Below are 72,089 nucleotides of genomic sequence, written 5' to 3'. Positions count from 1 at the left end.
GTGGTTTATGATAGGGTGGCCGCGAGACCATGGGTGTGTCCAAAGCCAAGCAAAGCGCCGCAGGGTGGGTGGGCAGCCCAGCCAGAATTCTTAGACACAGTGACAGCACAGCCAGACAGTGACAGGGCCAGCCAGGGAAAATGGCGGCAGAAAATCGGCATGCCCACTGTAGGTGGCGCCCTTGTGCGGCTGCTCAGGTAGAACATGCTTAGAGCCGGCCCTGATTGTCTGAGTCCATCTTTTAGCCTTTCAAAGCATATGTATTCTGTACTTCAAAGCGATTTGGTCTCCAACCAGTGGTCTCAGGATGATATGCCCTTTTATGATGCATTTCCTACACAGTTCATGTTTAAATCTACAGTCACTGGGTGCCACAGCAGTAGCAAATATCCGATGGGGCACCATGTGCATGCAAAGGTGTTGCTGGTGTTGTAGTCACTGCCATTTTGTGAACTTGACATGCTGACTTGCCTCCTATCTGAAGTTCCATAACATCTTTAGCTGCGGATTTTATGGACAGTGCCACTTATACTGCATGTTTAAATGTAAGATCTGTCTCTGTTAGTAGCCGTTTTGCAGTGCACACTCTCACTTGAAATCCCACACACCAGACAATCTCTCAGGGCATCGTCCAGGTCATCTCCAAACTGACAGTGCTCCGACAGTCTTTTTAATTATCCCACATATCCAGCCACTGACTCCCCCTCTCCCTGGTTCTGCTTATGGAATCTGAACCATTCTGCTATCAGGAGAGGCTTAGGGGACAGATGCTCTTGTAAAATCTTAACAATATCTGTAAAAGACTTTGCAGCAGGTTGTTAAACTGTGGAGCAAACCATAGGCTTTTCCCCCCCATAGCTCTTAATAGGACTGGCACTTGTTTCTCTTCAGCATCATTATTGGCCATAAAATACAGTTTCAGTCTGTCTGTATACAGGAGCCAGTCATCCTTTTCTATGTCAAAGTAATTTAATGTGCCTATGTGTATAGCCATTGTAGCGGGTTATTACCGGTGCTTGCAGCTGAGCAAAGTGCAAGCTGATTCTCTCACAAATGCTAACACTCCACTTCCCTTCTGGTTTGGAAGATGTGGCCTGGGTTCATAAGCCACTCATCACCAATTGTTGTGTCTGTGTATATGCTCATTCATTCAAACTGACATAGAGATCAGGAGCTGTGATCAGCATGCTTTCAACACCTTTACTTAACTGAGAACAACATAAAGTAGGGATGGCCATCGACCATCGATGATTACCAAACATCGATGGTTAACCACCGATAAACGATGGTTTTGCCATTGATGGTGGAGATCCAATAATTATCCACCATCGATGGCTCAGAGCCCCAAGATGTTTTTTTCTCTCTCATCTCTGACGCAGGGACATGGAGCATAGCTGCAGCATGACCCATGAAGCCCTGCCTCCTAATCTGATTGGCCAATTGCCTAGGAACTACTAGAACAGGGCTGACCATCAATATGTGAAATCATCAATAGTTTTCCTGTCGATGTTTACACAATATTGATCTTCACCACCGATGGTACCATCGATGGTGAATATCAATGGCTTACGAACAGATGGCCATCCCTAACATAAAGCAACACATTTTGCAGCAGTTGTAAAGCAATATAGTAAAATAACAGTGGTGAGACATGGTAGAGCCAGATTCCAATACAGTGGTGATGGAAAGTTTGTGAACCCTTCAGAATTTTCTCTATTTCTGCTGAAACTTGGCCTAAAACTACCTCAGATTTAGAGTCCTAAAAGTAGATAAAGAGGACCAAATCAAACAAATGAGACCAAAAATTAGACATGCTATTTATCTTATTGAGGAAAATGATCCAATATCACATATCTGTGAGTGGCAAAAGTTTGTGAACCTTTAGGCTTAGCAGATATTTTAAAGGTGAAAATAGAGTCAGGTATATTCAATTTATGAGATGACAATCAGCTGTGAGTGGACAACCTGTCTTTTTAAAAGAACAGTGATCTATCAAAGTCTGATATTAACAACACACGTTTGTGGAAGTGTATCATGCCACGAACAAAAGAGATTTCTGAGGACCACAGTAGAAGAGTTGTTGATGCTCATCAGGCTGGAAAAGGTTACAAAACCATCTCTAAAGATTTTGGACTCCACCATCAACTGTCAGAGAGATTGTGTACAAACAGAGGAATTTCCAGACCTTTATTACCCTCCCCAGGATTGGTCGACCAACAAAGATCATGCCAAGAGCAAGGCGTCTAATAGTTTGCAAGGTCACAAAGGAACCCAAAGTAACCTCTAAGCAACTGACTCCTTCCTCAAATTTGCTAATGTTCATGAGTCCACCATCAGGAGAACACTGAACAGCAATGGTGTGCACGGCAGGATTGCAAGGAGAAAGCCGCTGCTCTCCAAAATATATATACAGTATATATAGAATATATATATATATATATATATACAGTGCATCCGTAAAGAATTCACAACACTTCACTTTTTCCACATGTTATGTTACAGCTTTATTCCAAAATGGAATAAATTAATTTTTGTCCTCAAAATTCTACACACAAAGGCCCTGATTCAGACCCACTCGCGAGCGGCTGTCCACTCGCAAGTGGGTCGATGCTCTGGACTGAGCATGCGCACGACGGAGGGAGCTCCGTCGTGCGCATGCGCCAGACGCGACGAGGGAGGAAAGTCCTTCGCTCGTTGTGTCTGATCAAAGGGGGCGTGCTGTCGATGTTGATTGACAGCACGCCCCCTTTGGTAGGCGTGCCGGGGGCGTGCCTCCCTGACGGGGGCGTTCCCAAGGGAACGCCTCGCGTCAGAAGCCGGCCCACTGACATCACTAGTGATGTCAGTGGGAGTGATTTTGGCTCTGATAGAGCCAAAATCACTCCGGAGCTTGCGGTTGAAAACCTCAACCGCAGGCTCCGGCTCGCAGTTTCGATGGTCGCGATGGTCAAGACCATCGCGGCCATCAAACTGCACGCTCGTATAGCCTGTGGGTGGTCAACCACAGCTATACGAGCGTCCAGGAGGACGCTCCATTTTCATGGAGGCCGGCCCTCATTCAGAGCGTGCGCTCTGCTCAGAGCGTACGGCTCTGAATGAGGGCCAATATCCCATAATGACAATGTATAAAAAGTTTTTTTGCTATTTTTGCAAGTTTAATAAAAAAAAAAAAGAAATCACATGTACATAAGTATTCACAACCTTTGCTCAATGCTTTCTTGATGCACCTTTGGCAGCAATTACAGCCTCAAGTCTTTTTGAATATGATGCCACAAGCTTGGCACATCTATCTTTGGGCAGTTTCGTCCATTCCTCTTTGCAGCACCTCTCAAGCTCCATCAGGTTGGATGAGAAGCGTCGGTGCACAGCCATTTTCAGATCTCTACAGAGATGTTCAATTGGATTCAAGTCTGGGCTCTGGCTGGGCCACTCAAGGACATTCACAGAGTTGTCCTGAAAACACTCCTTTGATATCTTGGCTGTGTGCTTAGCTTAGTTGTCCTGATGAAAGATAAACCGTCGCCCCAGTCTGAGGTCAAGAGCGCTCTGGAGCAGGTTTTCATCCAGGATGTCTCTGTACATTGCTGCATTCATCTTTCCCTCTATCCTGACTAGTCACCCAGTTCCTGCCGCTGAAAAAAATCCCCACAGCATGATGCTGCCACCACAATGCTTCACTGTAGGGATGGTATTGGCCTGGTGATGAGCGATGCCTGGTTTCCTCCAAACATAACACCTGGCATTAACACTAAAGAGTTCAATCTTTGTCTCTCATGGCCTGAGAGTCCTTCAGGTGCATTTTGGCAAACTCCAGGCAGGCTGCCATGTGCTTTTTACTAAGGTGTGGCTTCCAACTGTCCACTCTACCATACACGCCTGATTGGTGGATTGCTGCAGAGATGGTTGTCCTTCTGGAAAATTCTCCTCTCTCCACAGAGGAATACTGTAGCTCTGACAGAGTGACCATCGGGTTCTTGGTCACCTCCCTGACTTGGGCCCTTCTCCCACGATCGCTTAGTTTAGACGGCCAGCCAAATCTAGGAAGATTCCTGGTGGTTCCGAACTTCTTCCATTTATGGATGATGGAGGCCACTGTGCTCTTTGGGACCTTCAAAGCAGCAGATATTTTTCTGTACCCTTCCCCAGATTTGTACCTCAAGACAATCCTGTCTCGGAGGTCTATAGACAATTCCTTGGACTTCATGCTTGGTTTATGTTCTGACATGCACTGTCAAGTGTGGGACCTTATATAGATAGGTGTATGCCTTTCAAAATCATATCCAATCAACTGAATTTACCACAGGTGGACTCCGATTAAGCTGTAGGAACATCTCAAGGATGATCAGTGGAAACAGGATGCACCTGAGCTCAATTTCGAGCATCATGGCAAAGGCTGTGATTTCATAGTGGTTTTTGAATTAATTAATTATTTAAAAATCTCAAAAAAACTTTTTACAAGCTGTCATTATGGGGTATTGTGTGTAGAATTTTGAGGACAAAAAGGAATTAATTCCACCTTGGAATAAGGCTGCAACATAACAAAATGTGGAAAAACTGAAGCATTGTGAATACTTTCCGGATGTACTGCATATATATATATATATATATATATAAAAAAAAATATATTAAAAAAATATTAAAAAAATAACAGCGGCACTCACAGGACTGTAGTAAAGAAGACTCACGACTCAGATGGGTCAAAGTTCAACGTTTCAGTCAGGCGACTTTTATCAAGAACTAAAGACAAGAGATACAGTGCATGCCAAATTGCTACAACTTGAGACTTTTTGGATTCATAAAATGAACACCATATCACCATTTGGTCTTAATGAACAACTATCCTTTTCCTGTTTCTTCTAAAGACATCTAGTGACCGTTTGCTGTTGTTTATATATTTTTGGCAATTTTCTACCATTGGATGGCACCCGGGCAATTACTTGTTATTTTATGGAGTGCCGGCCTATTTTGTACTATATATATATATATATACTGTATATACACAATACAATACAGCGCTCGGGCACTTCTTCACTCAGTGTAAACGGGCATATAGCCCCAGCTTGCTCCAGTGCCCTTCAGGAGGACAACACCCCCAATGTAATATGCAGACAATGTTCAGGCGGCACTCGGAGACTGGTAAAAAAACGTACCCTCAACGGTGGGAATTTATTAGTGAGCCGACGTTTTATTGCTCCATATGTTGTCCTGAGGAAGGGGAGCAATACCCCGAAACGTCGGCTCACTAATAAATTCCCTCTGTTGAGGATACGTTCTTTTACCAGTCTCCGAGTGCCGCCTGAACATTGTTTGTATATATATATTAGGGGTGTGCACCGGCCACTTTTCGTGTTTTGTGTTTTGGTTTTGGATCTGGATCTTTCTTCGTGTTTTGGATCTGGATTGGTTTTGCCAAAACCACCCTTCCGTGTTTTGGGTTCTGGGTTTTGTGTTTTGGATCTGTATTTTTTTGAAAAAAAGCATAAAACAGGTTAAAAATCACAGAATTTGTAGGTTTTTCTGCTCCTATGCTATTATTAACCTCAATAACCTTAATTTCCACTCATTTCCAGTCTATTCTGAACACTGAACACCTCACAATAGTGTTTTTATGTCCAAAAGGTTGCACCGAGGTAGCTGGATGACTATGCTAAGCGACACGAGTGGGCGGCACAAACACGTGACCCATCTAGGCGTGAAACTGCAGTGGCAGACAGGATGGCAGTTTGAAAAACTAGGCCCCAAACTGTACATAATGCAAAGAAAAGAGGTGCAAGATGGAATTGTCCTTGGGCACTCCCACCCACCCTTATGTTGTATAAACAGGACATGCAAACTTTAACAAACCAATCATTTCAGCGCCAGGGTCTGCCACACAACTGTGGCTGAAATGATTGGTTCATTTGGGCCCCTACAAAACAAGCTGGCAATTAATCTGTACCTGCACAAACTGGCTCTACGGAGGCAAGATGTCATCCTCATCCTCCTCATCCACCGATTCCTCACCCTCTTCAGTGTGTACATCCTCATCCTCACAGAGTATTAATTTGTCCCCGCTGGAATCCACAACCACAGGTCCCTCTGTACGTTCTGGAGGCTGGTCTCCCTGGAAGAGTTGATAATTCATTTTATGAACATCATCTTCTCCACATTTTGTGGAAGCAACCTCCTACGCCTTTCGCTGACAAGGTTCCCGGCTGCACTAAACACTCTTTCGGAGTACACACTGGAGGGGGGGCAACTCAGGTAAAATAGAGCCAGTTTGTATAGGGACCTCCAAATTGCTTCTTTTTCCTGCCAGTACAGGTACGGACTGTCTGACATGCCTACTTGGATGTTGTCACCGATGTAATCCTTTAACAGACAGACGCACGCTTGTCGCTGCTGCTTTGAGGATGCAAGTGCGGCTACAGCCCACACAATTCACAAAGACAGAAAAAAAACAAGAATATTTTTATTGTTTGTGGAGCGCACTTTGAGGGTTACACCACCCTTTAACAGACAGATGCACGCTTGTCGCTGCTGCTTTGAGGATGCAAGTGCGGCTACAGCCCACACAATTCACAAAGACAGAAAAAAAAGAACAATATTTTTATTGTTTGTGTAGCACACTTTGAGGGTGTCACCACCCTTTAACAGACAGACGCACGCTTGTCGCTGCTGCTTTGAAGATGCAAGTGCGGCTACATCGCACACAAGTCACAAACACATTAAAAAAATAGTTTTTTATTTTTTGGAGCACTTTGAGAGTTACACCACCCTTTAACAGACAGACGCACGCTTGTCGCTGCTGCTTTGAGGATGCAGGTGGAATCTAGACGGGATTTGGAACCGGGGACACACTACCTCCATCAATTGTCTAAATCCCACTGCACTAATGGCGGATACCGGACGCACGTCTAACACCAACATAGCAGTCAAGGCCTCAGTTATACGTTTTGCTTCAGGATGACTGCTGTCGTACTTCATCCTCATCGCTAGGGACTGTTGGAGGGTCAATTGTTTAGTAAAAGTAGTGATGTTCCTACTTCCTCTCTGGGATGATGAACAACTCCCAGCAGCAGCAACAGCACTAGGAGGAAGTGGTTCTTGATCTTTCCCTATTTTATTTTTATCTGAGAAAGTTTGGTCCTCCATTTATGTTATATTGATATATACGTGTGGCTAAAGCGCACACAAACACAGAAAATATTTTTTTATTTTTGCTGGAGAGTAGTGCACTTTGTGGGTTACACCACCCTTTAAGAAATGAGCCAGCCGGCTCTTTACTTATGGGACACAGGCGCACGCTTCGCGCTGCTCCTTTGTTGATGCACGTGCAGCCACAGTGCACATAAGTCACAAACACAGAAAATATATATTTTTTTGGTTTGAACTGGAGTGTACTTTGGGGGTTACAGCACCCTTTAATGATCAAGCCAGCCGGCCCTTTACTTATGACACAGGCGCACGCTTGGCACTACTTTGTTGATGCACGTGCGGCTACTGCGCACACAATTCACAAACACAGAAAATAATTTTTTTTTTGGTTTGGAGTGTACTTTGGGGGTTACAGCACCCTTTAACGGTCAAGCCAGCTGGCCCTTTACTTATGACACAGGCGCACGCTTGGCACTACTTTGTTGATGCACGTGCGGCTACTGCGCACACAATTCACAAACACAGAAAATAATTTTTTTTTTGGTTTGGACTGGAGTGTACTTTGGGGGTTACAGCACCCTTTAACGGTCAAGCCAGCCGGCCCTTTACTTATGACACAGGCGCACGCTTGGCACTACTTTGTTGATGCACGTGCGGCTACTGCGCACACAATTCACAAACACAGAAAATAATTTATTTTTGGTTTGGACTGGAGTGTACTTTGGGGGTTACAGCACCCTTTAGCGATCAAGCCAGCCGGCCCTTTACTTATGACACAGGCGCACGCTTGCCACTACTTTGTTGATGCACGTGCGGCTACTGCGCACACAATTCACAAACACAGAAAATATATATTTTTTTGGTTTGGACTGGAGTGTACTTTGGGGGTTACAGCACCCTTTAACGGTCAAGCCAGCCGGCCCTTTACTTATGACACAGGCGCACGCTTGGCACTACTTTGTTGATGCACGTGCGGCTACTGCGCACACAATTCACAAACACAGAAAATAATTTTTTTTTTTGGTTTGGACTGGAGTGTACTTTGGGGGTTACAGCACCCTTTAACGGTCAAGCCAGCCGGCCCATTACTTATGACACAGGCGCACGCTTGGCACTACTTTGTTGATGCACGTGCCGCTACTGCGCACACAATTCACAAACACAGAAAATAATTTATTTTTGGTTTGGACTGGAGTGTACTTTGGGGGTTACAGCACCCTTTAGCGGTCAAGCCAGCCGGCCCTTTACTTATGACACAGGCGCACGCTTGGCACTACTTTGTTGATGCACGTGCGGCTACTGCGCATACAATTCACAAACACAGAAAATATATTATTTTTTTAGCACTTGGGGGGAGCACCCCTGATGGACAGAGCACCCCCTGGACAACACTACAGCACCCCTTTAGGACTGGGACACTGCACAGGACTTTGGAGTGGACACAGCCCCTATGGAGAACTGACTGCACAACACAGTCCAGCCAGCCCCTATGGACTTTGAAGTAGTGGACACAGCCCCTATTAACAACAGCAGCACAACACAGCCAGCCCCTATGGACTTTGAAGTAGTGGACAACAGCAGCACTACACTACACTACACTACACTACACAGCCCAACCAGCCCTAACTCCCACCCTCCCTCTTCACTGTCCACAGCCGAGTGAGAAAATGGCGCCGACGCGGGTACCTTATATACGATCCAAAACCCGCGAGACTCGGAAGGCGGGATGATGACGTTTTGCCTCGATTTCAGATCCGAGTCAGGCGGGAAAAGTCGAGCCTGACTCGGATCGGACTCGGATCGGGAGGGCTCGGGGGGGTTTGGATTTCAGAAATCCGAACCCGCTCACCCCTAATATATATATATATATATATATATATATATATATTCTAAAAATAGAGCAAAGAAAGGGGGCTCTATTTTTAGAATCTTGAGTGCCTGATTGGAACGGGTTTTTTTTCCCAGGGAAGATACCGACCTATATTGAATGGTTTTGGTGCAGGTGGACTATTAGTGTTAATTCATGGTGAAACTGCCCACCTATAATCAGCAGTTGAACTGACAGGACATTAATATTTGGATTTGCTTTGATAAGCACATCAACAGATTGCATTATATATATATATATGTATATATATATATATATATATATATATATATATATACAGTATTGGTTATTATTCTTTATGATGAGTAACCAGCAGTTGAACTGACAGGTCATTTATATTTATATTTGCTTTAATAAGCACACCAACAGGGTGTATTGTGTATATATATATATATATATATATATACATATATATATATATATATATATATATACATACAGTATTGGTTATTATTCTTTATGATGAGATTTTTTATTTATTGGTATCGGCCATTGACAAACAGTACACACCGCAGAAGGATGGTGCTGCTATTATGTTGTTTTTAATATATGTTGATATAATGTGAAATGTGTTTTAGATATACAGTACATTACTTCTTTGGGCAATAGTGCAATATGATTATATTTATGAATGAATTTTAATGATACAATATGGCTAGTGCCATAATAATTAAGCGAATAAGTCCCTTAGTACTTTAAGAAGGGCTGGCTTTACGGTTACACCACTCCCCTTACGAAGTCCATTGATGATGAAACGCATTGGAATTTGGCCTGGAGGATGTGGACGCTGTGACGTCAGACGCTTGTTTGTCAGCATACAAGACATGGTGTATGAGATGTGCGCAGGCCCCCATGTATTGGTTCTAAATCATCGTTGTGCTTTCTAGAGTATAGCGGGATCTAATCAGTAATGTAATGTACTTAGGGCCTGATTCAGAGCCGGACGCAATTAGCGCTCGCTCGTCCTGTAAATAGGGGTGGCTATTCAAATGAACCGTTCGCTGTTTGCGGTCTGTTGACGCCTCTAGGTCTGAACGAGCGTACAAAACTTGCGGTCTTTTTTGGGAAACTACGCCTCCTGGCCACTCGCATCCTACGTCATGTCCGCTATTTATTAGATTAATCGAGTACATCGAACAGGGTATGAGCTGCTCGCTATTCTTGTGGTTGGTTTTTGCTACCACAATTTTGCGAGCAGTTCTGGCTTAAAAAAAACCCAGTGACGTGGTCAATGATGCTGCTGTTTTAATTATGCACACCCATAAAACGCCCGTTTTGACCTTTAAGCACGCCTGCGTTCTGATTTCCACTCCCCGTTTTCAAGCACCTTCCCCTGTTACCACCCACATACACCTCATTCTGTCACTCAAATTGTCAGGCATTCGCTATTTTGCGAGCACATGAATTTCGACCGCACTGACTGGTTCGCGCATGCGTATAACGATCCGTACGCATGCGCAGTTGGCCAAACATCGCTCGGAGCGAACCAACTGCCGCTTACGAGTGGCTCTGAATCAGGCCCATAGTACACTACAGTGGCGTAAGTTCATCCCAGACGCCCGGAGGCAAGTTATAATTTGGTGCCCCCCCTGTCACAGCCGCTGACTCTGTAATGTAGCAATTTGCATGCAGACAGACTATAGATAGAAGAAGGCAGCAGCTGACGGCATGACATGGACCTCTCCACTAGTGTATGGTGGCTTCTCAGGTGCCGGGAAGGGGTGCCATGTATTGGGCAGCCGTGACGATACACTCCGGGTACATAGTTACAGCCCTAAGTGGGGTGAATATGTTGTGGACAATGGAGGAGGTGCCCCCTTCAGAGCTGGAGCCCGGCGGCAGGCGCCTCCGTTGTCTCCCATAGTTCTGCCCCTGGTACACTATCATTGAACTAAGATGTAAAATGCAGGAAAAAATACACAATCTGGGAAAAAAAGGGCAAAGTTCAGAGGACCTAAAAGAGTAACCTGCGCTATGCTTTGCACCACATATCATTATGCTTAAACTGAGATATGTTGATTTTTTTTATAGGGGATAGGGTATCAAAGGAGACAGAGAGGCAATAGTGAGAGGTAAGTATACCAGTTTTCTGAGATAAAGTGCTAAAACTACAATAGCCCCTGAAGTTGTTATGGTTGCTAGAATCCAGTTATTACATTTTGCACTATGTTTTATCATTAGTTGTTGAATAGTTTTAGCGAAGATAAAAAAAACGACCTACATAAATCATAACAAATGCAATATCTAAGTGTCAGCATGGTCCGGAAGTTGTATAATCACTGCAATACAATATTTACTTTGCAGTAGCTCTTTAGAAAGGTTCAAGTTTGTAAAGCAATAACACCGTATATACAGTATGCCACGAGTCATAAAACAAAATGAAATAAGACAAAGGCATTAAAAATCTTTTGGCGTTGAAGCTCTATAGTCACATAGCATGTATATAGTTCGGGATGACTGATTTTATTACAAAACCAGTTCATCTTTGCCTGCATCTTGGTTTGAGATATTGTCTTGGAAGTGTTGCAGTTTTCATGGTAATTAATCCCTTCCTCAACCCAAGATTGATGGGAAGGAAATAAAATTAGTTTGAGATCAGGATATACTTTCAAACCATTTCCCAGGCTTGCTTGTTAATAGGTGCAGGTGGAAGTATACAGCCAAATAACTTTGCAGTCTTCAACTGAACTTGAAACAGGTTATTGAGACTAAGGGGTAAATTTACTAAGATGGGAGTTCTATTTAGAAGTGATGTTGCCCATAGCAACCAATCAGATTCCAGGTATTATCTTCTAGAAGGTGCTAGATAAATGAGAAGTAGAATCTGATTGGTAGCTATGGGCAACATCACTTTTAAATAGAACTCCCATCTTAGTAAATTTACCCCTAAATATTGCATACACAGTGAAATTTGGAGCCTATTCAAAGCAAGAGTAAATAACTGAACTATTAAAATAACTGATGCTGAGAGGTTACACTATGTCTTTTCAGTTTTCTGCATAGTCCACTGAAAATATTATTTTTCACGTATTGTTATGCCTTTCACTAAGTGTCTTGATGGATGCTGCTGTGTGTTAGCATGACAGGAACCTTTTAAAAATTCACTTTTTTGGGGGCGTGACACTAATAAGACCTACTGGAGGGAAAAAGTCTAGCACCATGCTGATAAGAATTATTATGACACTAGTTCATTTACAACCCATTTAATAGGAAAGAAACAGACTCCTCACTGTAAAAATATTGGATGTCAGACTCAAAGCTTCAAAAGTATCATATGCCAAAGTTACAACATGTATGTTTCAACAGTCTATTTTAAATATAAATAAACCAATAATATTTATATCCACCTGACACTGCTAAGGATGAGCGAGACTTGTCCGAACTCCCAAATGCATTTTTAATAATTGCAAGAGGTAGGAGCATGAAAAATAGATGTGTTCACAAAGTTTCATACTTCTTGATGTTGCACTTCCTGCATCAATGTAAAGTTTCTGTATGTGTCAACATGTTAACCATGTTTACATATATACATTACGTTTACATATTGATAATTGACCTAATGATCATGTCAGCATTTCAAATGTTGACCTTCTGAATGTCAGCAATTTATACTACATCCATTTAATTAATGAGATGTTACAGTTAAACTTTCAAAGTGAGGAACTGCGAGGGAAATGCAAGGACACTGGGGAGTGAGTCTCCAATCTCTTTTTATTCCAGTGAGTCTTTGACCAATTAATGCGGTAATATGAAAAATATACCTTCACCCCATTACATAAAAAGGCAAGTTTAGTAGCTTTCTGATTAAGTCCACTAATTATTTATTTTGTTTCCCATAGAACATTTATTCATTATACAGGTTTTACTTGTTTCACTGTGTGTAAACCCTTGTCACCCAATGCAGTAGTGAGTGTAGAAGAATATTCCATTTGCAACTGTTGGCAGAAATACGGCATAGGTGGGTGCACACCTGACAGATATATCTGCAGATGATGGTTGTTCAAACACACTGAACGGCCATCATCTGCTTGTGCCCTCGGATCCCGGCGGCCCAGGGGCGAGACCTGGCGACAGGTGGGCGTGTCAGGGGGGGTGTCCTGCCCCCTTCTCACGGCTGCTGCTGTGTGTGTACGGGCGGTCTGCAGACCGCACGTACACACCTGCCGATGGGCAGATATGTCTGCAAACATATATGTCCATCAGCTGTGCTGTGCAGCCAATGCGATATGTCTGTGAACGACGACGTTCACAGACATATAGCGGGTTCGCACTGGCCGACGGGCAGCAGATATATTGGCCGATCAATTGAACGACAAATGTGTCTGTCAATGTGTACCCAGCATATGTCAGTGATCAGAGTCTGTACGTAGCTAATAAGATATTGGGGTGGAAGAGATTTATTAAGCCTTCTAACGAGGACAAGTGGAAGTGTTATCCTTATCAACCAATCAGATTATAGATATAATTTTGTAGAATATACTAGATAAATGATAGTTAGACTTTTATTGGTTGCTTTGGCCAAAACCTCTACTTACACTCTTTAGAAGGCTTGATACAGTAAATCTCTCCCTGGATTTCCATCAACATAAACTGGAACTTGTGCAGATAATGACTTTTACCTTTGATGCATGGACAATAAGGAAACATCAATACACCTTTTTTTGGACTGTACCACGGCACAGGTATTGTTGGATGCCCCAGAACATGAACTCAGAGACAGTGTACGGCCTTTGATACCACTCAGTATTTTATGCACTATTTTATGACATCAATACCTAGGGTCCATTCATGAGGCCAGGCGATTTATGTACTGTGTTAAAGACACATCGTGAATTGCCATGAATTTCCTTAATAAAAAGGTGTCAATGCAGGACTGTTGCAGGCTGATTCACAGCTTGCTAAAGTGACAATGATAGCCCTGAGTGAGAAGAGGACTAAACACTCACTCCTTCTCCCCATCTTCCTATATGTATCTGTATTTCAGTAAAGACTTGAGGCTATGATTGCCCCCCACTTACCTAGCACCCCTTCTCCCATCGCACCTTGTGATCTTGTCCTATTTATGTCCCTCGCCTTCATATGTTTCTGTCTTTAAATAATAATAATGTCAGGTGATTCTCCCTCGCTTACACTCTTTTCTTTCCTCTCATCACACCCACTGATCTTTGTTGGAAATATTGTCATGATGAATGAGTAGAGCAGTACTTTATCTATAGTGTAGGATGTTACTATGCATGTCAGATGCCCTGTATTGTTCAATAACATATGACTCATGCAGTGACACAGTACACGTGAAGGAAATGTCCTTATGTCTGTCTCATTCACGTGTAAAAGACAGCAACATTTTGCTTAAAGGAACGATATTTTTAGACATTCCTTCCAGATATTGAAGAGGCACCATGACTCATTTTAGTAAGGAGGTCTGCTCATCTATACCATCTTTGTAAGGATATTTATATGCCTATCCCAAGAGTGTATAGAAACATAGAATTTGAAGGCAGATAAGAACCATTTGGCCCATCTAGTCTGCCTTATTTACCTTTTGATAACCTCAACCCTATGTGATACTCAGTTTATGATTTTCTGTAGCTCCTATACTCACTGAAATTGTATAATTTGGAAAATTTAAACCAATTGTGTTTCTTAGCTAGTCTTCTCGGATCCCTCACCCTGCCCCCTATATGATTTGGTAGAGTTCAGGGTCTCTATAATGAGTTTGTAGATAGTGGGTACTATGGTCCTGATTCTCGGATGTTGGATGCAGTGGGGTTGCGACTGAGGTACAATGGAACACGAGGTCTGAGAAACGTCTTAAAAATGTAGTGGTCATTTCTGGGCAGTGGCCTATATGTTCCATTTTAAGGGAGTGTTATGGGAATGTCGGGCGTTGTGTGTGTTTGAGGGGAGGAGTAAGGAGGAAGAGCTGTTTGTATGGGGGGATATTTGTGAGGAGGGGAGAGCTTTGTGAGGGGGTACATGCTGGACATGCCCCCTACCTGGCACACATGCTCCGGGCGCCATGGCCACACACTATACCGCTGCCCTCCAGTAATTTAGTGAAAATCGCTACCATTGTAGGGGTGTCCAAACTCAACATGATGCACAGGGCCAGTGCTAAATAGCATTAGCTCCTTCCTGGTTCCTTTCACTTACTTATTGCCAATATGTGTATAGGCTGTAACCTGTGTAGCCATGCTGTGCCGCATCACTCACACAATGGCTTCCCACATCATTCTCTTTAGCTCAGAGGTGCAGGTAGTACAGAATATTCCCTGCACCGTCTGCACTCACCAATGCCCCTACATGGATAAGCCAGGTCTGTGAATGACTTAGCTGGCAGACCAGTTTTGTAAATGACAGACCAGTGTATTTTGAGGGCAATGCTGCATTGGTTTAAATTGGCATTAGTGGTTCTCAAGTAGTTTTGTGTTTTTTAAACTTGACTTTACAACTCAGTAGAAGCCATGGAGTTATCTGGTAATACTAAACATCATTCTATCGCATAACAAATAATTCTATCTGCTGCCAAATAATTCATAATTTTTGGCTTATGCATAGTTTGAGTCTGGAAGATAGCAGCTCTCTGTAGTCATGTTCTCTTATGCCTTAAAGCAGGGGTGGGGAACATTTTTTCTGCCAAGGGCCATTTTGATATTTATAAAATCATTCGAGGGTCCAGTGCAGGCCATGCCCCCTTGCGATGTCACACGGAGGGGGCTGGGCCACAATCGTCGTGATTACAGGAACCAGAGTATCACGAGGATGCTCCGGGGAGTTGTGACAGTCTGAAGTGCTCTAAGGACGCTCAAGGCAGTACTAATGCATAGATTCTGACTGCAGAAAAAGACTCTTTGCTTTATTGATTTTGGAGTCCCGCCTGCGGTTGCCTTGGCAGGGCCAGACCAAATTATTTTGCGGGCCTTATACGGCCCGCAGGCCGGGCGTTCCCCAACCCTGCCTTAAAGCAATGGGTTCTTCATTGGCATTATTGTAAGTAATTATATACTGTAGCTGAACAATCATTGTCTTCAATCTGCTCTAGATACTTGGCAAATGCACTCATCATCTCAGGCAATCAATATTCCAGTGTTGCCAACTAATTTTCTAGCTTATTAGGTAAAAATGGGAGTTAGTACCAATGTTATTGAGTGGGAGATGTATCAAACCTTTGAGAGAGATAAAGTGTAGTAGTTACCTTAGCAACCATTCAGCTTCTAAGGGGTAAATTTACTAAGATTCGAGTTTGGTCGAGATTGCAATCTTGGGTGAGTTTAGGCATTTTTTTAAACTCGCAAATTTACTAAAGATAAACTCGGGTGAGTTTGGGAGAGATTTCTCTCTTTTCACTGTAAAACTTGGGTGAGATTGCAAACTGAAAAAGATACAACTCGGGAATTTACTAAGAAATGAGATTACAATCTCGGGTATAATTGTTGCAAACTCGCAGCTAATAAGAAGTTTCAAATAGACCACCTCCTGAGCTGCGAGTTGGCAAAAACATACACAGATCAGTGTGATTTGTGTATGTTTCTGCGTTGAATCAGTATTGTAATGGTTAAAAAACTTTAAAAAATGACGTAGGGTTCCTCCCCAAAAAGCATAACCAGAGCCGGACTGCTCAGCCAGTCCTGGTTCCTAAAATAATGGGGAAGAAAATGTGTAGGGTTCCCCCATAATTTAGTAAAAACCACCTGGCCGCTAGCCAATCAGCGGCCGCTTTACATGAAGTGGCCGCTCATTGGCTGGTTACATGTGGGTACCAGCCAATGAGTGGGCGTTACATGTAAAGTGGCCGCTGATTGGCTAGCGGTCCATGGGAAATACAGATGATAGCGATCATCTGTCATTTCGCATAGTGTAAGTATATGTGACAACATATAGTTACCCCTGTCCGCATTGGATCGGTTCACTCATTATTTATTTTGACAAGTACAGGGATTCTATGGAGAGCGGTGCCAGGATGTAGGTGAGAATGGGATCTTTTTTCCAGCTGGCAGCAGGTAAGTATGTGTGAGTGAGGTAGGTAGGTATATAATAAAGTTGTACTATACACGGTGTGTTTGTACTGTGTTTTTTTAACTGTTTATTTTACAGTGGGAGTACAGGTGCCGGCCGCCCGCTGGCACTTATAGTTCCACAAGTGCCAAAGGGCAGACATGCTGGCACCTGTAGTTCCACTGTAAAATACAATAGTTTTGAACAATTTTTACAATGCTATTACCCCCGTACCCACAGTCCAGGGGTGCGGGGAAGAGCACTGGGCTTCAGCCTAAGCCTGGGGTTTCATGAGAGGGGGGACCCCTTCTTGGGGGGTCCCCACCTCCCCTGAGTTCCCCGGCTTGGGCTGACCAGCTTGGGGTGTTAATGCTTTTGCCGGGGGAGACCCGGTGATAGGGTCTCCTCGTTGTGGCATTACACCCCGGTCGGTTTGGGTCCGGTGCTGTATTTAAATATAGGGGGACCCCTGCGCATTTTTTTCCGCCTATATTTAAAACCAGGACTGGCCGTGCAACCAGGTGCTGGTTCCTAAATCACGGGGGAACCCTACACATTTTTTCCCCGTAATTTGAGGAACCAGGACTGGCTGAGCAGTCTGGGGCTGGTTATGTCTTTTGCGGGGGGACCCTACATCATTTTTTAAAACATTTAACCCTTTTTTTACAGATACAACACACAAGCAGCCTTCACATATCTCACTGATATGTGCAGGCTGCTTACTCGGGAGAGTTTGGCAGAGAGAAAACACTGCAATCTCGGGTGAGTAATCTTATCTAAACTTGCTACTCAGGGGGAGATATCTCAATCTGCTTCACCATCGGAAAACTCGCCCTCAGCTAAACTCACTAAATTTGTGAGTTTCAGGAGCCTCAAATCACCAGAGTTTCGGCGAGGATAATCGAGTTTAAAAAACAAAAACTCAATCAGACTCGAATCTTAGTAAATTTACCCCTTACTGTCATTTCATAAACTGTGCTAGATAAATGATATCTGAAAAGCTGATAGGTTGCATGATCAACTTTTCCACTTTATAACTCTCAAAGGTTTGATACAGTACATATCCCCTTAATAGAGATAGGTAAATTAATTTACTGTAGATGATTCTGAACTTTGGATAAATCACAGTGATGCATTAATTCATTTGCAAATCGGCCAGATGCAGTCAAAAGTTTAATACTCCTTAGACAATCAGGTCAATCACAGGACATGAAATGTAAAGAAGCCAATCAGCAGGTGTCAAGAAATAGCATGTGTCTATGGCCTTTTAAAAGGAAATGACAGACCCTCTAGTCTTTATTCTTTGTAAATGATGCTATGGGAAATCATCTATGAATGCTACTATTTGTGATTGTGACGTGGTTTGGAGTATGGATATTCCAATTTTCATCATCACTTCTGTTCTGTGTATACTTGGTACATGGCTGCGTACCTGATTTGTCTTTTTAAAATGTGCATCCTGCTTAGTTAACAATAGTGATTTAATGAACTACATGGCTAACAGAATTGTGTAGGTTATCTCCATTATACCAATTGTCCATATCTTCATCCAATCCTCTTTTTATTGGTATGCATTCAGTAAGTCCACATTCACCATGTCAGCATTCATATTGTTTTTATCAGAATGTCAAATGTTATGATTTTGACATGGTTAAAAAGACAATATCTAACATATCGACATCTGTAATATGCTGACATTGACAAATTGCCAACATTAGGTGTCTGGTGTTCCTGGAGTCACATTTGGCGCACTGTAATCAATTGGTTACACCCCAATAACCACAAAACTATAGCAAAGAGTTAGGAATGTGATTACTCAGATGAACTAGATATCAAAAATACAACAAAAATATACTTTCCTTAAAACTTTACACCGTTGGTCGTTAGCTCCCTGTGCTGGTAAGTTATTTCATGAGAGATTTTATTAATTACAGAAAACATGGTGTAATACGAAACACACTATTTATTGTTTTCATACAAGATCCAGATAACAATATACATAAACATAGATAAAAAAGTAACATTTGTGTAAGATGGAGGATTACCAGATATCCTTCATAATAGGGCCTGTAGATCTAAAGTTGGAGGTCTCCAGAAACCTCTGCCAGGACCTTGATATGGGAGCCTCTCTGGATTCTTTTGAACTTAATCCTGTCACACTCCACCAACACGTTTCGAGAGGGTGTCTCTCTACCTCAGGGCAGTTTTCTATATGTTTCTCTCCCCACATGTAATTAAAAATATCTCATGAAATAACTTACCTGCACGGGGAGCTAACGATCAAATTGACGACATTACCATTTGGGTTAGGGCTAGTGTTAGGGCTGGATATCGACTGTGGACATGTAAAATATATAAATGATCAGATGACTCATTATCCTCTCTACTGATTGTTTTACAATGCACTGCTTTGTGCATAAAACCCTATAGTGCAGTTTCTCAAACTCTGTCCTCAGGACCCCAAACAGTGCATGTTTTCCAGGTCTCCTTACAGAATCACAAGTGAAATAATTATCTCCACCTGTGGATCTTTTAAAATATGTCAGTGAGTTATGACTACACCTATGCTCCTGCTATGTGACCTGTGTGTGGTCCTGAGGACCTAGTTTGAGAACCACTGCTATAGTGCATCACCATAACTACTGAGTCAGTAGTTATTTTAAAAACCCTAATATCACATTTATTGCATTGATTGTCTATCACTTTATAAAAACCTAGCTGTAATGCTGGGCGTCACCTGACATATATTTATTTTTAGTCTCTCTATCTTCACCCTTCCCTCTTTATTTCTCTCCATCTGTCTCCTTCTCTTCCCTCTACTCTTTCTCCCCCACACACTTTCTCCCAATCTCTCTCCTCATCACACCATTGTGTCTCTCATCCCCCACAACACTTTCTCCCCACCTCTTCTTCTCCCTCCCCCAATGTTATTTTCTATCACTGCCCCCACCTTCTCCTTTGCATCTTTGACACAAGTGGGAAGGTTCAGAAGTCAGACCAATATGATTCCATCATTTGCCTAGTATGGTTCTACTGCAGATGGGGTAGGGAAGGTGGGCTAGTGAGCACAGTGACATCCAGTTTGAGAGCTACTCCCATGGGAGGAGAGTAGGGGGTGTAAAAAGGCACCTGGTTCAGGACCTCTTCCGATGGAAAAGGGGGAGCCCGGTTTGCTGAGGGAGAACTTAAGCTGTGTCCATCAGACAGCCAGTGAGACCTGTGAGGGGAGGGGGTTCGTTGCCTCCCTCTAGCTCTTTCTACAAAGCTGCTAGACTGTGTCCATGCAAATGTTGCCAGCAGGTTGTACAGTTCAGCTCTAAGCCATATACCAGCCTTATTTCTGGATGCAATCAAGAGAAATGTAAGAACATTTTGTTAGTTCATAGAACAGCACATTAAGGTAATTTATAAGGAAGACTGTTCTATAATAGAAAATTTTCCTTTTCTGGTGAAAGAAGGTTTCAATCTCCCCTTTAGTTATAGTAATATTGAGCGCTAATGATAAACAGTTTCAATGATATGGCTGTAAGCAATTCTCCAGATAAGTATCTCAACTTTTATTTGTTAGGGTATTTACAATTTATAAGGTAGAGTGCTGAGCTTTAATTTTCATAAGTGACATTTGGTTACCACGTCTAAATTATTATCCAATCGGCAAACAATGGACTGTTTAAGGACCTTATCTGTTATGCCAGCAAAGGTTTTACATTGCTAAGGAGAAGTCAAGGTGAACCAAACGTGGCTGGAAATTGCACTTTCCTGTATATCTAGAAATTAATGGTGTTTGGGTCATACACTTATTGGCATGGTTGATCTTGTGCAAATTGTGTTCCTTAGATCACGTCTCTTAGCAGGAAGCTTAGCTCATTGGAAACGAAGAAAGTTCTGAGGTTAATTTGAGTTAGATAATAAGAGCAAGTCCACTTCCTCCTCTTATTATTTTCATATCATGCTCTTACATAAAGTTAGATTGCTGTAGACTTATAGCTAATACATTGACTGCAGTGCTTTCTAATCCTTAACATCAAACTAATAATAATTGTATTAATAGAAGGGGACAAATCAGGTAACCAGGAAAAATTGCCATAAATGAATATGGAGAAACTAAGGCCTTTTTTGAAAAAAATATCATTACAACAATACAGAGAACTGTATATCAGTATAAGGAAAAAACACAGGACATCATTCAGAGTTGGACCACAGTTGCCTTCTAGAATATCCAGGAGACTCACAAAATATTGGGAGATCTCCCTCACTACCTAAAAGGGAGACTAATATCCTGGAGAACTAGGCAGTATACTTCTGGCAGCTCTGATGGTGCACCAGGAGATGAATCTTGCAGGAGCAAGGGGCCGGAAAGTTACAGGAGGAAGTTGCCTACAGAGTCCAGTAGGGTCCAGAAGGTTAGAAGAGGAAATGAGGCATGGAGTCCTAAAAGTTGGGAAGGTTACATGAGGAAGTGCAGCACAGAGTCCTATAGGGGCAGGAAGGTTACAGGAAGAAATGGGGCAGGGAGTCCTAAAAGTTGAGAAGGTTACGTGAGGAAGTGCAGCACCTAGTCTTGTAGGGACAGGAAGATTACAGGAGGAAGTGGGGCATGGAGTTCTAAAAGTTGGGAAGGTTATGGGAGGAAATGCAGCACAGAGTCATGAAGGGGGAGTAAGGGTAAAGGAGAAAATGGGGCAACGAGTCAAAAAAGTTGAGAAGGTTACGGGAGGAAGTGCAGCACAGAGTCCTGTAGGAGCAGGAAGATTACAGGAGGAAGTGGGATATGATGTCGTGTAGGGGTGGGAAGAAGGGGGATACAGAGTCCTAAACTATGTGAATTAGATACATGAAGAAGTGTAACAAAAACTTGGAATCTTGTAGGGGGAAGAATCACTTAATGAAGTGGAGTGTTATCAAGGCCGGATTAAGTCTTGTGGGGGCCCCAGGGCAACTAAATTGCGGGGGCCCCTTCCAGCCACACGGAGCTTTCCCCCCCTCCCCCTAAGGCTTCTGCCCTCCCACCCCCAAAGCCTCCGCCGCTAACTTACCTTAGAGCCGGCGTGCGGGTGTGACCTCCTCCCGGCAGAGCTGCTCCCTAGTCCTCTCATCGGCGTCGCAGACGTAATGTATCACGTGGCGCCGGTGAGAAGACTCGGGAGCTGCTCTGCGCTGTATGCAGCGGTACTGTCTGTGCACCTGCATACATTAATAGCGAATTGTGGCAATGAGCCTCAATCCGGGAACAGGTGTCACTAGACACCTGTTCTCGGCAGGGTCACACTGACCCTGTGTGGGGGCCCCTTCGAGTGTGGGGGCCCAGGGACGATCGTCCCTGTCGCCCCCCCCCTTTAATCCGGCCCTGAGTGTTATAAAGAATGGATAAAAGTTCTCTAATGACAGTGGTTACAGGCAATCATACAGAGCAGTCTTTATTAGTCTTATACTTTTATTGCTTTTTAACAAATGTATACATGCCATATTATTCATAGGGAAAAAGGGACAAAGCTTCTGTTTGAAGTACTCTGGACAGTACAACTCATGTTTCGGTAAAGATAACATCTGAAAGCTACTTAACATAACTTTACTGTCTTGGCAACAAGTCTGAGCTTTCTCTGGGTGATCTAGTCACGTCTGCACACAGCTTCTACACACTACCAGGTGCACCATAAATGAGCTTTGGTCTATACAGCTCACCTTTTACCTTTTGACATGGGCAGTTACACAGACAAGACCAATCATGTAAGCTTCCAGTATTCCTTAGTTTCTATCTTTAAGTGTCATGCTTGATTTGGCACGTAGGTAACAGTGGCCTTGAATGGGAACAGAGCAGGAACATATGGTTCTGTACTCAGAAAAAAACCTTTCATTGGCCTCGGCCAATGTGCAGCAAGTGATTCCTTTGTGGGGCACTCTTTTATAATAAATTAAATGATATAACTGATATCAGGAAATATACATAATTACAGTATAACTTTTAATCGGTTCCCTCTTTAAAGATGACAGAGTCACCCATCAATAAACACCCATAAATACCATATAGTTGATATCAGAAAATAAACATAATTAAAACATAACTTTTAATCGGATCCTTCTTTAAAATAAGCAAACATAAATATATTAGACATTCTGTTATGATACCATTACAGAACGTATAATATATTTATGTGTGCTTATTGATGGATATGATATTTATGTGTGCTTATTGATGGATATGATATTTATGTGTGCTTATTGATGGGTGACTATCATATTTTCATAATCAGAGTAATAATAATTCCCAATTTATTTTAAAGAAGGATCTGATTAAACTTTAAGTTTTAATTATGTTTATTTTCTGATATCAACTATATGGTATTTATGGGTGTTCACTGATGGGTGACTCTGTCATATTTTCACACTCAGAGACAAAATAATCCTCAATCTCTTTAAAGAGGGAACCGATTATAAGTTATACTGTAATTATGTATATTTCCTGATACCTGTATCAATTATATCAATTAATTTATTATAAAAGAGTGCCCCACAAAGGAATCACTTGCTGCATATTGGCCGAGGCCAATGGAAGGTTTTTTCTGAGTACTTGATGTTAGATTCCAGGGAGCAGCTAGAGCTATATACAAAATTTGGTAACTAATTATTAGAATGTACTAAATTGCTGGTCTATAAATTGAATTACATTTTTGTCCTGTGCAGGATATTATTTGTGTTTCTTGTCACACGTGGTTCTGTAGCAGTGGGGGGCAGTAATTGGAGGAAGTAGTGAGGAGTCTTGTAGTGGGCATTGGCTGATGGAAAAAGTTCTATAGAAGGGGCCTAGTGGAAGTGTGGTGTTGAGTTCTGGAGGCATGAGGAGCAATAACTGTGGAATTGTAGTGAGGAGGTCTTTTTGGAGGGTGGAGTGATTGGTGGAAGTGAACCAGGGAATTCTGTAGGGGGATGTTGTCAAGTGGAAAAGGTATAATGAGTTCTATATAGAGAGACCAGCAGTGGAGTTGAGGCAAGGACATACAGTATTTACCTACTTTTCCCAACTTTATTTATTTATTTGTAAAACCCCCAACTTGCAGCTGTTGTAGTATATTTGCATAACTGGATGTCTTAGAAGCTGTTGCTAAATCAGATGTGTTCAATGGCTGTCATCATCATCAGCTCGCACTTGGGCTGAGTTTCTAGAAATCAACTCACTCCAAACAGGAGCACGTTCAATTGTTAGGTGGCCATATTGGGATAGATTTTGTGCCGACACACCCTTTCTGGACACTGACCATGTCTACATGCCCGCTCCAAACCCCATCCAGGCCCCTTTGGTGCGTGCAGTTCTAAGAGCAAAATGCATCTGAGTTAGCAGGGCAAAAGACGCACATTGGGAATTGACGTATTTACGCACTTAAAAAAAAGAGCAAGTTGCAAGAAAAAAGCAGCAACTTGCATTGATGTCCAACTCTGAATGAGATACATGTTCTTTTGATATTGAAAGAGTGTGTACGCACTTTCGATCATGTTTTTTCAGAAGAAAACCAGTCGAACACAAGGATCGCATCTTATGTGCTGTTTAATATTCAGTCGGTTCGACCGGGCGATATCGGACTAAATGTGCAGTGTGTATGCACCTTCCACCATTTTTGCTAATCTACACTAGCAGCAGTGCTGCCTCTTTCGATATTTTGGCAGTCGAAGATCGAAGGTCGCAAGTATGATTGTAAAGGTGTCTACGCGCGTAACGGCACTGTGGTTGGGACTTCCAATTGGAAGTGAAGTTGATCAAAACATCACATCAAAAGAGATCGCAAAGGTGTGTAGTGTGTACCCAGCTTTACTCAAACCTGAATCTGTCAAGGGCACTGGAGGAGAATAATGTTCCTCAGTTGGGTATAAGAGGAAGGAGTTTATAGTCTACCTTTCTGATTGGTGACATAATATAAAATACAACCAGACATTATAGTTATTATTATTATTTTATCTTCTCCCTGACAAAAGATGCAACCACCAGTTGAGGTGGACACTCGCACTGACTTTTTATGGTGGGTACATTGGTACTCCGGTGTGCCAGTATGAAGTTATTCACCTAAAAATGCACTCCGGTACCAAGCAACAATAGGATGAACAAATTAATACAAATATAATGAGAGATTTTATAATGAGAGTTGTTGCCTATAGAAACCAATCAGCTGCTAGCTATTATTTACTGTAACTAGTACAGTCTATGAAATGAAAGCTAGAAGCTGGTTGGTTGATATGGGGAACTTCCTCACCTGTCCTCGTTAGACTAGGATCTTAGCGTCTCATGAATGGTTAAACCGTATATGATTTGCAATTGCTCAGTTCTGTAGAGAATCTCATTTGCTGCATGTTTTCTTTCTTTTAACACAGACTGAAAAGGGCCAAGGCAAGTTCATCTCGCATTGAACAATTGAACACCTCCTGCCAGTTTTCTTGGTGGACTTGTCCCATCTTGTTACGAGGAAAGGTTTTGTCTTCTACTGCTGTACCTGAACATTCTCCATATGACTTTCGTCTTTGTCTTTTATTCCTTTTGATGGGTGCCTAGTGCAATGCACAAAGTGGTTGAAAATATGTAAGATCCTTGTTTGACCATATGAAAGCAGCTGTATAATCTTATAGAAGAGCCTTGTTCTTAAATCTTCAGTACAGTTAAAAAATGGTTTGTTTTATATGCTCTGTTCATCTATCAAGGTTTTAATCTGCTTTCTGAATGACATTCCATTGACTGTTATGGGGGCTGGGCCTTCGTTATTCCAGACAGTAATAAACTGTTTGAAAAATGTTATATCATGTGTCTGGGAATAGTAAAGACAGGGTTTTATAGCATTAAGAGGCTGCCAAGTTTTGTACAACCTATTCTCTTTTCATTGAGCTTCACCCATGCTACTACTTATGTGAACACCTTGGAGCAAGAGGAGCAGAACTTTCTCATCACAACAGAAGAGCCTGTAATTCAAACAAGACTGCGTTGAGGGTGTGTGATGAATCAGGCCCCCGATTGGACAAGAATTGTAACCAATTCAATCACCTGACCACAGAAATCTATGGTTGACCACAGCATTCCAGCTCTGGAACCTCTCTGATGCTCCTCGTAGTGGCTGTGATCATGTGAAGGTGTCCAAAAGTGTGGGTAACCTCTATAAGCAATTCTGCTCTATGGTATTGGGAAGGAAGGGAGGAGAGAACTCACACTGCTATCTTTTCAAACCGAGATGATACAAGATAACTGAATTCTCCAGCACACAGTAGGTTAGAAACAGCTTTAATATAGGCTTATTTAATATGGAGTATATTTAAAGCAGCAGAAATGTAAATAACAATCTATAAAAGATAAAAGAGCAGGAGTACACCTGGAATAACAAAGAATAAGAATATTCTAAAACAAGTGAATGCAGATATGCAACCATAATACTTAACTGGCTAATTCCGTGAGGTTTTCAGTTAACAGATCGATCAACCACTTTGATTGACCACTTGGTATTGTTACACAGTGGTTAAGGCTCTGGCGGCTTACTTCAGATGCACATTCTGAGAAACCATAGAACATCGATGCTGCTAGGCCGATTTAGAAAAACAGAAAATGCGCCTTGCCCTTATGGTGACACCCTGCTGAAACAGCCTGCCAGGGGTGTCAGGTGCCGTCCATACCTGAGGGCCACAGTGTCCCACGGGGTGGAAAAATTGCGGTGCAGCACTCGCTGCTGGTGAATAGGTTCCGCACGGCATCTATTCACAGTGAGGGGAGACCTTGGAGGCAGCCCAGCATGTATGTAAGTGCTGGGCATGCCCCCAAGAGTGATGAAAAGGGGGCGAGTCTTAAGGATATGCCCCCTTTTCTCATGCCAATGCCCCCTTTGCTCGTGACTGTGCCCCCTTTTTGGGCAGACACGAGAGCCCTTTTTACAGTCCGACACCCTACCCTGAGCTGGACATAGAAGGAACACTATGTGTAAACAAGCGGCCAGACTTGAGACTAGTGGGCATCTCAATACAAATCCTGGCAGCTGCGACATTTGTACAACTTCTGCGTACAGGATCGCAGCCACACATGAATTAGTGTCCACCTCTGAATCTGGTCCTTAGGGCATGATTCAGCAAGGATCGCAGTTGGTAAGATGCACGCAATTGGCCGTTTGTTACGTACTGCATATGCTTGAGCGAACCAGCCACTGCGATCGGGACTGCGATCGCAGAGGCAACACAGACCCTTTGCAGAGTGATTGACAGGAAGTGCCTTTTGTGGGTGGAGATGGGGGAGTGGTCGGGCGAACGCAGGCATGCCAGTGCGTTCCATCGCTGTTGCATGGCCATTCATAATTTATCCTCATAGCGTGCGCTGAAGTGAGCAGTTCCTGAGTGAGGTCTGACCTGCCTTAACTGTGCGTATGTGTCCGATGTTACTCAATGTTACCAATTATTTTGCTATGTTGCCAAAGTATACAGATGTGTGTAAGGGGAAATGGGCGTCCTTATGTTAGGCTGCGATCACACCGTTGATATTAGCAACTGCGTTGCGTACGTATTAGCAGAATAACGATCCTTGTGAATCAGGTCCTTAGTTTCTTGGCCAAGGCACCCTATTTAAAAGTTGTTTTTAATAGTCTTTATGAATGTTTTCATTGAGATATTAAACACCAAGGCAGTAAAATCTGAATCTGACCCTTATCACTTGGCAGCTGAGCCTTGAGATAAGGTAGGTGGGTTTACTTAACCAAAAAGCATTTAGAACTTCTTGTGACAGAATCATGTGATATCATTTTAATTTGCACAGGTGGTGATTTGGATCCGGCTTTGAGAGTGATAACATTTTGTAATCTGCACATTAACATTTTGACTTTTAAATGATAAGGCCCAGTGAATTTATTAAAAATTAATATTTTAAGATTGTTTCCTTTATCTGTCATAAATATTTACTAAACATTTCTTCTTGGTCAAACACCTGGTTTAGTATAAACTAAAGAAATGTTGCTCAAATTTTCCTTGCAATTATGGTAATGCAGCAGGAGGCATCAGGCCTCCTGCTGCATTACGTACCTGAGCTGCGTTGTCCAACGCAGCATCGGATACTCTGCAGAACATCGGCCGGCGGCATGACCCATGGGGTCCCAAAGCCATTAGCCGCGGATTAGAGTAAGAGGTCAGCAAATCTCTGTCAACCAACGGAGATCCTGACCTTCCCCCCCCTCCCCCAATGGCGGCGACACGCCTCAGTTTCAGAAAACGGAGGCCATTGCCGCCCCCTCCCTGCCCCCAAACAGCAGGAGACTGTCAATCACTGACAGTCTGCTGCCAGTTTACGTGCGGGCTCACAGAACCATACTGCGCATGCGCAGAACGGGTCTGGCGCCTGCGCAGATTACCGAACATCAGGAATCTGCTTTCAGTAGTGCACTGAAATTAGGCCCATAGGACCTCATTCGGAGGAGGTCGTTAGTTGCAAGCGGTTGCACTGAATCAGGACGGCCGCTTGCATCCTGAACGACCGCCTCCTTGTCGATCGCTAAGCTGTGGGTTAACACCCACAGCTCTAGCGACCAACAAGACCATTGCGACCATCGGTGCTTACAACCAGACCCTAAGGTTGGGTCTGGGCACTTGTAAGCCCCAGGGAGCTTCCTGCTCTGATCGAGCAGGAAGCTCCCCACTGACATCAGCAATGATGTCAGTGGGGCCGCCCCCAAACGGCAAGCGTTCCAGCGGGAACGCGTCCATTTGGGCAGGCATGCCCCCTGCCCGCCTCCCAAACGGAGCGAGATGTCACTCACCATCAACAGCTCGCCCTGTCTGCTGCGAGACCCCTAGCGACGGAGTGTCCGTCGCTAGCCGGGTCTCGTGAATGCGCACAACGGAGCCAGCTCCATCGTGCGCATGCCCAGTGGGGCAACATTGAGTCAGTTGCGAGCGCTCAGCACTTGCGACTGACTCTGAATGACCCCCATAGTCCTTACTGAACTGTATAACTACATTTTCCTTTCCTGTAATGGACAACAATTAATTCACCAAGCAAAACTCTTAAGAAGCTACTATGCGTGGCGCATTGAGCACAGGGGGGTGACTCCAAGGGATCGCCCACACCTCTAACACTTCTCTCTGCCTACTACTGCTGCCTCAGCTGTCTGGTAGCGTAGCCACAGCAGCACATCAGGCAGTGAGAGGAGACTGCTGCAGCAGCAGTCTCTGCTCTCTCACTGCCCGATGTGCTGCTGTGCTGCTGCACTGCTAGCAGAGCCAGGGCCATGGAGAGCACCCCCAGCAATGGTGGCCATCGAGAGGTGCAAATCATTGATGGACACCCCACCGATGGTCATCCCTAGCTGTAAATTACCTGGCTGGCAGCTACACACAGAGGACTGGGGCACACTACAGTCAGACTCAGCACTGCACTACTGGGTAATACATCCCAGTAGTCTCTGCAGAGGGGTTAGAAGAGCATGTGCTGAGCTCTGATTGGATGAGCCCATCACATGCTCCTTTGACAGGTGGAGATCAGCAGCAGCGCAGCCTCATGGGAGTGACTCAGTGTGAGGCTATGACTGTTACTGGGACTGTTGATCTGCCAGCTGCCTGAGGCTGCTGTGGCTTCTGGTGAGTACACTGTGGGCACTACAGTGTGCATAATGTGTGAGGCACTATAGTGTGGCATATCGTGTGATAACTCCTTATTCAGATGACACTCTACATATTCAAGCATGAATACTGTAGCTATCCCAGCTTGGAATCATGCTGGTTTTCCCTGAACCTTGTCGATGTGGTGGAGTGTGTGTGTCAGGTGGTAGAGAGCGCTTTGCAAGAATATGGTTTTCCTTGGCAAACAACAAATTCCATTTATCTCTTGGTAGCCATGACAGCTACTGAGAGGTGGCTGTAACAGCATAACACAGAGTGGGATTTTGTTAAAGAAATTATCTTTTAAGGAAGTTAATTTTGTGTTAGTGGTTTGGTGGCCTTTCAAAGTTTGTTATGATACTGGTAAATATAAAATGTTTGTTCAATTGTAAAAATACACTATACATCTTTGCGCTAATCATACAAAAGAAAATAGGTATGGTAAAAATGACATGCTCTTTATAAATTACCTATCAAAAGGTTTATTAATAATAGATTGTCCGGTCAAGTAAAATAATTTAGACATCACATATAACATCCATACATGGAAAGCTATACATTCAATATTAAAATAATTGTTATGAATTATCCTGCAAAAGATATCCAAAATTCCAAATAGAAACTCAGTTTAAATATTATTACAGGAGGTGGATCTAAATATTTCCAATAAATCTGATGTTGAAAAGACAATTGCTGTGTCCACACCTATATCCGAGTAGTCTCAAGTGAAACAAATTCTCATGTATTCCAGGTGATCAAATCTCACAGTCTTGGGATATACCTTTTCAGCATAAAGAAAGTTCAACCTGTTTTATAATTCCGTACAGATGTGAGCATAGGGCGCATACAGATACTAATATATCTCCACTTGGGGAAATCTGAATGTTCCCCCTGTATGTTGACAGGGGGAGAGAGGGAAGGAGGCTAATCTCCAGCCGGAAGACTGGGGGCAGAAATCTGAATGTTCCCCCTATATGTTGACAGGGGGAGAGAGGGAGGGAGGCTAATCTCCAGCCGGAGACTGGGGGCAGCAAATACCTGACAGACTCAGTTTATATCCTGTGGTCAGCTGCAGCTCGATCCCTGCATCAACCTCAGTCCTCAGCGCCTGTTGTGTGCCCAGTTGAGATGCGTGTGTCCGTTATTCCGGAACTCAGTGATAAAAACAGGTAAGTGTCGCTGTACTGTCCAGAAAAGGTCCACACCTATGATGCGTTTCGCACCGCAGTATGAGTGCTTTATCAAAGAGCAAAAATGAAAGATAAAATACGTACTGTTTACACAAATGTACTCTATTACTTTAATTACATAGTATATATTCACCATATGTACTGTAGTGCCTACTGCTTACTGTATGAGGGGGGCTGCTTTGCTAAAGTATTTACTTACATTCCCAGCTCCCGCCTCTGCACCCCCATGGTAGCCACTTAGCTGGAGACACAGTGTTTACACTTCCCCCTTCATCGGGTCATGGACAACCCTTGCCCCCCTCCCACTGGGAAAGACTACTCACCTTGGTGGCCATTTGAGTCCAGGTCTCTCCAGCCCCCCTTTATGTCACTCCAGCCCCCCCATGTCTCTCCAGGCCTTCCTGTGTCTCTTCAGGCCCCCAGTGTCACTTCAGCCCCTTACATCCCTATGGCTCTAGTCTAGTCACATTATTCTCTTCTGGCTGCTGCTCCTCTTTGCGGTGGGCAATAGCTTTTCTACTCAGTGGTTGCAGCGTGGCATGATGTCATGACGTCACTCATGCTGTGCCACAATAAATAAACACCTTTATTGTACAGGCTACCTGCGCCAGACGGGGACCTGTGAATTGGCCCGGTGGAGAAGGGATGACTCCCTTGACCACAGCTGGCACCGTCGGCCAGCATCCCCCCCTCGACCAACGCCCCTGGCCAAAGGTTAGATACACCCCTGCCCCTTATATTTCTGTTCTATTCACCCACAAGTAGTGTTATGCATATAATGAACATCTATCAGATCAAAGAAAATGGTCAGTTGGACTTTCTAAGTAACACCAATGATTGTTCTTTTTTGTCACTGCCTTTAGAAAATGCATTAAGAAACTATAATGCTTCAGCAAGCAGTGCCCATGGCATTCCGTGGAGAGTGTCCTGCAATGTTATATGACCCTACACACGTGCGGGTATCCACAGTAAGCGGCTCCATCAGGTATCCAGTAATTAATTATGTTAGTAGATGACTTTACATTTCTGAGTCATTTGAATGTTAGGTCTAATGATGGTCAGCATACCATCATAGTCATAGTTTCTGGACTTCTTACATCTGCATTTACAATAACATACTGTACACCAACACGTATCTCGTCAGATAAGGTCGAACTATGCTAATATAGATTCAATTAAAATTAATAATTATTTGTACAGAGGACTAGTGGGATTCTGTATATATTAAGAAGCAGCTGTTATTGATGATGTAATATAAGCCAATATAGTACAATTCTACAGGTTAATTTTTCAGTATCAAAAATAATAAAATACAACCACAGGGAGATTCTAGATGCTGATATCACTGAACAAGAACTCAGAGATACCATAAAGGCATTGCCAACAAAAAAAGCTCCTGGTCTGGATGGTTACTCTGGGGAATACTATAAAATTCTCCAGGAGGATATCTCCCCGTTGTTATTGGACCTGTATAGACATATCCACTGTAAGTTTCCTTCTCTTCCATTCTTTAATAATTCACACACTATTCTTATACCTAAACCAGAGAAGGATCCCCTTTTGCTGGGTTCATACTGCCCTATTTCTCTGTTGAATGTGGACCTAAAAATCTTAACAAAAATAATGGCCACACGTCTACAAAACACTGCTGACGGAACACCATTTATTATTTGTGTCCGGTAGACACTCAGTGAAGGGCATTTGAGCTGCTCTGGCCGCTATTATAGCATTCAGTAGGTTACTTAATGCTCAAAACATGCTTCTCAGTCTTGATACCCATAAGGCGTTTGATACGGTTCTTTGGCCGCATTTATTTGAAGTTCTTTCTCGAAGACAATTTGCCCCTGATTTCATTGGACTGATCCGATTTTCACACAACCCACCCACTACCTCATTATTAGTGAATGGAATATGTGGTTCATCAATAAAACTAGGTCGGGGCACGCGTCAGGGCTGCCCACTTTCATCCCTATTGTTCAATCTTGCAATAGACCCACTCCTTCGTATCCTTCAGCAGTGGCCACAACATAGTGGGGTTGAGATAGGCACACATAACATCAAACTTACAGTTTACGCAGATGATATTTTTCTATACATAGCTGAACCTCAATTCACTTTGACTAGAATTATACAAAAGGTTGGACAGTTTGGTGACATCTCGGGGCTTAAAATTAATGAAGATAAATCCACAGCAATGTTACTGCATCCCACTTTGCACTCGTGGAGCTCCACATTTTCATTTTACTGGGTCTCCTCTCATCTAGATTACCTGGGCATTAAATACAAAAAAACTCTGCCCTTTTATATGAAAAAAATCTCACTCGTATAAGTCGAAGTATTACAGATGAGCTTCAGAGTTGGCAACACTTGACTCTCATATTTGGGGCGAGCGACTCTAATAAAAATGATGACGTTTCCTCGTCTTCTTTATGTGTTACAGGCACTACCTATTTTACTCACATCAAGACGTTCAACTTATTAACAAATTATTTAGGTCTTTTATATGGCAGAATGGTAGAGCCCAGATAAGTTTAAGAAAGTTATATCAACCTAAAGCTAACGGGGGGATAAATTTCCTGAATGTCCTTGATTATAACCACTCATCACTGTTGAGGGTATTGACGGATTGGTTGCTTGACAGTGATGTCTATGCCAATACATCATTAGAGTCACAATTTCTCCCCACCATGGCTTTAAAGTATTTCTTACATATACATGACCAGGAAGTGCCAATGGAAATCCGAGATAATCCTCTGCTCATGACAACTAGATGTTTGTGGCACATTTTACGACTCAATGTGCACAAATCGATACATCTCCCATTGTTGCGCAATTAAGAATTTCAAGAAGGGCAGGCGACATACCCCTTTACAATATGGAGGGTTGGAGGTGTGCATACTATAGGTAATTTGCTGGATTTCAATGAGAAAAGACCCCTGATATTTCTAGAGGCAATAGAAATTTTAGATTTTAAGGGCATATTCCCTGGCATATTTCCAGGCAAAACATTATATTACATCGATAGTGCGTACATTCTCACCCATCGATTGGAATAACCTATTAGATAGATTATTAGGCGGACAGATTCCCAAGAAAAAGGCCATATCTATATACTATAAATTTCTTGGTGAAGAATTAGATCATACATTGGTCAGCCAGGGTATGCGCCAGTGGTTGACTCAATTCCCAACCTTCTCGATGGAGGATTTAATACGGGGCTTATCGAAATCTTGTGCACTGTTGAGTGCTAGCACATACAATGAGTTATTTGTAAACATTTCCCATAAAGCCTACTTATCTCCCCACAGAAGATACAGACTGGGTTTTTCGGACACTCATACGTGTCCTTGATGTGATACAATAGAGGCAGATTTATATCATTGCATATGACAATGTCCAGTAGTTCAGGGCTTTTGGAGAAAAGTCAAACAAGATGCTGAATTACACCTAGTAAACTACGTACCCTTTACACCGGAATGGGCAGTATTAGGTATCTTCCCAAAAGGGCAGAGAATTACCCAAGGTAGTAGAAAACTATTAACAGCCATAAGCGCTGCAGCTAAGAAAACAATTTTACAGGAATTAATTATTCCAACTCCCATAACTTTCCAATTATATAAAGAAAAACTGAGATTTATTTTTAGAATGGATTGGGTGGAGACTATGTTTAATAGAGAAAGAAAGGCCTCTTTCTTTTTTAAGACCTGGGAGAGTTATATCCCCACCCTCTCAGTCACAATGCAAACACAAATTTACAATTGTATGCGTAGGGCACAATGGTATGAGACACAAGAATATGAGCCTGGTCGATGGTTGGACGCAAGACGGAACTTTACTTCATTATACGATTTTACTCTTTTATTTTTACAATATTAAGAGCTAAATAAGTATATGTTATTTGTCAGAAATTAATGTTAAATGAATGGAAGATTTAAATATTTGCAGATTTCAAATATGTAATTGAACTCAATATTGTTATCTTTTTGTATTATGTATATGATTTCCTTGCTTCAATTTAAAATAAAAATATAAAAAATAAAATAAAATAATAAAATACAGAAATGTATTATTACTGCCATCTCAGTTTTTTTCATTTCAGATCAAAGTTGCAAAGTAAACACTGTCTGATACTTCTAATGGAGCATACACACGGTCAGATTTGTCAGATGAACGATTTGAACGAATTTACCAAAGAATTGAGTGATTTTTGACTGCATTAAAATGAATGGAATCGTCCAAGTCTGACTGCAAACACATCAGATGTTAGATATCGTTATCTGACCTTCGGGAACGCACATCGTTCAAATCGTTCATCTGACAGATCTGACAGATATGTCAGATATGTCAGATTTTCCTTCAGATATGAACGATTGAATGATTTTTTAAATCGTTATCGTTCAGATCTGAAGAAAAATCTGACCGTGTGTATGCACCATAACACTATCTCTATAGTGTGATGTACTGGTATGACGTCTTATTGTATTTTAGACAACTGGTTGGGTATCGCACATTAAGCCCTGGGTTTCCCTCTATACACTACCAGATTACAAAGACAAATGTTTTCTGTGACTACAAACCAACTTATAGATAAATTAAATGAGTGAAGGATTATTGTTAGATTTTCATTTCACTGACTTCTGGCACTAATTTTCTCTGTGATGATTGAAAGGACCAAAACTGCTGTCTCATTACAGCTGTAGAATGACGGCCTCATTCTGGGAACATCTTGCTCTTAGGGTTCAGTGCATGGGTAGAACAGGGGAGAGCAAAGCACAGAACGGTGGCACAAGGTCAAGGTTGGCTGGTTTTACAGGCACTGTTATAACACATAACACTTTTCTGTTTAGTGTGGTATTTCTGCAGCAACTTGTTCACACTGACCTTGGTCACTAGAAAGGCTAATAGTATCATTATCCTGCCAAGCGCCTCAGTTTGCTGGTGGTGTCATGCTGCAACTCTGTCCAAGTTTACCCTCTGAAAGGCCTTTTCATCATTGTATCAAAACTTCTGTGACTGCAGAACTAATCAAAAGACTTTTATGTCAAGTCACATTTTTTCCAAACTCAGAAAAGTTCAAGCTGGGATCATAAACAACATTAGGCTCATTATTCATTATAAAGAGCTTTGGGCTTTTTTGTTTTGTAACAGATAAAGTTTGAAAAATGAAATTACTCTGAGAAAATGTCCCTCCTTTCCTAGTCTCCCTGCTGTTTCTGCGCTTTTTCTTTAAGCAATTCGCTATGAAGCTTAAAAATCTCAGTAAATAAAGATACAAAAACACTATTCACTGTCATTTTAAGTTACATAATTGTACATAACAGTATTCTGTATTACTGCACATTGTTGGGGACATAAACTAAGATGCACAATGTAAGGGTGCTGGCCGGACTTAATCACCATCACAGCAGTATATCGCCGGCATCACCCGTGCTTTACTCCTCATTGAATTAACTCCACAATGCAACTCACATTCTAAGATTTATAGGGGTCTATTCACTAAGCCTTGGAGAGAGATAAAGTGGACAGAGATAAAGTACCAACCAAGCAGCTCCTAACTGTCACTATACAGGCAGTGTTTGAAAAATGACAGAAGCTGATTGGTTGGTACTTATCTCTCTCCATTTTATCTATCTCCAAGGCTTAGTGAATAGATCCCATAGTATGGTGCCAGCAACCATACATTATAATACTTATCATGCCACTATTCTTATAGTCTAAGACTTATGCTGCCACTCACCATACATTAAGGCCCTCATTCAGAGCCAGTCGCAAAAAGCGAGCGCTCGCTCTGAATGAGGGTGGCCGTTTTTTTTTTAAAGCCGGCCTCCTGGCCGCTCGCTAAGCTGTTGGTGATTACCCACAGCTTTTGTGAGCAGCCAGGTGATGGTCGCGATGGTCGCGACCATCGCGAACATCGGGCTTGCGACAAGACCCTTGTGGTAGGGTCTCGTCTTCCACAAGCCCCAGTGAGCTTCCTGCTCTAATAGAGCAGGAAGCTCACTTCTGACATCTCTGGTGAACGCTTTCAGGAACGCCTTCGTTTCTGACATCACTGGTGAACGCCTTCAGGAACGCCTTCGTTTCTGACATCACTGGTGAACGCCTTCAGGAACGCCTCCGTTTGTCCAGCCAACCCCCTCCCCACCTACAAAACGGGGCGAACTGTCGATCAACATCGACAGCCGCCCCATTTGTAGTGAGCCCTGGAGCGAGTGAATTTCTCACTTGCTACGGGGTTTGCGCACGCCGCGCGTGTGCGCAATACACAACCATCGACCCATTTGCAAGTGCATAGTGCAACCGCCGGCATCTCCACTACAGAAGCCCGGCGAGGGTTAATTAACCTACGCCGGGAGACCGGCGCCCGGCATCCCGATTCAAGGGATGCCAGGCGCCGAGCGCGGACAGCCTCGGGGGGGAGGAGGGTTAGGTTTAGGGTTCCATGGGGGGACTTAGGGTTAGCCACCCCTCCCGGAGGTTAGGTTTAGGCTAGGGGGAGGGTTAGGCACCCCCAGGGGGAACTTAGGGTTAGGCACCCCCCTGGGGGACTTAGGTTTAGGTGGCAGGGAAAGGGGGGGTTAGGTTTAGGCACTTAGAGGGGGGATTAGGGTTAGGCACAGGGGGGGAGGTTAGGGTAAGGCACCCCTAAGGGAGGGTTAGGGAGTAGATTAGGTTAGTTGATACTTACCTTGTAGACTATCGGGATTTCCATCCACGTCGGGCTGGCGCTGCAGGGTATAACGTATGTATTCCCTTGCGAGTGGGTCTGAATGAGGACCTAAATCCCTTATGGTGCCAAAACTTCTGGTACAAATAAACACATATACTGTAAGTAAATAATAACATGGACATGGTTAGAGGAAGCAAGTAGTCCCGCATCCAATGGATGAATTTTAAATGGACAAAAGACACAGGCCCTGATTCAGAGCCGGATGCTCCGACAGAGCGCTCGCTCTGAATCAGGAGCGGGCTATTTTTTAGAACGGCCTCCTGCCCGCTCGCATAGCTTTGGGTGACCACCCACAGCTATAGCGAGCGGCCAGGAAGATGGTCGCGATGGTCAAGACCATAGCGACCATCAGGCTTGTGACGAGACCCTTGTGGTAGGGTCTCATTGCCGCAAGCCCCAAAAAGATTTTGGCTCTAACGGAGACAAAATCTCTCCCACTGACATCACTCGTGAAGGCAGTGGGGCCGCCCCAAACGGAGGTGTTCACATGGGAACGCCTCCGTTTGGGCAGTCACTCCCCGGGCCCGCCCACCAAAGGGGGCGTGCTGTCACTCAACATCGACAGCACGCCCCCTTTGGTACGAGACCCGGAGCGACGGATTGCCCGTCGCTATCCGGGTCTCGCGCATGCGCACGACGGAGTCGTCTCCGTCGTGCGCATGCGCTCTGGGCCACCATCGACCCGGATGCGAACGCTCAGCGCTTGCGACCGGGTCTGAATCAGGCCCACAGAGCCTACAGTAATTCAGTAAGGATCGCAGCTCTGTAATCGCACACAGATCCACAGAGAAAATATGCTAATGATTGCGATTACAATGCCGTCGCAGACTAACCAGACTAACATAAGGACGCCCACATCCCCTCACATACATCCATAATACTTAGCAAAATAGAGAAACCATCGGTAACATCGAGTACCATTGGTACCTCTCGCAGAATTACAGCAGCCCTGACCTTTCTTAGAAATTGATAACTTCATTGCACACAGTAGGAGCTCAGGCTGCGTATATGTCATCGCAATGGCAAATTTATACATGCCCATGCAACGGCGTTCAAACGCACTAACACGCCTGCGTTTCTCCGACCACCCCCCGTCACCACCCCCAAATGGTACTTCCTGTCAATCACTCTGTGATGGGTCTGCGTAGTCACTGCGATCTCAGTCCTGATCACAGTGGAGTCTTCGTGCACGCAAATGCAACAATCAGCCGACTGCGTGCGTATACGTAGTTGCGATCGATAACGAATCAGGCCCTAAGCCTTTGTTGACTTTTCACAGACTCTTTAATCCCAATCAGATTCATGTGGTACAAAATCCACACAAAAACACTTATACGTCTATTGTGGCATTTTAACAAATGATGGAACCAATGGGCAAGTTCACGTGTGGGCCAATTCCACGGGAACAATGGTGCCAGTGCACGCGCAGAAGATACATATACATTTCCAGAAAGATGATGTTTTGCTTCATTCTGAGAACCGAGCCAAAACCAAACGGCTCATCTCTAATATATATATATATATATATATATATATATATATACAGGGGCATTTTAAGAGAGGAGTGGGCCCATGTGCAACCTCCGTTTGGGCCCCCTCCTCTCTGTCAACGGCTAAGCGGCACTGAGTGCTGTAGATTCTGACTTCATGCTGTCGCCATTTTCCCAGTGAGTGTTTGCTGCTCTGCAGCGCTGATCCGGCGCTGCGGAGCAGCACATTGGGATCAGCGTAGAGGTAAGTATAAGTATCTATGGGTGCAGGGTGTGCGGTGCGGGCCCCCCTGGACCCAGGGACCCGTGTGAACCGCACACCTTGCACCCATTATGAAGATCCCATAGCTGAAGATCCCAACTAAGGTAAGTAACACCCCTAAACCTCCTCTTCCCCCCCTAACCCTCAGGGGTGCCTAACACTAACCTCCCCCCAGTGCCTAACCCTAACCTCCCCCCAGGGGGTACCTAAACCTAACCTCCCCTCCCTGCACCGTAAACCTTACCCTCTCGGGGGGTTGCCTAAACCTATCCTACCCCCCGGTAGTGCCTGATCCTAACCCCCCCTTCCCCTAACATAAACCTAACCCTCCTGTGGGGTGCCTAACCCTGAGTCCTCCCTGGAGTCCCTAATGCTATCCCTCCGTCCGCAGCTAAGTGCACCCGATGCCCAGCTTACCTACGATCGGTATGCTGGGTGTCGGGATTTCTGCATGGGGCTGATGATAGGCATCGGTATTTAGACGCCTATCATTAGTCCCATGCCGGGATTTCACAGTCGGGAGGCTGGCGGTTGCCATTTTGACCGCCAGCTTCCTGACTACATCCCCTTTCTCCCACGACAATTTAGCATGCTCACCTCCATCTTGGCCATGTCACATGATGCTTTCTCCACTGACCAGAACAGCTGTTCTGATCACCTGACCAGTGCAGCCTATAGGGAATAAGGGCACCCTATTTAAGTCTATTCCTGTGTTATGACCTTTGCCTGAACAACTTCACTGATGTGTCTATTTCCTGGCTGCAGGCTGTCTCCCTGCAGTTCTGTTCTGTTCAGTTCACTACCTTACCAGTGCAGTTCCAGCTCTCAGTCTGTCTCCGTTACTCTCCACAGCTGCAGCTACCCGCGCTGTCTCCAACTCCCAGCGCAGTCTCCAAGACTCACCACTCTCGCAGCTTCCATTGCAGTATTCACCACTCACTTTGTATACAGAAGCTATCCAGTACTCTGTTTCATGCTGCTACCCTGTGGAGTTTTAAGTCACCTGTGTGGTCCTCTCCTTTAGTGTAACCAGTACTCAGTTTTGACTCTAGTGGATCTTGTGCTGGTTCCGTTCTTCTATTTACAGTATTAATCAGCACCTGTTCTCTCTCAAGAGGAGGAGCTTCATTTGGGGCCCTAACTGTGTGGAGTTTGAATGTTCTTCCTGTGGTAGGGAATTTAGGGGTCTATTTACTAAGCAGTGTTAGGAGACAGAGTGAAAAGTGATAAGAAAGTGATATGGTACCAGCCAATCAGCTACCAACTGTCATCTCACAGGCTGTATTTGAAAAATGACAGTTGGGAGCTGATTGGCTGGCACCTTATCACTTTCTTATCACTTTTCACTATGTCTCCTAACACTGCTTAGTAAATAGACCCCTTAGATTGTAAGCTCCACTGGGGGTAAGGACTGATGTGAATGGAGAAATATTCTCTGTAAAGTGCTGCGGAATGTGTGTGCGCTATATAAATAACTGGTAATAAATAAATAAGTACAATAATCAGATTAGGTCGGCGCTACACTGATGCAATATGAAAAAAATGATGAAATCCAATTAGGATAAATACACTACACAAAGTGATATGGATCAGCGCTACACCAAGTCAGCGCTGCACTAAATGTGATGGAGAATAAAATAAATATGCTGCACAGACTGGTTTAATCCAATATACTTAGTATATATTTATGTATAAAAATCAGGGTCACAATGCCCTTATATGTTATTTTTAGGAGTGGAGTGCACTGTTGTGAGTGAATGTAGATACCTATGGAAGAACCAGGACTGTAGGTATCAGTTAGGATAATAGTCTAAGAGTCAATGTCCTGGGTATACAATAGGTATTCTAATAGTAATTGTGAAATGGTAGACTACTTGTAGTCACCAGTAGTCTCTCTGATATACAGATGGTAAATGTCTGATGATGTACGCGGGGTGTTGTAAGATTGAGTCTGGCGGGGCGGCGTCCTGTATCCCCCAGGTGCACAAACTTACCCTCAGCGTCCTTTACCGCTCACCTCCGGGCGGGCGACGTCCACTTCTTCGGTCTTCTGCCTTCCGGTCCCTCGTTCCGCTATGTCTGTCAGCGCGCGTGACTGGGAAGCACAGTCCTCACCGTGGGTCTGCGAGACTTCCGGGTAGTGAACTCTTGCGAAATCGTGCACTTGCCCGGGCTCAGCAGTTCCGTCGCGGTGGCTCGACTCGGCGCCGCGAGGAAACTTCAGGAGTGGGACTCGGCGATGTATGTGATTTTCTTGGATGAAACAGCGGGTGTCCTCCCAACGCGTATCGGCTATACAGCCTTTCACTCACATAGGTATCTACATTCACTCACATAGGTATCTACATTCACTCACATAGGTATCTACATTCACTCACAACAGTGCACTCCACTACTAAAAATAACATATAAGGGCATTGTGACCCTCATTTTTATACATAAATATATACTAAATATATTGGATTAAACCAGTCTGTGCAGCATATTTATTTTATTCTCCATCACATTTAGTGCAGCGCTGACTTGGTGTAGCGCTGATCCATATCACTTTGTGTAGTGTATTTATCCTAATTGAATATCATCATTTTTCTCATGTTGCATCAGTGTAGCGCCGACCTAATCTGACTATTGTACTTATTGTTCCATAGTGGGTTGGGTATTCCCATTAAGGTCCGCAGCAAGCACGAATCACATACAACCCCCTAGAATCCTAGCGCGGGTTTTCCCATCCCTTTGTTTTTGTAATAAATAAATAAAATAAGCCCTAAAACTTCCTACACTCCACTCACACTCCAGCCAACCCAACAGTCCCTGAATCGAACCCATCTAATTCTAATGTACTAAGAGGCCCGTGTGCAACACGTATCCTGCACCAGTTATAGAGATGCCCCCGAGTTCATGTATATTTTTTATATTGTTGTTACATGGTTATATTGTGGTTGTCGTAAAGGTTCATGAATTTCACAAACAATTCAATGAATCATTCCACGGAGTGACTGCTCAACTCTCAAATGTACTAAGCATGCTTGCTACTTCTAAACAGTCAGTAAAAGTTCATTCTAGGCAATCCATTGCATGACAGTTGTACTGACATTGCTGGTGGGTTGTAGAAAGGAATTCCTCACTTCTGCAGCTGTCTACATTAATTTTCTAGCACTAATTTATTTTACTGGGGAAATTACAATTATTAAGATCCAGAAGGTCATGCTGTAGTTGTGATTGGAAGCTATTCAAATATGCTTCAGGTTTGAAACTATTTCGTGGTTTATCCAAGTTGTGAGTTCATTACAATGGAATGGTTAATTTCACACTCCAGATAACATTTTCTCCGGAAAGCAGTACGGCTTGTTGATAGAGAAAATATTAAAGGTCAAACAAGCTGGAGAAACATAGCGAGCCATTAATCTAGATCATCAGAAATAGTGTGAGCTATGAGATACTAGTCACGTTTGGTTGTGCTTACCCTTTCGCTGTGTAATCCATTCTGTACACTTTGGGGCTGATGTGCATATGAGCTCAATCATTAACCTCTACAAAAGTGCGTGGAAAAATATTGTATATCTCAAGATGCCTACAGCTCTACCCCAGTAATATATGCGCTAGGTATATGTCAGATGTACGTACACCCAACCACATTACAGTATCAGCACAAGTAAAACAAATTAATATTAATTTTGATAGAAATAAAAATGCATTTGCTAATAGATTTACAGATGTGTCCTTATTAACCATCATGTCTGATCTACGAGAGCGGATTGAAAAGTAATGAGACTGCCTCTGTTTTTCTGTCCCATAGGTAGACGTGGCAACGTTATGCTGGTTATTGTAAAGCTCATATATCGATGTGTCTGAACCTGCGGTTGAACTGCCAAAGTCACTGTTTGGTCACAGCGAGTGGAAGATCCTGTTACGTTTCGTCATGGCGTATGAGGAAGACGTGTTTGTGAGATTACATCAGAGAGGTGTGTTTGAATTTTTAAGTTATTGTTTATATTTCTAACTACATTGTAGACTACATACAAATATGTACAAAGGTGACTTTTAATAAGTGAGGATTTCCACTGTTTGATAGTTCTTCACCAAAGACTATGGGCCTCATTCAGAGGCGGTTGGAGGATGCAAGCGGTCGCTCAGAAACTGGGCGGCCACTTGCATCCTGACCGCCCGCCTCTGTTGCGGTCGTTAGGCTGTGGATTAACACCCACAGCTCTAACGATCTCTCCGGTTTCTGACCATCGCGACCATCGGGGCTTACGACGAGACCCTAGGGTAGGGTCTCCCTTGTCGTAAGCCCAGGAGAGCTTCTGGCTCTGTCTGAACCGGAAGCTCTCCACTGACATCACTAGTGGGGCCGCCCCCAAACGGTAGGCATTCCCATGGGAACGCCTCCGTTTGGGCTGCCACCCCCCCAGCCCGCCTTCCAAACGGGGCGAGCTGTCAATCAACATCGACAGCTCGCCCCCTTTGGATCGAGACCCGCTACGACCGGCGCTGTCGGTCGTAGCGGGTCTCACGCATGCGCACGACGGCGCCGGCGCCGTCATGCGTATGCTCTGTGGGGGGCCATCGACCCGGTCCGAGCGCATCGGCGCTAACGACTGGGTCTGAATGACCCCCTATATTTGGTTTCATACATACTTGCTGACACTCTGGTTGGTCAGTAGATCCAGGGGTCAGCTAGTACTGTTACGCTGTATCTCACATCCCAGCCGGCTCCAATGGGCATGCGTGCTTTCTATTATTATAATTCTTTTTATAATATTATCAATCACCTTACTGTGCCTACATAACAGCACCATTAGTAGCTCCCCCTTTTGGTCGCACATTCAGTGCTTTATGGGGAAGATTTATCAAATCTTCTACAGAGGACAAGTACAATCATTGCCAATAGCAACCAATCAGATTCTGTCTTTCATTTTATAGATTAGATAAATGATCTCTACAATCTGATTGCTTGCTATGGGTAAACACCTCCACTTTTCCTCTTTCCAAGGTTTGAGAAATCTGCAGCATTGTCAAAAAGTTCTAATTGGTGGTTATTAACTCAGTAACTATCAACCATACTGTGTCTATTTTTATTAGAGATGTGCAGGCTCGGATCGGTTCATAATTTCCCGCCAAGTTCAGATTTTGCATGCTAAATCTGAACTTAAATCTGAAAGTCCACGAAAGTTGCTGCTTGTCCGTGAAAGATGACTTTTTGCCTCTTTCCGAGACCCGAATTTGTCGGGGAAAATCTAAACCGATCCAAGCCTGCACAACTCTAATTTTTTTTTTTTTAAGAGACGGCAGATATGTTTAGGTAAACATGCCGGCAAGCAGAAACGATTGTTATGATCAATTAGAATTTCCACTAGAATTTATGTATTTCTTTTATACAGATAGGATGAGGAAGTGGTGGAGGACAGGCTGCTACGGCACTATAATGAATATTAGGCTGAGCAAAAAAATTTTCTGGATTTGGACCACTCTGCTTTATATGCCAGGAGTGTTATGAGACCAATACAGTTTCAGTAAAGGATATGTATTGCTGCAAAGAGTGATATGCTGGCCATACATTAGTACCACCAGCATTAGCTACGATTCCACGGAGCTCCCTGGCAGTCCCGGTGGCACGGTTTGTTGTTTTGCTTTGTACACGATCTGTCGTATGATCGATCGTATGCCTCACGCGCTCATCAGGGAAAAGTGATTGAAATGACATGAATGGACACACGATGCATGGCATGCACAAAATACACGGTACGTTCTGCACACGATACGATGGACCATATGGGCTGCACATCTGATTATACGATCCGTTTTAGGAGCTGCAGGAGCGTGCATGGGATCGTATCCTACTTTAAAAATACACGATTTCTACACGATTCAGCGTACGACGCGTCAAAAAAAACAGGCAAACGCCCCGAAATCGTGCAGGTGAATGGCCAGCAATAGTCTGCTCTAGTCCTTTATGATATGCATGGCCACATTAAGGGCCACATAGACCTGGGGCAGAAGATGACCTTGGGACTATTGAGTGAAGTAGAGGAGCTATGATTTTTGCTGTGTGGGGGCATGGCCAGCCAATGCCATGTGGGCATGTATGCTCCCTACACTATCAGCACCAATCTCTCCCTTAGGGGAAGATGTGCTAAGCCTTGGAGAGAGACAAAGTACACATCAATCAGCTCCTGTCATTTTTCAAACTCAGCCTGTAATGTTACAGTTAGGAGCTGATTGGTTTGTACTTTATCTCTCTCCATTTTATCTCTCTCCAAGTATATTTCCTATATATCGATTTAAAATTGATGAATGTCAATCAACATCGATGTTGTGTTTCTGGGGCTAATCACAAATTTACTAACAGACAATTTCTGTGGTTTTTTTTGTTTTTTTTTAAGTATTAGTAAATGTGTGATTTAGCCACAGAAACACAACATTGATTTTGATTGATATTCATCAGTTTTAAATCACTCAAAATCGACCTTCAGTAAAAATACCCCTAAGGCTTAATTTCATGAGGAATAAGAATCACAACTAAATTGCTATGATTTATGGGCGACAGTGTTGCCAGATGGATCATTGCTCATTATCATGCTCTCAAGATGATAGACATATTTTTATGAAGTCTAGGGTTATATTCCCATCCTTCCCATAGTTAATCTGGCCCTGATTATATGAACCTGCCCTGCTTACCTGCAGGAGAGGGTGATCATCACTTGCGTTCTCTCCTTCTTAAATCCTAAGGATGCTTTCCTTTGCAGGGATCCCCCCAAACCGTCTGTTTTAATTGCAATCACGCTTCTTTAAAAATCAGACAGTTAATTCTGTGCTGATGCCCTCTTGTCTTTACACCCTACGCTGGAGCACATCACCTAGATCTATTCATTTATCTTTATAGGTTTGCTTATTGTGTATTGTGTAGGGATAATATTTAGTAAGACAAAGGAAAAAAAATTCCGTTCATGAAATCAAAGTAAAAATATTCGCCAGCAATTATCGTCCTTTGCTACTACGTAACTTCAACTTTTTTTTCCCCTCAGTCTTGGGAACTTTGTTAAATAAATACTGTGGCCTTTTTATTTCTTTTTTCCTCCTTTTTTTGTACCACTAGCAAATTTGGAATTCAGAAACAAAAGGAGGTCATGTGCACAATGATCCAAGTGCAAGAGACAACCCTGACAGCTCTTTGTTCACCTTTTCCCATAGTTACCGGCCTCTCGTATTTGAACGTATTGTTGACTTAGAGATAGAATCTGCTGGTATTGCATGCGTCAAAAATTCATGTAATTGAAAGCTGATAGGAAAACTGCTTTGTGTTTGATCCTTTTAAATGTTCAATTTCCTGCGTGCATGTGACAGCCGCGAGATTTAGACTATAAATTAGGTGTACTGTGAAGCCTTAATGATCTCAACTATAGGTAAAGAAAGGAAAATATATGAAGGACCTAGTCCACGCTTCACAGACTCATCTATCATCTTCTCTGAAAACTTTGCTGTCTTCTATCTGCAAAACTGGCTCCTGTTCAGAACGAAATCACAACGGCTTCAAAGGGGAGATAGAAAACAGAACCAAGAAGCATGCACAACTTTGTTAAACTGCTTTCACCTCTGAGAAACATGCCTCAAAGAAACGGTCTAAGTAGTAGAGTGACTGTTTAGAGTGGATCTGTCAAAGCTTTCTAAAGAATTGTGCAGCTGCAGTTTTACATACTTCACTACTGTAGTTTATGGGCGAGAACTCACTTATGCACACAGGAGCTGAGACAAAGATTACTGATCCTGGGAACTGATCCGAGAGCCCCTGAAAATATTAACTCATAGCATGACACAGCTCTCCCGGAGCGTCTGGGAGACTGACACATTTTTGGGGAGTCCTATGGACTCCTGGGAGAGCAGGAGACTTCTTAGTGAAATTTGTAGGATGACAAAACTCTCAGCTCTACTGCTCTCATACCCTGGCACAATGCACAGAGTCATGTAATCACAAAGAAGGAGTAAGGCCATGATGACATGACACATTGCATTGTGCCTGTGAAAGCAGTGGCGCATGCAGGAAGGGGGGCTTCTGAATTTGGACCACATTTTTTTTTCTGTGACGGAGACAGCTTTGTCTTTGGCTCTACGCTGGCCACGCCTCCTCATAGGGTAATGCCATAATTTGAGATCATATGGGACGGGTGCAGGTAATTCAATGACACAAAATGCATGGCCTGCCCCCATCAGTGTCCTGCTGCACCTCCGCTCTGAAAGTAAGTGTGTGGGGTCTATTCAGCAAGAGTAACTACTGTATGTTGCCCAGAAAATTATCGGGCAACATCGCCACAAGTTTTTATCAACTATGATAATTTATAGCTGCTATTCAGCAATATTTTGTGCAGGGACAGCGGTGCAGTAACACGATCTCCCTGCGATGTCACGGAAGGCATTGTTATCGGGATTCCGTCTCTGCTTGCAGTGACCGCAGACGGGATAAGTGCATCTCCAGCCTGTCCAAAGTGATTGACATGTGTATGCAGGCTTTATATTAGTCTGTATTAGGGATGTGCAGGCTCGGATAGGTTCGAGTTTGCACGTTGAGTTCGGATTTTTCCCTCCAAAAAAACGGAACTCAGAAAGAGGCTAAACGTCATCTTACATGGACGAACATCATCATTCCTGGACTTTTGTCCAGGAATGATGATGTTCGTCCATGTAAGATGACATTTAGCCTCTTTCTGAGTTCCGTTTTTTTGGAGGGAAAAATCCGAACTCAACGTGCAAACTCGAACCTATCCGAGCCTGCACATCCCTAGTCTGTATACATGTATATTTATGTGCTATTATATTTAACATTTATATATAGATGTTAAATATAATCGCACATAAATATAAATGGGATGTAGTCAGGAAGCCGACGGTCTAAATCCCGAACGCCGGCTTCCCGACTTTCTAATCCCGGCATGGTACAAATGACAGGCGTCGAAATCCCAACGCCTGTCATTAGACCTACGCCGGGAGCCCGACACCCAGCTTACCGATCGAAGGTAAGCCAGGCAGCGGGCGCGGACAGCCGTGGGGGGGAGGGTTAGGTTAGGGGGCTCCATGGGGGGACTTAGGGTTATGCACCCCCCTGGGAGGTTAGGGTTGGACTAGGGGAAGGGGGGGTTAGGGTTAGGCACCCCAGGGTGGAGGTTATGGTTAGGCACCCCCACGGGAGACTTAGGTTTAGGCAGCGGGGAAGCGGGGGTTAGGTTTAGGCACTTAGAGGGGGATTAGGGTTAGGCACTTGGGGGGAAGGGTTAGGCACCCCTAAGGGAGGGTTAGGATTAGGGGGTAGAATAGGGTTAGTTAATACTTACATTTTGATGTTCGGGATCTTCAACCCTGCCTGCGGTAATACCTAGTGCACCCATATAGATGTATACAGGCTAGAATAAAGCCTGCATACATGTCAATCAATTTAGGCAGGTTTAACATGATCTAGTTGGACTTACTTGTCGGCGGTCACCGGAAAGCAGGCACGGAGACTGGGCGGACTTACAAGATGCTGCAGGGACTTATGGGAAAAATTCCCTCTGTCCCTGCAGTTTTCAGGATATTTAAGTATTTTCTTCATATAACGCCATTCTGAGATGGCGTTATATAAAGTAAATATTTTTGGAGTGATCTAACACTTTTTGCTTGATAGGGATCAATGGCTGATCCCTACAGTGCGGTACTCTGCGGGCAGGGAATTCATGAAGAAGATAATTGTGTTGTCTTCTCCATTATCCCATTGCTGAATAGAGGATTTACATAAAAAATACGGAAATCATAGATTGCTGAATAGACCCCTATGTGTTATATGTGTAATAGCATATATATGGAAACCGCCCCTTCTATACGTTTCCCATGAGGATGTGCCAATAATGGAGCCCTTCGCCCTGTCCCCCCCCCCCCCCCCGCAGTGGCAACAGCACCTCCCCTCTGAGAACACTTGACAGGGGAAGAAATATATTTGGCAGCTATGTTTTAACAAGAAGGTTCCTTAAATAGTAAATAAAGATAACACACTATAATATATGTATAAAATATGTCTATGAGCCTTTCCACACAGGCATAAACATGTGTAATTTGAAAAATGTGATTTGTAAATGATCTGCTTTATTTATGATAGGTAAACATTCCGGCATTATGACTCATGCACACCTGACAATGCAATGCAATATAGAACATTGGTTTTACAATGTGTCCTGGTAAAAGTTGGATTTCAGGAGTTGACGATTTGGAATTTAAAAATGCACCTATTGCTTTAAATATGCATTACTCCCATTCACATGTCCATCATGCATATTTGTAAACACGGAATTTGGGCCAAATCCATCTGATTGATGAATGTGCGAAAGGCTCTAAATCTACCATGATCAGGAATCTGCGCAGGCGCATGACCCATTCTGCACATCTGCAGACTGGTCTGCGAACCCGCACGCAGACTGCCAGCAGACTGTCAGTGATTGACAGTTTGCTGGTGTTTCTGCGGGGGTGGGGCGATGGCCTCTGTTGCCCAAAAACGGAGCATGTCACCGCCGCTGGGAGGGAGGGAAGAGGCTAGGATCTCCGTCGGCTGACAGAGGTTTCCAGGCCTCTTACGCTAATCTGCTGCGGCCCTATAGGCCACGCAGCCGGCCGATGGTTCCCAGTGCATACGATGCTGCGTTGGATACGTAATGCAGCAGGAGGCATGATGCCTCCTGCTGAATTACCATAATTGCAATGATCACAATGGCAAATCAGCCTGCGTGCATACATCATATCTATAGCCTGTGTGCAGCTTTGCAATTGCGGTCCTTGCTGAATCAGGCCCTCTGTACATTATAACATATGGAAGGTGTGTCTCTGTATATTATTTATGGCATAGGGAAGGTGTATCTCTGTATTATGACATATGTATGGAGTAGGGGTGAGCGGGTTCAGATTTCTGAAATCCGAACCCCACCGAGCCCCCCCGATCCGAGTCCGATCCGAGTCAGGCTCGACTTTTCCCGCCTGACTCGGATCTGAAATCGAGGCAAAACGTTATCATCCCGCCTTCCGGGTCTCGTGGGTTTTGGATCCTATATAAGGTACCCGCGTCGGCGCCATTTTCTCACTCGGCTGTGGACAGTGAAGAGAGAGGGTGGGAGCAGTGGCGTAACTAGGGTATTTGGAGCCAGGGCAAATTTTAAAAAGCAGCCCCCCCGCCCCCCATGTGCGCGCGCCTACGGCACGCGTGGCAACAAAATGGGTGTGGCAACTTACAAATGGGGCGTGTCAACATGACACACCCCTTTATTTTCAAACTGAACATTCCTATCCATATGCACCTTAACCCCAGTAGTACCCCCAGTATGCAGTTGTGGTCCCTCTCATGCAGGCCCATAGTAGTGCCCCTTATACAGTATCCCCAGTAGTGGTCCCTCTTATACAGCCCCCAATTAGTTCCCCTTACTCAGTACCCCCAGTAGTGGCCTCCCCAAATGCAGTGCCCCACGTAGTGTTCCCCCTTATGCAGTGCCCCCAGTAGCAGTCCCCACAATGCAGTGCGCCCAGTAGCGGTATCCCCTTATGCAGTGCCCTTTTATATAGTGCCCCCAACAGTAGTCCCCCCCATGCAGTTTTCCCAGTAGTGGTCCCCTTATGCAGGCACCCTGTAGTGATCCCCCCTATCTAGTGCCCCCTGTAGTGGTCCCCGCAGTGCCCCTAGCAGTAAGCCCCTTATATAGTGCCCCCAGCAGTAGTGTCCCCCCCTCCCATGCAGTGCCCCCAGTAGTGGTCCCCTTGATGCAGGCTCCCAGTAGTGACCCCCCCCATCCAGTGGTCCCTGTAGTGGCCCTTCCTATTATTGTCCCCATTAGTGGTCCCCCGAGTGCAGTGCCTCTAGTAATACTAGGCCCCTTTTAGAATGCCCCCAGTGGTAGTCCCCCCCAAGTAGTAGTCCCCAGTAGAGTAGTCCCCAGTAGAGTAGCCCCCCCCCCAGTAGAGGTCTTCCCAATGGCACCCCCAGTAGATGTCCCCCCCAGTAGTAGCCAACCCCTCCCCCGTTGTGCATATAGGTTTAAAAATAAATAAATATATATAAAAATATACTTACCTGATTCCACGCTGCTCCTGTCCGCGATGCCGATGCCGCTCCCGCCCTCCAGTCCGCCGGGCTGGCGCGCTCAGCATTATGGGACTGACGTCATGACGTCATAACGTCAGTCCCATTATCCACTGCAGGAGCCGGATGGAAGTCCGGCTCTTGCAGTGGGTGCTGCAGCAGTCAATGAGAGTCTATCTGACTCTCATTGGCTGCTGTTTAACACACGCATCGCCGCCAGCGCTGGCGGCGATGCGTGTGTTATGCACAGCCTGAGCCCGCCTCCTGGCGCTATTGGGCAAGCACTCAGGGGGAGGAAACGGGCTCAGGCGTGCAGCACAGGACCGGTGCTGGAAGCCTAGCGCCGGTCCTGTGCAAATGTGTAGCGCAGACCGCACTCATTGTGGTCGGCGCTACACTGGCTAACTAGGGCGGGCGGGCCGGTACCGTGGCCGGCGGCGCCCCCCCCCGCGCCGCCGGTCCAACGGCGCCCAGGGCACGAACCCCGCTCGCCCTGCCCTAGTTACGCCACTGGGTGGGAGTTAGGGCTGGCTGGGCTGTGTAGTGTAGTGTAGTGTAGTGCAGTGTAGTGTTGTGCTGTGATGTGCTGTGCTGCTGTTGTCCATAGGGACTGTGTCCACTACTTCAAAAGTCCATAGGGGCTGGCTGGACTGTGTTGTGTAGTCAGTTGTCCATAGGGGCTGTGTCCACTCCAAAGTCCTGTGCAGTGTCCCAGTCCTAAAGGGGTGCTGTAGTTTTGTCCAGGGGGTGCTCTGTCCGTCAGGGGTGCTCCCCCCAAGTGCAAAAAAAATATATATTTTTTCTGTATTTGTGAATTGTGTGCACTGTGGCTGCACGTGCATCAGCAAAGGAGCAGCGCCAAGCGTGCGCCTGTGTCCCATAAGTAAAAGGCCGGCTGGCTTGACCGTTAAAGGGTGCTGTAACCCCCAAAGGGCACTCCAAATAAAATAAAAAATTATATTTTTTTGTGTTTGTGAATTGTGTGCGCAGTAGCCGCACGTGCATCAACAAAGTAGTGCCAAGCGTGCGCCTGTGTCCCATAAATAAAGGGCCGGCTGGATTGACCGCTAAAGGGTGCTGTAACCCCCAAAGGGCACTCCGAACAAAATAAAAAAATATATTTTTTTGTGTTTGTGAATTGTGTGCGCAGTAGCCGCACATGCATCAACAAAGTAGTGCCAAGCGTGCGCCTGTGTCATAAGTAAAGGGCCGGCTGGCTTGACCGTTAAAGGGTGCTGTAACCCCCAAAGTACACTCCAAACCAAATAAAAAAAATATTTTCTGTGTTTGTGAATTGTGTGCGCAGTAGCCGCATGTGCATCAACAAAGTAGTGCCAAGCGTGCGCCTGTGTCATAAGTAAAGGGCCAGCTGGTTTGACCATTAAAGGGTGCTGTAACCCCCAAAGTACACTCCAAACCAAATAAAAAAATATTTTCTGTGTTTGTGAATTGCACGTGCATCAACAAAGGAGCAGCGCCAAGCCTGCGCCTGTGTCATAAGTAAAGGGCCAGCTGGCTTGACCGTTAAAGGGTGCTGTAACCCCCAAAGTACACTCCAAACAAAATAAAAAAATATTTTCTGTGTTTGTGAATTGTGTGCGCAGTAGCCGCACGTGCATCAACAAAGGAGCAGCGCCAAGCGTGCGCCTGTGTCATAAGTAAAGGGCCAGCTGGCTTGACCGTTAAAGGGTGCTGTAACCCCCAAAGTACACTCCAAACAAAATAAAAAAATATTTTCTGTGTTTGGGAATTGTGTGCGCAGTAGCCGCACGTGCATCAACAAAGTAGTGCCAAGCGTGCGCCTGTGTCATAAGTAAAGGACCGGCTGGCTTGACCGTTAAAGGGTGCTGTAACCCCCAAAGTACACTCCAAACAAAATAAAAAAATATTTTCTGTGTTTGTGAATTGTGTGCGCAGTAGCCGCACGTGCATCAACAAAGTAGTGCCAAGCGTGCGCCTGTGTCCCATAAGTAAAGAGCCGGCTGGCTCATTTCTTAAAGGGTGGTGTAACCCACAAAGTGCACTACTCTCCAGCAAAAATAAAAAAATATTTTCTGTGTTTGTGTGCGCCTTAACCGCACGTATATATCAAATCGATATAACATAAATGGAGGACCAAACTTTCTCCGATAAAAATACAATAGAGAAAGATCAAGAACCACTTCCTCCTAGTGCTGAAGCTGCTGCCACTAGTCATGACATAGACGATAACATGCCATCAACGTCGTCTGCCAAGGCCGATGCCCAATGTCATAGTAGAGGCCACATACAATCCCAAATGACAAAGTTCAGGAAAATGACCTTAAAAACAACATTTAAATCATCTGAAGAGAAACGTAAACTTGCCAATATGCCATTTATGACACGGAGTGGCAAGGAACGGCTAAGGTCTTTCCCTATGACTAGTGTGTATCATACTAGTATGACTAGTATGTTCATGACTAGTGGTTCAGCTTCACATGACGATGGAAGCCCTCCTCCCACTAAAAATATCAAACGAGTTAAGCTGGCAAAAGCACAGCAATGAACTGTGCGTTCTAAGAAGATATCACAAATCCCCAAGGAGAGTCCAAGTGTGGTGGCGGTTGCGATGCCTGACCTTCCCAGCACTGGACGGGAAGAGGTGGCTCTTTCCACCATTTGCACACCCCCTGCAAGTGCTGAAAGGAGCACCCACAGTCCACTTGCTGATATGCAAATTGAAGATGTCACTGTTGAAGTATAGCAGGATGAGGATACTGGTGTAGCTGGCGCTGAGGAGGAAGTTGGCGAGGAGGATTCTGATGGTGATGTGGTTTGTTTAAATCAGGCTCCGGGGGAGACAGTTGTTGTCCGTGGGATGAAAAAGCCCATCACGGTCATGCCTGGGCAGAAGACCAAACATTCCACCTCTCTGGCAATATTTCTATCCAAATCCGGACAACAACTGTCTTGCTATATGTACCATATGTAAAGGTGAAATAAGTAGGGGTAGGGACGTTAACCACCTAGGAACATCCTCCCTTATACGGCACCTGCAGCGCGTTCATAAAAAGTTACTGTCAAGTTCAGAAACTTTGGCTAAGACCGTAAGCAGTCCAGGGACACCTAAATCCCTTTTTCCTGTTTTATCCAAGGAATCGGTGGATGAGGAGGATGAGGACGACATCTTGCCTCCGTAGAGCCAGTTTGTGCAGGGACACATTAATTGCCAGCTTGTTTTGTGGGGGCCCAAACGAACCAATCATTTCAGCCACAGTCATGTGGCAGACCCTGGCGCTGAAATGATTGGTTTGTTAAAGTGTGCATGTCCTATTTATACAACCATAAGGGTGGGTGGGAGGGCCCAAGGACAATTCCATCTTGCACCTCTTTTTTTTTCTTTGCAGTATGTACTGTTTGGGGCCTAGTTTTTCAAACTGCCATCCTGTCTGCCACTGCAGTGTCACTCCTAGATGGGCCACGTTTTTGTGCCGCCCACTCGTGTCGCTTAGCATAGTCATCCAGCTACCTCGGTGCAACCTTTTGGCCATAAAAACAATATTGTGAGGTGTGAGGTGTTCAGAATAGACTGGAAATTAGTGGAAATGAAGGTTATTGAGGTTAATAATTGCATAGGAGCAGAAAACCCCACAAATTCTGTGATTTAAGCTGTTTTTATGCTTTTTTTCAAAAAAATACAGATCCAAAACACAAAACCCAGAACCCAAAACACGGAAGGGTGGTTTTGGCAAAACCAATCCAGATCCAAAACACGAAGAAAGATCCAGATCCAAAACCAAAACACAAAAAAGTGGCTGGTGCACACCCCTAGTATGGAGTGTGTACAGATGTGTCCCCATATGGCACAACTTAGATGGGAAAGCGATTCCCAGAATTTCATACCTATGTCTGTATGTAGCATCTTATTTGCATCATAGCTGCATCCAAAATCACATATAGGGGGGATTCAATTGTTTTGTGCTGCCCGCAGCTTCTATCTAAAGTGACAGGAGCAACTCAGTTGTTTGTGCCGATGGGTGAGAGTACCTTAGGTGCATACTTGCCAACTCTCCCTCATTGTCAGGGAGACTCCCTGAAATAGCAGCAATCTCCCTGACTCCGAGTCTAGTAATCTCCCTGATTGCACCTTACCCCCATTATGAAGCTGTTATATAAAAAAACAGAGATATATACATTCAAATGGGATCATTAGTATAATTTCCCTGCATTGGTTATAAGGCACAATGATCCCTATGGTTACATGTATTTTCTGAAAAGTATCAGTGTGTTTTCATCAACAAATAGATCTTACTAACTGCTCTAGGGCTCATTTACATTTGGATGCAAGTCAGTAATATGACACGCCCCTCAGATGTAGCAGTACACGCCCACTTTACCACCGCGCTCATAGGTGCTGCTTTCACAATCTCCCTGAAATGGTTTTTCAAAAGTAGGCAAGTATGCCCTGGTGCCCATTATTTCTGCTTGCACTCTCCTGAGGTAAAGAGCAGACATCCAAATTCTTGGTTACCAAACCAATGAAGAAACATCTAGACATAGATAGATAGATAGATAGATAGATAGATAGATAGATAGATAGATAGATAGATAGATAGAGCTTACACAGGATTTGGGACCAATACAGTAAAATATACCACTCAGCCTATGACGGGGTACACACACACTGACTGACACAGACACACACACCTCTATCGCTAAAAAACATGAATGCAGCAGGCAAATAAATAAAGCCAGCATGATTTATTAAAGACCCCACTGCCCCCAGTAGTGCCCCTTATGCAGTGCCCCTTATACAGTGCCTCCCTATGTAATGCCCCCACTAGTGGTCCCCCTATGCAGTGCCCTCAGTAGTGCCCCTTATACAGTGCTTCCAGTAGTGGTCCCCCTATACAGTGCCCCTTATACAGTACCTCCAGTTGTGGTCTCCCTATGCAGTGCCCCCAGTAGTGGCCCCCCTATGAAGTGCCTTTATATAGTGCCCCCAGTAGTAGTCCCCCCTATGCAGTGCCCCCAATAGTGCCCCTTATATAGTGCCCCCAGTAGTAGTCCTCCCTATGCAGTGCCCCTTTTATAGTGCCCCCAGCAGTGGCCCCCTATGCAGTTCCCTTTACATAAACAGAACAAAGACACAAAAAAACACTTACCTGAATCCCCGCTCCTGCTGCGCTTGCCGCTTTCCGCTCCTCCGTCCTCCCGGCCCGCTGTGCGCTCTGCACCCACTGCATCACCCACTGCAAGAGCCGGAAGGCAGAGCTCACTCATGCATACAGCTCGCTCCTTGGATACAGCAGCCAATGAGAGTTTGCTTGACTCTCATTGGCTGCTAAAACAAACACACTGCCGCCGAGTAGTACGAGTGTACTACCCGGCGCTGGTGGCAGTGTGTTTGTGCTGTGTAGTGCGGACCGTACTCACTGCGGTCCGCAGTACACTTATTGAAACTGCCACTGATTGGCAGACAGGGGAGGTTTCTGGGTACTCAGGAACCTAACCTGCGTGCGCCTGGCTCCCAGTATTTTGCATGAATTTAGCCACTGTATGCGTTTAAACCCGCAGCATTTGGGCACAGCATTCCCGCCAGCGCAATTTATTATCGCTCTATTGCTTTAGATGGGAGATCGGGTGCAAGAAAACAATTGAATTCCTTCCATAGTGTCTTAGGCATTTAGATTAGTATTTTTGTCACAAAAGGAATTAGTATAAAGTCACACATTAATCACAATGATGCATAGTGTGATGCATGGTGTGGCTCACTCGCATCGCTCCTCAGTCTTTGGTCTTTTTACCCACAGTTAGCAGCCGAGTCGCACACAGCAGCTGCATGCAACCTCTAAGAGACATGCAGAGCCGGCCCTAGGCATAGACAAATTAGGCAAATGCCTAGGGCATTTGAAATGCCTAGGGGCATGCATTTCCAAGCCTAGAGCCAACTCAGCTTGACAGCAGGCAATGATGGGACTGAGACAGGCGGACGCACCTCTGCTCTTGCTGTCCTAATGCGATCGGAGCTCTAAGCTCAGCTCTAATCAGGCGGCAGCTCATACAGCCGGCAGCAGCGGGACAGGGGAGCAGAAACAGTGGGCAATAACAAAAATTGGAGGAGGGCTGCTGGGCATGCCCAGCCACAGCAGCTCCGCCTCCCATGGACCTTTGTGGAGTCCAGTAGCCTGGGCCTGTCTGCAGGGAGACACCAATGCTCTTGCTGGCACAGGGCACTAAAATGTCTAGTTACAGCTCTGTGGATGAGGGGCCTGATTCAGACCCACTCGCGAGCGGCTGTCCGCTCGCAAGTGGGTCGATGTTATGGACTGAGCATGCGCACGACGGAGGGAGCTCCGTCGTGCGCATGCGCCAGACGCGACGAGCGAAGGAAAGTCCTTCGCTCGTTGTGTCTGATCAAAGGGGGCGTGCTGTCAATGTTGATTGACAGCACGCCCCCTTTGGTGGGCGTGCCGGGGGCATGCCTCCCTGACGGGGGCGTTCCCACGGGAACGCCTCCCGTCAGAAGCCGGCCCACTGACATCACTAGTGATGTCAGTGGGAGTGATTTTGGCTCTGATAGAGCCAAAATCACTCCGGAGCTTGCGGTTGAAAACCTCAACCGCAGGCTCCGGCTCGCAATTTCGATGGTCGCGATGGTTTTGACCATCGCGGCCATCACAAAGCACGCTCGTATAGCCTGTGGGTGGTGACCCACAGCTATACGAGCGTCCAGGAGGACGCTCCATGAAAATGGAGCCCGGCCCTCATTCAGAGCGTGCGCTCTGCTCAGAGCGTACGGCTCTGAATGAGGGCCGAGGATTGCAATGGGTGAGGGGTGATGTATGTTGCTGGGTGCTGCTGTGATCTGTACTGCTGATTGATTGGTGCTGTGCTTGGAGATGGGTGCTGGATCAGAATCGGAACTAGCGATGGTGCTAGGGGCACCACCCAAAATCTTGCCTAGGGCATCAAACTGGTTAGGGCCAGCTCTGGAGAAATGTGTTCAGTATGCATACAGGCCCTCATTCAGAGCCGCTCATAAGCGGCCGCTCGTTCGTAGTCAGCCGATGTTGTACAACCACACATGCGTCGGTGTAACAGTGCGCATGTGCGTACGTCTGATTGCGGTCATTTTTCTGTCGATCGTAGACACAGCGAACAGGAAGTGACATGTCAAATGTGATTGACAGAATTGTCCGTTTTGGGGCGGTGACGGGGGTGGAGATGAAAAAACGCAGGTGTGTAGAGGCGTTTTTTGGGCGTACATAAATTATCTTATGCGAGCGCCAAATGTGAATGGAACAAGTGATACGTCACTGTCTGATCCAATTTCCATTAAGACTGCTCGCTCAGCTTGTGGTCTGGTATAGTCTACCACAATGACGATGGTCTCTTCGTACTTCCCTTGGCACATCGATGGTGTTGCGATTTATCAATTGAGGCCACAAAAACAATCAACTTTGAATTGCAAAAATGCTTGTAAGGTGTGTAGTAAATAGACATTTTTTAGTAGCTAAAAACCGAATGCAGGTGAACTACTCAGCTGCTAATTTCTGGGTCATACAATCAATTAGCTAACAAATTTTATTTAATTTTGCGTGCTTTTGAAATATTTGTAAGTGTTTTTTTTAGGGAAACAATATTGTACGCATGTTTGTTTTTTTTCATCATTTTTTTGGGCCCGAGAAAACAATCGTCCTTTCATTTTTTGCTAAGTGTTAATTAAAACTCATAAATTGTTTTTAACCTTTGTTTTTTTAACTCAAAATTAATGTTTATATTTCCATTGTATTGTTTGTAATTTTGTTGGAGGGATTACCTTTTAACCAGTTTTGGAATAAATTAACAATAGAATTTTGCAGATTTTCAACATAATTTTATTAAATGGTTTTTTTTTTTTTTTTTTTTTAAATAAACAAATTTGTGTTTACGTAAATACAAATAACAAATGATTTTGGCCACACACAAACAAAATAAGTGGCACTTGAAATCCAAAAACTAACAAAATTTATAAACAATTCACAAGAAAGTAGAGGGAGGTTTTGGGCATTAAGGAATATGGGGCAAACACAGAGATGGATTGTGGGGAAATTAGCCAGTTCTGTCATCGCCTTTTGGTCCGTTTGGCTGGGGTAGGGAGGGAGCCTGAACGGGTCCGGGATGTCCTTCGGCTGGCCTGGCCAGAGGCAGATGTTGTGGCCTCTGGACTAGGCATAGGGCTAGGCACATTTGGAGGGATGGCTGTTGTTGTGCCAGAGGTGGAGGGTCCTGATGTTCCGGCAGGACAGGAGGCCGGCTCCAACATGTGCTGGTGAACGAGCTGCTCCAGGGCATTTGCAATTCTGATGTTTGCCCCAGTATTTTCCGCCAGGGCATTTGCAATTCGCACGTTGGCCACAGTATTTTTCTCCATGGCGTCCGCCACCCGTAGCAGATTGGCGTCCATCCTCTGCAGAATCTCGGTGTGCTGATCTGTTTTAACATTGAGATCAGTGAGGAGGGCCACTGCCTGCAAGGGGGAATGCCCTGGACTGTCTGCCACAGGGTCCCCAGCCAGATCTACTGCTTCCTCCCCTGCAGAGCCAGAAGAAATTCTGCGACCAAAGCTCACCTCTGGAGCAGACTCATCCGCCTGTGTCTCTGTGAGAAAAAAGAGAAAAGAGTTAAATTATAATCTAGATATTGTCACAAACACATTTCTGAGTTGTTAACATTACAACATTTACCTGGGGCAACATGAGGAGCCACAAAGTCTGGCATGTCGGTATCCATGTTCGACACGCCAAACACATCCTCATCCTGCACACACCCCTGGGCCAGCTCCTCCAAATCTGTGAGCTCCAGTGACACAGGGGTGGGACCCCCACCTGTCCCCCCTGCATGCCTAGCCCTATCAGCCAGTTTTAGTTTAAGCCGATATTTGAAGTCGCTCCATCTGTTGGTTAAAAAGTTGGCATTATTACTGCAGTATTTGGACCTGTAAACACTTTTTACTAAAATGTAGTTTTTACGTACCGGCATTTGACCTCCCGGGTTGAACGTTCAAACTCACCCACCACATTGACAGCACTGGCTATGTCGTCCCACAGTTTCCATCTCTGGGTTGCACCCATATTCCTTGGTGCCTGTGCCAGGTTGTCATTGCACATTTGCACCAAAACCTCCATCTCCTTCCTTGTGAATTGTGGCTGCCTTTTTTTTTTGGCCCTAGTTTGCCTACTAGGGCCAGCAGCCTCTTCCATGGCATCCTCCATACCTTTTTTTTTAAATGTTTAAAAATATTTTTAGTAAAATGTTTTAAAATGTAATGTTAAACATACGCATTTTCCCATCAAAAAAATAAAAACTTACATGGCGCCTGTTGGCTAGTACTTTGCTTCTCTGTACTCATTGTCTTTTCTCAATGTAGCAGACCGATTTGGGCCTTCAGTGGCGTTTTTAGACATGCGTCAGCATTATTCAGCCGCATCATTCTTTGTGCGCTCCTATTATCCGTCCTTAATTTGAGCGGGAAAATAAAGCCTATTTATGGCTTGGTGTGACTCCAGTCGAGGTGGCATTTTTTGGATTGTTGGAGGTTTTGCGGTGTCGTGGATTGTTGGTGCTTTGTGGTTGTTTCGAAGGAGTAGTTTTTATTTGTGATATTTCTGGTTTTTTTCTTACTTTGTTTTTTTACGTTAGCATTTTTCCGTTTTTTGGGGCTATTTTTATTTGTATTTTTGAGTAAGTATTTCAGAAATCCCCCTAAAAAATTAACAGTAAATAGTTTCCAATTTTTTTATTGTTTTTTTTTGTTTTACAGTTATTTTGGCAGTGACCCAGTGACGTTTTATAACTTTGGGATATTTGACTTTTTTTGGTAAGTGATTTTGGTTTTATGAATTAACAAATTCGATGTGTTGGTCTTAGCATATGTTTCGCTAAGTAATGTGTCTTTTTTTCTGTGTAAAATCATGTGTTACCACTAAATGTAGCGTACTATTTAGCGAACTAATGTGTCTTTTTTTAACTGTAAAAGTAGCGTACTGTTTAGTGAACTAATGTGTGTTTTTTTTTTAACTGTAAAAGTAGCGTACTATTTAGCGAACTAATGTGTGTTTTTTTTTACTGTAAAAGTAGCGTACTATTTAGCGAACTAATGTGTCTTTTTAACTGTAAAAGTAGCGTATGATTTAGCGAACTAATGTGTCTTTTTAACTGTAAAAGTAGCGTACTATTTAGCGAACTAATGTTGTTGTTTTTTTTCTGTGTAAAATCATGTCTTACCACTAAATGTAGCGTACTATTTAGAGAACTAATGTGTGCTCCCTTCTCTAATTTTTTGCAAACTATATTAGTTTTCATTCATAGTTTATTAAATTAATATTAAAAATATTTTCTACTTTTGAAATGTAGGTTGGTTTTCACATGACTCGTCCCAGGCCTGTAAGAATCTTTGGTTTGCTTTGAAAAGATAAGTATATTTTTCTTAACACATTTGTCTAAAACAATAACTACCTGGCTTAACATTTCAGGTTGATGTTGGTCGTATTATATTGGCCATGGTTCCCTTTTTGGAATGCCAGATGATGAGGTGTTAAGGCGATACCGTCTTCCGCCACAAATCATCATAGACACTCTCTCATTAATAGAGAGTGATCTTGAACGGCAAATTGACAGTCCTACAGCAATACCACCACTTACGCAATTAATGTCGGTGTTACATTTTTGTGCCTCAGGATCCTTTCAAACCACTGTGGGAATAGTCGCAGGAATATCCCAATCCTCCTTTTCAAGGATCCTGAGGGCAGTGATGGAGGCACTTTTTAAACACCTCCATCATTTTATTAAAATGCCATTGGATATGGGTTCCCTTAATGTGGCGAAGGCTAATTTTTACCAAATTGCTGGCTTCCCACACATCATAGGGGTTGTGGATGGCACTCACATACCACTTCAGCCTCCAGCAAGGCTGGAGGCTATATTTAGGAACCGAAAGCACTTTCACCCGATGAATGTAATGGTGGTATGTGATGCCTCCCTCCAGATCCTGTCCCTGAATGCCAAATTCCCAGGCAGTGCACATGATTCTTTCGTCATCCGGCAATCAGGGATTTGGCACAAATTAAACAACCTACAAGCTGGTGATGCGTGGCTTCTGGGTAAGTTGACACCTTCTGTTGAAACCAATGCAAAGCTTGGTACACAATGGTCCTGATGTTGTTTTTTATATTTTCACAGGAGACAGTGGTTACCCTTGCACGCTCTGGCTGCTCACTCCTTATTTGGTTCCCACACCAGGGCCACAAAGTCAGTATAATTCCGCACTTACAGCCACCAGGCAGGTGGTGGATTCAGATGCCTCCACCGCTCTGGTGGCGAGCTCATGTATCTGCCGGCTATGGTTTCCAAAATTGTGGTCCTGTGTGGGATATTTCACAACATCGCCATAAGGAGTGGTGTCCCAATGCAGCCAGAGGATGCCTTGCCTCAGGACGGCCCCCCCGAGGTTGGTCGGAGGTCAGTATGTGGGGTGACCATATGCGATGAAGTTGTGGCCAGATTGTTTAGGTAATTATTTCAACAAATGTATTTAATTGCCACAATGTAGACAGGTAATATTTTAATGTACACTTTTAACTTGTTTTTTTGTTTTTTGTTTTTTTAATCCCTAAAATGACCATAAAAATCCATGCCTACTACCTGATCAACACAAATGACTTTATGTGGACACATTGGATATAACTTCGGGAACAATGATTTCTTCTCCTCATTTGTTGATTCATGTTGGCATGCTACTTCTTCAAACAGTTCCTGATTTTGTTTTTTGGGGGGTTTTGGTGTTGTTTTGACTTGTGTGTGTGTTTTCAATGTTTGAATTTATTGTGTCAATTCACTTGGTGTTTATTATTTGTGTGCATTAAAATTTTATTTTACGTTAACCAACCATTTCCATTGTAAATTACAACCAAGTGTAACCTGTTTCTAAAAATGCAAAGTTGCTTAATGCCTAATACTGTAATTTCTTAATTTGAAAAGTTTAGTACCCTGCTTTGTTGCTAAAAACAAACACCAAAGGTATTATGGTGAATCAGTATGTTTTCAATTCTAGGCCTAAGCAGGTAGCTTTAATTTTTACATTACCCACACCAAAAATTATTCTATTTTTGAGGTTAATTCTCCAAACCTATTGGTATTGTTATGTGTTTAATGTGCAAGCTTACATACTTACTTGAGCTTTCGACAAACAAATTTACATTACTTTAAAACTCATGGACAAATAGTAGACTTATGTAAGGTTCAACAATCTAAGATTTACACACAAGGAATGAGACTTAAATAAATCAAAATAAATTTTATTTTTTCTAAAACTTTTTTTTTTAAAAACAAAAAATTAGTGGCGCAGGCTCGCCAAAAGATGGTCCAATGAGACCAGCATAGCAAGGACATGGCCCCGTAGCTCCATTAATCCAGCAGCCAGTGCCTCGTTCCACCTCTGGTCCTCTGTGGGTTAAAAAAATGTGCGGATTACTAAAATGACACCTTCGTTTATATTTTAAAAACATCCAACAATTCAGACTATCGCAAAAATAAAAAAAGATACCAAAACATGTCCAAAACAAAAGGAATGCAAAACGAACAGATTCAAAACAAATAAGGGCCCAAAAATAAAAATCCCGAAAAAAACAAACAAAAAAAAGATGCAAAAATACAACATTTTTGGGTAGCGTTAACAAGAAAGACACAAGTGTGAGTGTTTGGACATGTGTCATATGTGTAAGGGGAAAACATCCTTGACATTGTTTCACTAAGATATATATCAAAAACATTGGAACTACTTTACTATTTTGAACTGCACAGGCAAAAGGACAACATCAACCCAAATTTAAAAATCCAAAAAACCCCCATAGTTTAAAATGTAAACATACCGGTTAAAATGGTGCCTGGGCCTGGAGCACCGAAATCCTCCTCTTCTGAGGTTGGCCAGTGGCTCTGGGAAGGAGGAGGGGTAATTTGGGATGAAGTGGAGGGTGAGGAAAAGAGAGGGGGGGTTTGAGGGGAGGGGGAAGTTGGAGGGATGGTAAGGTGAGGAGAGGGAGGGAACTGACGGGCGGCAAGGTCTGGGGTGGAGGGGGAATTTGGGGAAGAGTGGGGGATAGGGGTCGAGACACCCGTCTGCGCCGTCTCATTATCCGCTCGGCCCCTAAATGATGGAGAGAAACATATTTAATTACAATGGTTTTTTTTTTTTATATTTTTTAAACAAAATACCCTTTAAAAAAAAAACACCTATACTGTAAACATGCAAACGCAGGTAGGTCCAAAATTAACAAACAGGGCTATACTGTAAACATGCACACGCCGGTAGGTTCAAAATTAACAAACAGGGCTATGCTGTAAACATGCACACGCAGGTAGGTTCAAAAATAACAAACAGGGCTATACTGTAAACATGCACATGCAGGTAGGTCCAAAATTAACAAACAGGGCTATTCTGTAAACATGCACACGCAGGTAGGTCCAATATTAACAAACAGGGCTATACTGTAAACATGCACACGCAGGTAGGCCAAAAAAGGACAACAAAATAATAAAATATATATAAACAAACACATAAACACTTACTTTCCACAATCTGGAGACGCAAAAGTGCAAGCAGGCGTGGGGTTCGGCATCTCAAATCCGACCACCTGCGCTCCAGTTGGCCGATATTTCGGCGATAGCCGATGGAACGCTGGCGGCAGCGCACCTCCGCATACGCCATCCGCTTGCGGAGGTTGGTGATGGGAGGCGGATGATGGGTAATTTTCTGGTCCATCACCTCAGTGAGGACCAGTAGCTCACGCCTACAAAACGCGGAGGCTCTCATGATGGCAATGATTTTTTTTACACAAAACAGTTTTAATAAAGGTCCTAGAAAAAATTTGATTGGCTAATGTACTTTGTAAATTAACAGGAACCATTCTATTGGTTATTGTATGAGTCATGTGACCTACAGCCTCACAAATATAATGTGAGTTATGATAGGCTTGATGCAGTGACATGCGTAAGCTAATTTAAATAAAAAAAATTAAATAAAAAAATTAAAGTACTAAAATCTGCCTATAAAAAACAACACAAAACAATAGTAGCATTCCAAAAAACATTTAATTTCGAAAAACCATCCCATTGGTCAAACCGTACGTGTTCTGCGGTACAAATGACACACACTGACAAGAATAAAGTTTATTGACATTGAAAAAAAAAAACAGGATTGCAAACATGTGAATAGCAATTAAGGTAATTAATATAGTGATTGCCATTAATCCATTCAAGTATGTTTGAAGAATGAAATAGCAGGCAAACGAAAACTGACAGGGCTACTTCCGGAATTGACTTGTGCGAGCGTTCCCTACATACGAGCGAGCGCTTGAATTTAAATATTTCCGCTCGTACGGCGGACGAGCGAACGGCCACTTGCGTCCGGGTCTGAATCAGGCTCACAGTTTCTTTCCATCTTTAATTTGATAAATACCTCCTTTTGCTTTCCCAGTTATTTATGTGGTTTCTCCTTATAATAATAATATGCTAATAATTGATTTAGTTACTACATTATCTAAATGAGGAAAAATGTGAGAAAAGATGTATTTGTCATGGACATTCCTTGCGTTAGGAAACTGGAATAATTCGTATTTCCTCATATATATTTTGCATCCTCCAGATTAACTTCAGTAGTAATGTATTTATTTGTGCACCATTCCAGGGGACTAGCACATTAACATCATATTCTGCGATGCATTCCGGTGCTTCATCCTGATGGGTAACGCCACATTCAGGTGGCGTTACCCAATAGAAGCCTATGGGCTTTTTCTTGGGATTCTCTGGGCTGGGAGGGATCCAATCAGATCCCTCCCATCACCCCCTGAAGCCCGCAGCCTTCTGGGTGTTAAACCTGGGAGCAGTGGCGTAACTAGGGCAGGGCCGCCGGGGCTCATGCCCTGGGCGCCGTTGGACCAGAGGAGCAGGGGGGTACCACTGGCCACGGTACAGGCCCACCTTAGTCAGCCAGTGTAGTGCAGACCGCAGTGAGTGCGGTCCGCACTACACAGTTACACACACATCGCCGCCGGGACTGAGGTGATGTGTGTGTTTCAGCAGCCAATGAGAGTCAGACAAACTCTCATTGGCTGCTGTACCCACTGCCAGAGCCAGGCTGGAGCTCACTTATTAGCTCCGCCTTCCAACTCCTGTAGTGGGTGGTGGAAGAGACGTCATGACATCTCTCCCATAGTACCAAGAGGGAGGACGGAGAAGCAGACAGGTCACGCATGCGCACAAGAACCCCAACGTCCGGCGGAAGGAGCCGGACAAGGGCGGAGGGACCCTTCTTCGCGGGTAGCGGTAGCTAATGCCATCTGAAGATGGCGAATGCTACCACAATCAAGCTTCGAAAAAATAATATTTTCGGAGCTTGATGAATTCTTTCCCCATACTAGTGTATGGGGACAGCGGGCCATTCCGCAAAAGGAAGGTAAGTAGGAGATATCTGTGATACTAGTGTATGGGGACAGCGGGCCATTCCGCCAGAGGAAGGTAAGCAGGGGATATCTGTGATACTAGTGTATGGGGACAGCGGGCCATTCCGCAAGAGGAAGGTAAGAAGGAGATATCTGTGATACTAGTGTATGGGGACAGCGGGCCATTCCGCGAGAGGAAGGTAAGCAGGAGATATCTGTGATACTAGTGTATGGGGACAGCGGACCATTCCACCAGAGGAAGGTAAGCAGGCGATATCTGTGGATTCTAGTGTATGGGCACAGCGGACCATTCCGCAAGAGGAAGGTAAGCAGGAGATATCTGTGATACTAGTGTATGGGGACAGCGGGCCATTCCGCCAGAGGAAGGTAAGTAGGAGATATCTGTGATATTAGTGTATGGGTACAGCGGACCATTCCGCAAGAGGAAGGTAAGTAGGAGATATCTGTGATACTAGTGTATGGGGACAGCGGGCCATTCCGCCATATGAAGGTAAGTAGGAGATATCTGTGATACTAGTGTATGGGGACAGCGGGCCATTCCGCCATATGAAGGTAAGCAGGAGATATCTGTGATACTAGTGTATGGGGACAGCGGGCTATTCTTCAAGAGGAAGGTAAGTAGGAGATATCTGTGATACTAGTGTATGGGGACATCGGGCCATTCCGCCAGAGGAAGGTAAGCAGGAGATATTTGTGATACTAGTGTATGGGTACAGCGGACCATTCCGCAAGAGGAAGGTAAGTAGGAGATATCTGTGATACTAGTGTATGGGGACAGCGGGCCATTCCGCCAGAGGAAGGTAAGAAGGAGATATCTGTGATACTAGTGTATGGGTACAGCGGACCATTCCGCAAGAGGAAGGTAAGTAGGAGATATCTGTGATACTAGTGTATGGGGACAGCGGGCCATTCCGCCAGAGGAAGGTAAGCAGGAGATATCTGTGATACTAGTGTATGGGTACAGCGGACCATTCCACAAGAGGAAGGTAAGTAGGAGATATCTGTGATACTAGTGTATGGGGACAGCGGGCGATTCCGCCAGAGGAAGGTAAGTAGGAGATATCTGTGATACTAGTGTATGGGTACAGCGGGCCATTCCGCAAGAGGAAGGTAAGCAGGAGATATCTGTGATACTAGTGTATGGGGACAGCGGGCCATTCCGCAAGAGGAAGGTAAGCAGGAGATATATGTTATACTAGTGTATGGGGACAGCAGACCATTCCGCAAGAGGAAGGTAAGCAGGAGATATCTGCTTTACCTTCGTGATGAATGGCTCGATAATTTAATTTTTACAATTGCAGGTGAAAATTTATATTTTCACCTGCTTTTGTAAAAATTAAGTGATGATGAATAGGCCCGTTGGACACTGATTGGTTGCTATGTTTTATCTCTCCCCAAGGATTGGTAGTGTACATCTCCCCCACAGTCTCCTGCATATTTGCTAAGTGAACATCCATTGCAGACACTGTGTTTTGTGGTTGCTACAAGGATAAAGTTGCATATTTCCTGAAGTGATAATCTCAGATTACTGTGCCATCCCAAGGAGGTTATCGTGCCAGGAACTTCAAGTCCTGTCTATGGCTGACACAGAGTTTTAGGGGTATATTTACTAAGGTGCAGCTTTATAGACGTGGAGATGTTGCCCATAGCAACCAATCAGATTCTAGCTATTATTCTCTATAAGGTGCTAGATAAATGTTAAGTAGAATCTGAATGATTGCTATGGGCAACATCTCCACTTCTATAAAACCCGCACGTTAGTAAATATACCTAATACCCCCTAGTCTTGACATGACTAGCTAATGTAAACACTCAAGATCACAAAATTGTTTCATCGCTGTCCTAACACATTGCAATGAAGTCATTTTAATCTGCACTTTAAATAGCCCAGAGGTTCTAAGAGGTGCTAATCAGCTGCTAAGCCTTTAAGAATAAAACATTTTTTGGGAGGTTATTGATGTGTATCGATTGAGCAATCACTCCATTGCTAAGCAAAGGGATGATGAACAATATTTACAGGATGATATGTTCCTAACATATCATTCCCTTTTCATTAGCCAGGAAAGTCAGACAATTTGGAACATAATGGACCTGCTAATGTTCAATCTCCAACTAGGAGTGTGCTGTTAACTCTCAATACCTGATTTAGTTTTATTAGTGGATTATAAATCTGAGATGTTTTCATTGTGTTTTTGGTTCGGAGCAGCACATTTGTAACTGGGCTGAACTCCCCACATTCCACTAAGGCATTGCTGTTCCTGGTGTAATATAGAATCATATTATGTTCCTTTTTTGGACTTTTATTGCTATGTGTTCTTGTTAGATAATCAGTGACAGCCTACCACATAAAGAGAATACATATGCTTAGCGAATTAAATCACAACTGTTCGTGGCCACCAAATGGGTGGGTTTTATGACAAACTGGGCAAGGTTGTTGGAAGGTGGGTGTGGTTGGGCAGATTGGGGCATGTTCTACGTGTACAGCGGTAGGATCAGGGGCTAGGTTTATTTTGGCTGGCTTGATAAACACTGGTAGGGGTGTCATTTTGGGTGCATTCATCTATAATGGCAATTTCATTGCTGACTGCTTACAGATATTGCTTTGTAAATAAATGTAGATGTTGAAGGAGTAACTATTACATCAATTTGTCATCAAATACATGAAATGTTAACATCATTGAATAGTTTGGGGAGTATACAGCACAGGCCTGGATTTGTCAGGTTTTCCCAGTTCAGGACTGGTTTTCCCAGTTCAGGATTCTGACCTGGGAAACATAATTTCTCAATATGTTAAAAAAAAAAAGTGATGAAAGAAGAGAAAATATCACATAAATGTAGTGAATGACAATGACAGTAAAGTATTACACTACATACTACGGTACTGTAGAGAGAGGAAGCCGGCTTTGGAAAGCTTGACAACTACTTTCAATCTGAAAGATACTGTAATGTGGAGACCCTGAAAACCCATGAGTAATCAGATGGGAAAGTAATAAGATGCGGCCGGCCTCAATCCCGACAGGGGAAGCCCGACAAGGGATAGGCAGCAAAATACCTACGCCTGTCTTAACCCTGACGCCGGAACCCAGAAGGACAACAGCACGAACGAGGTAAGTCTGGGGCACCCTTAATGTTAGCCACGGGGGGAGGAGGATTAGGTTTAGGTAGCGTAGCGCGTTTAGCGTTTTTGGGGGGGAGGTTAGGGCTAGGCACACCTAGGGGGAGGGTTGGGCACTACTGGGGGGGGGGTTAGGCGCTAAGGGGGGAGGGTTAGGTTTAGGCACGAAGAGGGGAGACTTAGGTTTTGGTACTAACGGGGAGTACTAGGGTGCGGGGTGGGAAGGGTTAGGGTTAGGCTATAAGAAGGGAGGTTTAGGGGGAGAAGGGGGGAGGGTAAGTACACAGAATTACCGCAGCTGTTGGCAAAGCTGCGCATGTGCTGCTTTTACAGATGTCACAGACATGCGCAGCACTGATTACAGCTGCAGTAACTTAGAGTAGAGAGAGAAAAGTATCTATTTCCAGAAAAGCTGTCACCGCAAAAATGACAGCTTTTCGGAATAGATAGTTATGGGGAGGAGGAAGGATGAATTCCTATGATAATTAGGTAGAACTCCATGCGAGTTCTAAACCTAATTACCTCCATCGAGTTTTAAGTAATGATGAATAGGCCCGTATAGGTGGTGAGTGGAAATAGAATTGTCAGGCTTCAGTGTATCTGTAACCAAAAGCATCATTAGACGGTGTAATGGTAGCATTACTGCCTCACAGCACTGAGGTCATGGGTTCAATTCCCACCACGGCCCTAACTGTGTGGAGTTTGTATATTCTCCCTGTGCTTGCATGGGTTTCCTCCGGGTACTCCGGTTTCCTCCTACATTCCAAAAATATACTGGTAGGTTAATTGGCTCCCAACAAAAATTAACCCTAGTGTGTATGTGTGTGTGCATGTGATAGGGAACATAGAGTGTAAGCTCCACTGGGGCAGGGACTGATGTGAATGGCCAACTATTCTCTGTAAAGCGCTGCAGAATATGTGTGCGCTATATAAATAACTGGTAATAAATAATAAATAAAAATAATCCTGTGCACACCCAATTATCTTTGTTCATGGCACGCTTAGGATAAGAGGGGGATGGAGTCAGGGTGGGCAGGCAACCCTACTTACACTGCATTCCACCTTTTGTTAGGAGGCAGGGGAATAGAGGGAAAGTGGATGAATAAGGGAGTAGGGATGTAGTGTAGCCTATGTAAATGGCCTCGCTAAGGGGGAGATGTATCAAGTCTTGGAGAGAGATAAAGTGGAGACGTTGCATAAAGCAGCCGATTAGCTTCTGACTGTTTTATTTAGCACAGTATTTGAAATGACAGCTGATTAGTTGCTTTGTGCAACTTATTCACGTTATCTCTCTCCAAGGCTTGATACATCTCCCCCTTAGGCTAAGAGCAGCAAATAGCGCAACCTAAAATAATGTTATATAGGCCCGGGCCACCTGCCTTCAGCCCTAACCTATACACCTTGGCATAATGTACAGCTTGGTAACCACTGTTCTAATCCCCTGTCCACGCACTTGTGAATGTTACTGAAGTGAGAGACATATTGGACAGTGTAACAGGACCAGCAATACTGCCCATTGATTTAGATCTATTTGTATGCTATACATACCGTACTGCGTGTTACATTTATATAACTACATATGGATAGTGATATATACAGTAGGAATATTGGGCCTGATTCAGAGATGGACGCTAATGCGATCGCAGCTGTGATTTAGTACGCATCGCAGCTGCTAAAGCTAATGGTTGCAAAGCTAACCCGAGCATACGGACCACCCACTGCTGCGTTCTCATATGCATACGACATTGCTTATGTGCATAAATATCGGTAACATTGACGCACATCGAGCAGCCATCTTGCCCTTGCAGCAGGTCTGACCCGCCGCAGCCTTGGGAGCTCTCCTGACACGCAGAGCTGCGTAAGAGATTGCATGGGCAAACGACGTTAAAACGGACAGACACGCCTGCGTTTTTCAAACCACCCGCCGTCATCACTTCTAACCACTAACAGCCTGTCGCTCACTTTGAAATGGATTAATCTGTGCATCCGTAGTCGCACGGCGATCGCTGCGCATGCGCAGTGCGGCTTATATGCATGCGCTATGGCAAACAAACGCTCGATCTGCATTCGTAATCGCCATTGCGTCAGACTCTGAATCAGGCCCATTATGGGGGAGAAGCAAAAGTGAATGATGTGATTATT

Source organism: Taudactylus pleione, unplaced genomic scaffold (genome assembly GCF_031769625.1).
Source record: "Taudactylus pleione unplaced genomic scaffold, aTauple2 ptg000032l, whole genome shotgun sequence".
NCBI lineage: Eukaryota > Metazoa > Chordata > Amphibia > Anura > Myobatrachidae > Taudactylus > Taudactylus pleione.
The sequence above is the reverse complement of the archived record's forward strand: the minus strand, read 5'-3'. Positions refer to the sequence as shown.